A 65,053-nucleotide genomic window follows, 5' to 3' on the forward strand; every position below is an offset into this window, starting at 1 on the left:
CATACTAAAGCCATAGAAAATCCTTAAAAGAAACATTAGCATTTGGCATCCAGCACTCAAAGTAGGTAAGAAAAGCATTGTATTGCAATGGCATTGATCAACTGTCTTAAGTTAGGACACAGTGAAGCATAATATTAGAAGAGGAAAAGATTTTCAGAATGCTCATTTTGGAATCATGTTGGAACCCAAATAGTTTAATATGATTTTCAAAGACTATTTCTGTCCTCTCATAAATCTTCAGCTTGTACTTTAGTGAAACCAAGTCAGCTATAATTTTCATGAATCGTCTGTATTTGTTTAAGCTTTTAGAGTTGGATTTGAATTTACTGTAAACATATGATACGTTATTCACGTCAGTACTGCATATGGCCTCATTGCTGATAGGAGAAACAACCAGATATTTGAACCCCTCAGATTAAACCTTCTAAGCTCATATCGCCATTGAGCTCTGCACTACATAAGAACTACTGAATTATGGTTCCAAATCACAGCTAATCAGAACATTGAATTTCACTCATGATGTTTCTCAGCCTATTATCCTTTGTACATTATGGGTAGGTAGAATGGAAAAGTGGACAAAGCTAAGGGTGGACATATTTCATTCCTCAAAGCTGCCATACATTGATATACAAGCTCCTATCTCTCATTTCAACTCGAGCTTGTAAGATGTTTGGAAGAGAGAACTAAAGAAATGGCAAACCTTTATTTGAAGGGCTTTGGACTTTTGAAGCCACTCTAGATCCAGAACTCTGATTTTCTGACCGATGAACATCTTTCACATCCTTAGTTGACCACATAAGCATGTTTCCATCTTCCAAATTAATTGACTGTAAGTCGGATGTTAGTTCTGGTTTTACAATTCCCTGCACGGCCTCCGTTTTTAAATCTAGCGCAACGGAAGGGACCATTTTTGTCAGCTTTGCCTGACCCTTTTTAGCTGGCTTGCTGTTCTTAACCTGCATTCGGCAAAATAAGAGGCAGAATTCAGAATCTTGAGGGATAAAAAGAAAGTAAAGCTTTCATGACAATATATATATACATCTACATATATATATTACGTATTATATACACACATGTAATCCTCACTAGACCTTGGTACAAGGAAGACACTGAACAGTGGAAATTATATTTGTGGAAACAATCCTTCCCTGAGTCTTAATCATGTTATGAACAATCAAAAGAATTGCAAACTATCTCTTTCCCTTAGTCTTCTAAATTTGCTTAACATTCAGGCAACTAATCTTAGCAGTACATCTGCATAAACCAAGCGTATTATTGTATTTGCACAACATTTATGAACAAATCTAACTAACAGCACATTGACCTGAATTTTAGTTGCATTGAAGCAGCTCCCATATGAAGGTTTACAGCAAGCATTGGTCACATCCTGAAGCACAGCCCTCCTCTTACGTTGCATACATGCATTACCAGCAGCTTTTGTACTGTTCTCATCCGTGGCAGCTCTTTTTGGATTTGTTCGCACAGCCTGCTTCTGGCTCTGTTGTGTGGGTGGTTTTATTGGGGGCATTTGTCCAGATGGATGAAGTGCAGCAGCTCGAGCACGTGTTATTCTTCCAGGAAGCTCTCTAACATTGGAGGTGACCATATTTTCTCTCTTCATGTTTGCAGACATGAGAGACAAGCAGAACACCACATCAAATCGAACCAGTCAATGTGACCTGCAACAAAACCAAGGCCAATTAAATTCAAGAAGAAGCTGCATAATTAGTAAGCAACTACAGATATACAGATCAAGAAATCGGGAAATATGGCATTTCTAAGAAGATCTCCAGGTATGTTGTAAATTGTAATGCAACTTCAAACTGAGGCCCCCCGTGTAATTGAAAACCATGATAAGCATGTAAAATTGTAAATGGACTGAGCACCTTTTTTAGTGCAGTTGAACAGTACACTATGATGGTGGATATAAAGTTACTCATAGAAAACTGTATGGACTTTGAAATCTGATAGACAGACGAAATAATGTTATTCATATAGTACACAAGATCGCATCTATAACTGGCTATAAGAAATATTTGAATGATCAGTAGAAGTCAAGTCCCAAATAATCTTTCTGAGCAAACTCCCAAAGCACCAAATTACATGGAGAATCATTAAATTGACCATATTTGTCATAATAAAGATCAATGGAAAAGACTTGCTTCAGCTTATACCCAAATTTCTATTCAAATGATAGACATGTTCAGAAAAATCTGCAAAATTTTCATGTCGAAGTGGGCTCATTTCAAGATGTTTTGAAAATACAGAAAAGTTGATGTTCAATGGATATCATAAAGAAGAAGAAAAAATTGCCGATGGTAAGTTCAAAGGGTGGCAGCAGCTGTAAAGTAAAATAAAATATTTTCTTAACACCCGATTTTTTGGTATTTCATTCAGACTAGTAGTACATTGGGCACACTAATCACGCTATGAATTGTAAGGGAAATCCAGGAAAAAGCATGAAGACATAGCCAAAAAATGTCAAACCCTCAAAATCGTTTCTGAGAAAACAAACTAGAATTTGAAAGTTTCAAATTCTAGCTACTCAGATCAGATGAAAGTGGGACCAAAAGCATCAAGCTGAGCTCTTCAGGGTAAAAATCATTTTTGCTTTGAGCCCATTTTTTGAAATTTCAGAATCTCCAAATTGAACACAGAAATTTGAGACCTTGACATGTTTGATCCCCAATAAAATGGGAGAAGACAAAAGGAAATACGACCTACTTTGGAAAATTTTCATTTTGAGGAAGAAGAAGAAGAACCAAAATAAAAGTAGAGAAATCCAGCTTCAGTTAAAGTGGAGCTTTTTTCATTATCATTCAAATATTCACCCAAAAAGATAAAGAAAGATTCTTGAAAACTTATCCATTTCCTTTTTCTTTCCCATATTTTCTCATTAACCAAGCATACGTTGGTACACAGAGCCATGTCAAACGACCCAAAAGTTGAAGAATTTCAAAAATAGCAACAAAACCCATGAACCCTAATCGATTTGTCACTAGAACGAAACCAAAAAAATTAAAAAAGCGCATGATTACATACGCAGATTTTGATGCGTATAGACGCACACATTGCATTGTTGGGCTGAAAGATTGTCCTGAATCTCTCTCCTCCAAGCTCCAAGACCTCCAGATATAGGAGGTGAGAGAAGAGCTCTGTGAGCTTAGAGAGAGAGAGAGAGAGAGAGAGAGAGAGAGAGAGAGAGAGCGGGATGGGCCACAATTTGAAACTCTGACACAGAAAAGCAGTGAAAGGTTGTTGCTTGGTTAATGTTAATGGAAAATTAAAATGGAAACGAAAAACTGATTTAATAATAAATATAAAATTAATAGCTTTTTTGTAATGGTGTTGACTGTTTGACTAGGAAAGGTAAAAAGACAGTTCATTGATGTGCTGTTGGCTTTGTTTAATTTATTTTTATTTTTATTTTTGGATTGAATTGACCGTGAAATCTGGTAGCTTCTTGATGTTTTCAAATTATATTTACTGTTTTTGTTTTATTTTTATTTATTTATTTGTTTTGGTAAATTGGAAGATACATTTTCAACTTTGGTAAAGTTTGACTTGTTCCTTTGTATTTGGGGTTTGAAGGGAGTTTTTGGTCATTGTGAGGTCTGAGGAGAGGGTTTGGGTTTGGGTTTGGTTTTGGGTTTGGGTTTGTCTGTTGCCTCGTTTTGCTTGGCACGTTGCATGGAGGATTACTTGAAATTCCTATAATGCCCTTGGTAGACCAAATCTTCTGCTTCGGCGTGAGAATTTTGTTAGGATTTCCTTATCCGTTGCAATGCAGCCGATAAATGATTTGAATCTTACACCAATTAAGAGCTCACAATTTGTGTTTAATAAATTTTTTTAAATTAGATACATTTGTTGGTTCATTCTAAAAGGAAAAGATTTGCTTTAATATTTCTGGAAAGATTTGATAGGCAAATGCAGCCATTCTCTTCTCAACCTCAAGTTTCAAAATTAAAACAAAAAGACATATGCTCAAGTTCAGAAACGTACGAATTTTCGAATCTCTCATCCTGCTTGATAAAGAAAAAATGAATGTGTGGTCTGTATTACCCAATCAACTACTTTTCAAGCATCTTTTATAAATCGGTTCATTTATGTATTACTCAATCAACTACTCTTCAAGCATCTTCTATTTTGCATAATTGGGTTAGGTCAGTTGGCCAGGGCAATGAGTCTGCCCCCTTACACTCGAGTTCAAGTCTCCCTCCTCATAGATTAGATTAATTTAGAGTAATTAAACTATCGCTTGTATTAATAAATAAATAAAAGTTAACTTTATTTAAACCATCTCATCTTAATTACTAATATGCAAACCCACCAATTTCTGAATAAGCCGTAACCCATTGTCACATACTTCTTTTTCTTAACACACTCTATAACAATACTCAAACCCTAGATTAGATTTGTCAAACAATTTAGACGCATATCATTTAGATTTCATGTTTATCTCTCATTAAACATATCATTTGCCAATGGGGTCTAATCAGTGGAAAAGGACCTTTTCAGATTCGAACCCTCATGGCATCTTAGTTGTGTGTGTGTGAGAGAGAGAAATTCCCCTCCCTTTTAATTTAGACTTTCGTTTGTACTAAAAAATACCGTTTATCTTTCATTACTTGAAAGTTTCAACTTTTTGTGGCTTAATTGCTTGAAAATTTCATAAAGCATTCAAATTTAAAGTTAGCTTGTTTAGATTCAAGGATATTGAGAATGTGAGAAAGTGTAGGAAATTATTTTTTATGGTGTATTATTTAAGTTTGTTTATCCTTTAGAATCTACGACTGGCAACGACCAAATAAAAAAAGACTCCACAATTTGTATATTTTTATATTTGAGGGGACGAGATCCCCCACCCAAAACATGCACTTCGGATCTACTGTGTATAAGAAAATGAAACTTCTTAATCTTATGTTTAGGCTTAAAAGTTTAGACTAATCCAAATTTCCCATACCCTTAAACAATAACAATAATTAAAAATATGAATGGTCTTTGTTTACATTTGTTGAATAAGAAAATAACAAAAAGCAAAATTAGGAACAACCCAATTTTTCCTTTAAAAAAGAATAAAACAAAGTCAAAATAAAGAAAGAAAAAAGACACCCCACCAAAGGAGGTGCTCTAAAATATTTATATATAAAACTTGGCGTCCTCTAAGATATATATATATATATATCAACTCATTTAACTTGAATAAATATATATAGTTATTCTCTTATACGAATGTTCGCACGTTATATGCGGACATCATTATAAACATAGAGAAAAGCATGAAGGAATAGAAAAAAATACATGACATTTATACAGTAATAACGTTCCAACGTGACAAATTTCTATATATATATATATATATATTCATGTGAAAAAAATACAAGTTTTTCGTAGATTGCCTCATTAGTTATTTTGACTACCATAACCCAATACACATTTGTAGCACACAACCTTGAATTGGGCCGTGCCCTGGAAACCAATAATAATAGGGTCGACATATCTTCTTCTCAATTGTTTTTTTTTTTTGGGTCAGCATATCAGAACCTTAGAAACTAAATTAAACTATATTAATCACAGATCGTGCAATATCATTACCAAATTATTAGTCTTTAAAATGACAAGCAAGAGTAATTAAAATATTATATAAGTAATTTTCTCACATCTGATGTATATTCCCATTCATTATTTTCTAAATATAAAATCCGTTGAGTCCCATAATGATCCTTGTGACACATGGTGATGATGTACTGATAATGATGAAATACATATTGTTTCCAGATTATGTGCCTGAGATTCATCTGGCTTGATCCAAATTCAAACTGAGTCGATGGAGTGGAGGGGGGATTAGGTTTTGAATTTTGAAACCAAAGCATGCTTTTGATTTTGATGGGAAATTGATTACAATTAACACGTGATCTTGCAGCTTTTTTGTTGGTTGGTTTTTCTTCTTCTTGTTTTGTGGCAGATTTCTTAACAGTTGAAGCTGAAATGGACCCCCACATGAAGGGAACAACTAGCTCTTCTTATTTTAAATTAAGCATGTTATGCTAATAATTGAAGGGTTGGCTTCACATTCCAATCAAATCCCACTTGAAACTTGAAACTTACAAGAACGCGACCTTTGAATGGATGGCTCTTGCTTTCCAGTGATGAATAAACAAACTACAAAGGAAAGTTCCCGGTGGACAACTTCATGCTAAATTTGAAGTAAGTAAATAGTTTTGTTTTTAAATTTTTAGTATAAGCGATATTGGGGGCGTGAGATTTTCTCACATATACAGTCAATGTGTCATGGGAGTTTGAATATGAGATCATTGATCTACAAGTCAAAACCCTTTCCACTGAACTAGACCATGTTGAAAAATTAAGAGATAATTAAGTTGGGTGAATTGTAAAAGTTTTAAGTTTAACTTGAGTCAGTTCGACAATTTATCAGTGCAGTTTTATGGATTCCACCAAGAAACCGAAATGAAGTAAGGGGAAGAAGAGAGAGAGATAGATAGATAGACAAGAAAAGAAGGAGATGATGCTAGGCAAAGAAAAGACGGAATGTCATAACAATAAAAAAAAAAATTGAATTGAAAATGATAAAATGGACAAGAATAAATATTTAAATTTGTTACAATATGGTTCCACTGTTAAGTTTCTACCAGATCTCCCCATTAATTGCCTACGTGGCACTATAGATCTCACATTTTCGCTTTTTTAAATTTTAAATTGATTAAAATATGAAGAAAATGATGCAAACAATTTTTGGGACCCGCTGATCCAAACCAACACCCCTGTTCCCCATGAGCCATGACAGTAGAGGAAATACTTTATTCTTTTCTTTTTTTTTTAAATTACCGATTGAGCTGTTGCAAATAGTCCACGTCAAAACTTGAAGTTGGTTAAAGATGATGTATGGCAGAGCTCATGATCTACGGCCCAACTTCAGTTCCTTATTTAAGATAGGGTGGGCTAACCCTAAGAGCCAAAAAAAGTCTGTGGCTAGGTAGAGCATAGGCTAACCCACTCAAGGCTGGACTGACCCAACTCGGCCCATTTTATAGTAAAATACCACAATTTGGCTTTGCAATGGGTGCTTCTAATGCTTGTATTGTAGTCAAAGACCACAAGCTTAATAGAGTAATATGAAAGACAATGTTCATTATTCTACTTCTTCTTCTTCTTCCTCCTCTAATTGGTTACCTTGTCAATACATAAATGAGGAACTTATGAAGAAGGTGCAAAGACAGTTGTTATTACCTTATTCTGCAGCTACTTAGTCCATTATAAAAAAGAAATGTTGCTTGAGAATAGAAGCCGAATATAAAAAGCCAACTAGATATAGAAGTCGAATGTAGAAAGCCAATTGGATATGCAGAGATAGTTGTTAAGGCATGAGCTTAGCCTATTTAAGATAGGGTGGGCTCAACCATGTCCATTCAACCCTAAGGACCAGGTAAAGCCTCGGCTAACCTCACTCAAGGTTTGAACTGCTTGGCTAGGCCCATTTTACAGTCAAAGACCACAATTTGGCTTCACAATGGATGCTTTTGATGCTTGTACTGCAGTTAAAGATCAACAAAGTAATATGAAGGCTAATGTCCATTCTTCTGCTTCTTAATCTTCCTCCTATATTTGTTTACCTTCTATGAAGGTTTAGTAGGAAGTTTGGAATTAATTAGCATATATAGGAAACGATCATTCTCATGTCTAAATATAGAAATGAAGAACTGATGAAGAAGGTGCAGAGATAGTTGTTATTATCTCTTTCGCAACTACTTAGTCCATTATACCAAAATAAGATTGCTTGCTTGTCCTCTCAAGTTATATGTGGTAAAATATGATGGAAATACAAGCTGAATGTAGAAATCCACCTTAATATGCAGAGATAGTTGTTAGCACATGGATAGGGCCCGTCCATGTCCGTTCAACCCTATGGGCAAAAAAATCTTGTAACTAGGTAAAGCATGGGCTAACCCCATAAAGCCAGGAGTGGCCCAACTCGGCCGAAATTACAGCTAGAGATCACAATTTGGCTTTGCAATGGGTTCTGATGCTTGTATTGCAGTCAAAGACTTCAAGATCAACACAGTAATATGTAGGACAATGTCCATTATTCTTCCTCCTCCTCTCTCTGGTTACCTTTTAAGATGGTCTAGTAGGAATTTTGGAATTAATTAGCATATATAGGAAACGATCATTCTTAGGTCTCAATACAAAAAGAGGAACGGAGGAAGAATGTGCACATATAGGTAATATCACCTTTTTCTGCAGCCACTGTTATTCATAATGATGAAAATGACTCTGCCAAATTGTAGACTCTTGAAGGAAAAGAGAGAGAGAGAGAGAGAGAGAGAGAAGAATAAGAGTAGGTCCATATACATTGGCTTACAAAATTTATTTTCTCATTGTGAACTTTTTCTTGTCTTTTCCATCACCACCATTACAACATGTAAAAGCTGCTATATTCTTCATTCTCCACATGTTTATGTTTTAGTTTGCTTCACCTCCTAACAACACAATTGCAATGTAGTTTCACCAATATGCCTTTAATAAAAATCCATAATTTTTATATGTTAAATTATTATTTGTATCGTAAAAAAATATTTTAAAAAATAAACTCTACTCATCCTAAAAAAATATTTTAAAAATTTTTTTGGACAATTTAGACATGTTAAGAGAGTAGTTATCAAGTATTCGATAACTTAGATATAACTCCATATGTACGATATGATATGTTTACTTATATGAAATATGAAAATCATGAATTGTGTAAGTCAATAAATGTGATGGAAGTCCGGAAGAAGAATAATCCTGATGCCCATTTCAGATAACTAAACTAAACACACAAGTAAAGTTGAAAATTTGGGAAAACAAAAGGAGAATAACTTTGCAAATTACATAATTGAGAGGGCTCTTCGCACAAATTAAAAATAAATACAATACGGATTTTAGATCAAGAGGACGTATTATTGCGGAATAGAACATATCACACCAAATTGGTTCTGTTTGCCTCCTGAGCTCTTATTCCAAGATGCCATTTTATTTATTTATTTTAAAACTCCATTTTTCTCTGCATTTTGCAATTAAAAGATGGCGAGAGTCTGTGAGAGAGAATCTCTTGCAGACAAAAATTCAAAGACACGCTGTGTCATCTTGCAGGGCTCGAATTTTGTAGTAAGGGTAAATTGTGAGAATGGTCCTCAAACTTGTATGCTGTGTATATTTTGGTCTCTAAATTAAATTTTTAGTCCAAAAGGTACATAAACTCTATTTTAATATCTCATTTGATCCAACCGTTACATTTTCTGTTAAATGTAACCAAATTTTAGGGGTAAATACGACTTTTCATAATTAACAAATAAAATAGGGTTAAAATAAATACAAAATTAGAAAATAATTGAAGAAAAAGAGAGGAAAAAATCATGAGGCCCAAACCCCCTCCCTTCGATTTCTTCTCCCATATTCCAATTACTGAGTTTTTATTTTATTTTTTATTTTTTTTTAATTTTAACATACGAAATGACCAATTTGCCCTCATATTTAATAGCAATATTGACAGAATGTAACGGTTGGATCAAATGGGCGATTAACATAGAGTTTATGTACCATTTGGACTAATAATTTAATTTAGGGACCAAAATGTATACCGCATACAAGTTTGAGGACCATTCTCGCAATTTACCCTTTGTAGTAAATCAAGAAAATTCTTTTCCTGGAAATTTCTAAGAGCATATCTAAGAGAGATGTCAAATATCAAATATTAAATTTAAATTTGATGGCTGATGTGGCAATTTGACATTTTACACAGCTTTGAACTCCACCCGATATATCAAATTAAATTATTATTTTATTATATTTTAGTGTTGATTTGTTTTTAATTAAAAAGAAAAAAAAGAAAAAAAATAAAATATTCATTTGACATCTTACTTTTGAAATGTTAAAAATAACATCTCAACCTTTAGCCTTCATTCCACATCAGCTTTGACATATCGGTTGAAATGATGTGAGATATTATTTCTAACCGTTAAATGTTTATATGACACTTTGAACACATCGGTTAGAGATGCTCTAAATAAGATGTTTTATTTTGCTTGCTATTCTCCAAATTCTGGTGCAGAAAATGGGGTGTTCCCAAAATATGGGAACTCCAAGTCTTGTAGATCCCCTGTTTCTGCTACTCTGTTTTCGACGCTTGACCCAACTGCATTAAACAAAACAGAAGATAAAAAATTGGTAAATTTAAGCATAATTTTCGGAGATTCCACATTACAATCATAAAAAAATGGTCATAAACTTCAAAAATAATTTACTTACCATTCTATAATTTTCCATTTGAGATAATTCAGCTTTGTCAGTTTGCTCATTCTGGGTTTTTTTTTTTCCTTCTGGTTTACTCTGGTTCAAAAATGAAATTTAAATACAGAAAAAGAAAGAGCTTTTATTTTATTTATTTGCCTAACTAAAATCCATCCAGGCAAAAGTGAAAACGGTGGTTTTCTTTTCCGGCAGAGCTAAAAGGTAAAAGAAAATGAGATTATTCATCAAGCAGGAGACAAAAGCAAGTCAAAGAAACGTACCAAAAATAGCATGCGCAAGTCAGTATCTGTTTTCTGAGAGTGAACAGAGAAAAGAAAAAGAAATAAAAGTAAAAGAAAAGCGTTTGGTATAATTGCCTTATCTTTTTTGGACTGTTTATTATGCAGAGAGAGGAATTATAATACGTAATTGGGGTTGTTGACGCGTGCAGACATGGTCTCCTCTCTTAGCTGATAAACGTTACCTACTTTGTTAATGTATTGATAAAGTGTCAAACGTTGTGAGGGTGGAAGCTTTTTGGGTAGGTGGAGGTCTTATCCTTGAAGCAAAAAAACAAAAAGCTTTTATTTTTCTCTCTTCTTCTCTTCATTGCCTTCTGGGAAAGTTTCAGAATTTGGGTTTTGAGGAGGGTCAAGAATTGGGTTGCATAGCTATATTTTGGAGATCATTTGGGAGGGTTGGGTTTGGTTGGCGAGATGGGTTCATATGGAAAACTTGCAAAGAGGGCTGTGGAGACTGAGATGCCGATCATGGTTCAGGTATTCAGGCAAAAACTCCAACTGGGGTTTTTGTAATTCTTTGAACTAAATCTCTGCTTTATCTCCAAATTTTGGGTCTTCTTCTTTGGGTGTGAATTGTTTGTGGTGTAGTTCCAAAGTATATGTTTTGGTGAAAATGGTAGTTGTTTTTGCAGATACAACAATTGGTTCGAGGAGCCAAGAATGCTGTGTCACTGGCCCAGGTTTGTTTCTCTTATCCCAAGGACTAAAATCTCATTTTGATTGGTTTTATGTTTTGCTGTAACCATGGAGGCATTGAGAAGTGAAAATGATTTTTTATTTGGTTTTGGCGTTGAGATAAATGGTAAACCCAAGTTATTGGACAATGAAAACCGTTTAGTTTGTTCTTTGAGGGTGAGGGCGTGTTTGGTGCTGATTCTGATTGCTGGAAACGATGAATGTGATACAAAAGAGGCATTTGATAATTCATGTTTGAACAAGTGTTTGACTAGGAAGCTATGCACCTGAAGAGTGAACAAGCTGTTTGTGTGTGCATATCTGGTTTACTTTTCTGGGTGTAAATACTTTTTAAGAAACACAAAATGAGAGAAAAATTGCAACCTTTTCCTATAATAGTTTTTGCCAAGATTTTAATAATTGAAATATGCATCTTTCAAGTTGAAAACTATTATAAAGAACCAAATAACATATCTCTGAAATCATGACTAATGGGAGCCAGTCCGTCCCAATTGTCAAACATGAGCCAACTTGCTTAACTTAATGAAATAAAACACTCTATTTTGTTATATGTTAATTTCTGTTCACCAAATTCCTGACCTTTTTTTCATCTATATTTTGCCAAATCTGCTAACTTGTTTATGTTATTTTATTTATCTATTTTTTTCCGGAGGTTTGCATTATATGCATGCATGCCAGAACGGATGTTCTTAAAAGCAGTTTGAATTTGTTCATCACATTGGAGTTTTCTTGCATCACTGCTTATTTTATGTGTTCTCTAACCCTTAGTTAGGTTGGAAAATAGGCTTAAATGTTCTTTGGTTGAAATGTGCGTAGGGAGTAGTTCACTGGCAACCACCCAAACAGGCTTTGGATAAGGTGAAAGAACTTGTATGGGAGCCTTCAATTAGTCGTTACGGTGCTGATGAAGGTATACTTGAACTCAGGGAGGCATTGGTAAAAAAGGTATCATTAGAAATGGTTCAGTGTTTCTCCTAATTATGATCGATTTTAATCTCTTAATACGGTTGAGATACTTGGGGTTCTCTGTTCAATGTTATATTAGAATAATATATGGCTTGTCATATTCTGTTTTATATGTCATTATTAACAATTACCCTTTAGGGACTATGCCAAGGATTGTTGTTTTGTCTGAGATCAATATTTTTGAAAATATGACAATGCAACTACAAATTTATAACATCATTTGCCATCTCTTTCTTTTTTCCTTCTTTATTTTGCAGTTGCATAATGAAAATAAGTTGTACAAATCGTCAGTGATGGTTACTTCAGGTGCAAATCAGGTGATTATCATTGTATTTTATGTTGTGTATTTGCATATAAAAAAAGAACAAATATCTTTATCTTGAAAAGAAACCAAAGTTAAGTTTGGAAAGGCAAATTATTTGTTTTATAATTTGTGCAACTTCGCAGCCGAAATAAGGAGTAAATTGACTTCCCTGCTAAACTTCGAGTGATTAGCACCTATTAGGATAAAAATAAAATATTTATCTGGAAAATTGTGTTGCCCGGTGAATTTCATATTTGCAGCTGTAGCACCATCTGATTCAGACACATAACCTTAAAAAAAAATCATACGTTATGGTCATCTTTGCAATTTATTTTGATCTCTAGTTGCTCAGCCTTTTGAATATGACAACAAATATTGAGTTTTACAGAACTCATTTCAAGAAATCTGGGATAACTTTGTAACAATTTCAATGCAGGCATTTGTGAACCTTGTTCTTACATTGTGTGATTCCGGGGACTCTGTGGTTATGTTTGCACCATACTACTTCAATGCCTACATGTCCTTCCAGATGACCGGCGTCACTAATATATTGGTGGGTCCTGGCCACCCAGAGACACTTTACCCAGATGCAGGTGTGAAGCTTAATGAACTTCTCATTGCAGAGGGACATAAAAGAATGACAACATTTTTGAACTTCCATCGAATGATATTTCTACTCTTTCTATCTGGATATAAATATAAGCACACAGTATTAGAAAGGGTGTAATGTTTGCCATTGGTCGAATCAAGTAAAAAGGCTTGTTATCTTCTGTTGTCGTTGCATGATCAATTGTGACTGCTGCATATATTTAGTTCCCCTGTCTAATCACTTATATTGAGCCTGCTAAAGTATCATAACATATTACATTAGGTTTGTGATAAATTATTGGTGCATTCCAACAGTCCATCTTGGACGTGCTGTGGCAGGCATGATAGTTCTGACAACTTGGATCATTTGTCATGCATTGCATTGTCTGATTCCTTCTATGCATAATTAAGGTACATTATACATATAAGTTGCATCTTCTATTGATGCCCCATAAATAGGTGGGCTTGTGCTTTATGTTAGATTAAAATTGAATGAATTAAAAGGGGCACACAAGTTCTCTACCAGGTGGATTGGAGAATTAATATGTTTGTGGAATTTGAGATAAAGCAATGTGATTGACTGTAGAGTATGTCCAGTGAATATTCTTTATTTACATCATATATACTACTTTGTTATTTCAGACTGGTTGGAGAAAACGTTATCGGAAACAAAACCAACCCCAAAACTTGTTACGGTTGTTAATCCTGGCAACCCAAGTGGAACCTATATTCCGGACCCTCTTCTTAAGGTCTCTCTCTCTCTCTCTCTCTCTCTCTCTCTCTCTCTCTCTCTCTCTCTCTCTCTCAATTCATGTCTATGTGCAAAAGAGTTTGCAGTTGTGAATGTGTATGCATACAAAAAAGTTTGTTGTGTTGATTGAGCCTTGTGAATAAACTGTTTGGTTTCTTAGAGATATTCTATATGCTTTTCTTATTTTCTTTCCTCTCTTTGTGAGTAGAGGATTTCAGATATTTGTAGAGACGCTGGATCATGGCTTGTTGTGGATAATACATACGAGTAAGTGTATTAAATTTTATCTGATTGGAAATGCTGCAATAATATGTTCTTAAGTCATTATTTTGCTGACTTGATGACATGGATTTATATGATTCTCATCTAGAATTTGGTCCGTGTTCAAACATGGGTGTATTCATTGGTATAAATCTCAGGGCACACACATAACATTGCTTGTGGGTTCCCTTTTAGGAGGAATGGAAGTTACTCTGATCAAAATCTCAGTTGATTTCATGGCAACAATAATGGTGATCCTTGCATCTGTTTTTGTCCATAAAACTTCGCTGACCTGACTATTAGAAAAGTTTGACATTGTGAACTGCATACTACATTCAAGTTTTTTTCTAATTTGATTAGCATACAAATTGATCTGGAGTTTTTGTACGAGGAATTATGTAAAGATATGTGAAGATTGGGGCTGAGATCCATTATAGTACAGAAGGAAAGCAAAAGATGAAATAAAATAGAATAGCAAAAGAAGGAAGAGGCTGTAAGTTGGTTTGATTCTTCCATTCTATTGAAACTAAAAATAACCTGAACCATTTGGCCTTCTCCCCTTAACATCTTTTGAATATCTCCAAGTTTAAAGATTCTGAGCTTTACTGAAGTGAATGTTTACTCAGATGACTTTTTGCCTATAATTGGATTGAGATGTTTGGATGCCAGGGAAAATGGATCTACAAAAGTGACAGGACTACTGTTTAGAAAACCTTAATTGGGCAAAGTGTCCAACTGAGCATTTGAATAGGTTACTGTAGCTTTAAAAAGGGAGAGCCTACAGATTTCTCTGTCCTTATCAAAGTTCTTTGAAGAAAGCCTTTTATAATCTCTCTACGTTATGGACCCACAGTAATGTCAGTCCATAACTTTCTTGAATAGCAGTTATGTGAGTTTGCCTTTTGCTTCAGCAGAGGTTAGTTTGTCTCGGTTATATTGCCTAGTACCTATATACACTTATATTAATAGTTGTAGTCCACTGAGTTCAAAATGTTAATGTGTAAATAGGTTTTAATACATTCCATTTGCACTAGATTGGGTCCATCAAGAATGACATATATACCAAATTGATGACTTATTTACCTGAGTACTCTTGAGTGTATTCAAAGAAACATCTTTTTCTTTTTTCCTTTTCACCAGTGGTGTCTTATTGTTAACTGCTTTTGATTGAAGAATTAATGTGTTAAATGTTTGCTTCTGAAGCATCCAAGAGTACATGTGGGTTTTAAAGTTTGATTTTGCAGGTATTTTATGTATGATGATTTGAAACACACATGTGTGGAGGGAAATCACATAGTAAACATTTTTTCCTTCTCGAAAGCTTATGGGATGATGGGATGGCGAGTTGGATATGTAAGAAATACTTTTTATCTCTTATGCTTGTTAAGTTGATAGAGCTGGTTTGAAAACGAATGTGAGTTTTGCTTCATTCAGTAGGGTATAGAGCTTGCATCTTGCTAGCTGATAATTACCTTCAAGTTTCTTTTGGTAGTGTATTCCGACAAAGAAAATCAGCTAAATCAACAAGATTCAAAAGGTCATTTATGGGCAATCACCTTATCAAATAGCCATTTAACCAATCAAATATTTTTGACATTTCCTTGCATGAACATGAGTCATAGAAGTTTTGATCGATATCGAAATGGTCAAGGTTGTTCTCTTTGAACTAAATATTTGATAACATATGTATGCATGAGTAAGCATTGCTGATTCAAGCTAATTGATGAATTTATGCAGATAGCATACCCATCAGAAGTAGAGGGTTTTGCTACCCAACTCCTCAAAGTTCAAGATAACATTCCCATCTGTGCTTCAATAATTTCACAGTACCTTGCGCTCCACTCATTGGAAATGGGACCCGAATGGGTCACTGAACGAGTGAAAGGTCTTGTCAAGAATAAAGAAATTGTTCTAGAAGCGCTTTCCCCTCTCGGAAAAGATGCTGTTAAAGGTGGAGAAGGTGCTATATACTTGTGGGCAAAGCTTCCGGACAAATATGCAGATGACGATAAATTTGTTCACTGGCTTGCTCACAGGCATGGGGTGGTGGTGATCCCCGGAAGTGCGTGTGGGTGCCCAGGAAATGTGAGAATCTCCTTTGGTGGCTTGCTAGAGGATGACTGCAAAGCTGCCGCAGAAAGGCTGAGGAGAGGGTTAGAAGAATTGATCAGAGATGGAATGGTTCAGTAACTTTAACTATTGCATTTAATTCAACATTGAAAATGGAAGTCCATTTGCCAGTTTACACAAGTTTGAAACTGGTTCTTTAGAATAATGGAGGGTCTGCTGCAAGCAAAAGAATTAGAGTAATTTCAATGAAGTAGGCAATGCCTAAGTTCTAACATGTGCTTGTATTGTTATTGTACACATTGATCTTTAAAATACATGCAATACATGGTTCAAATGTTCACATATATATGGTCATATATTTATTTTCCTTTTGTTTGAACTATTTCTGTATTGGAAACAATCATTTTGAAAAACTATTTCAAATTCCGAGAATGAAAGTAGAAGCTACCACAGCCCTGGTTGCTTCTGTACGTATGGTAGACAATTTTGACTGTGTTACAATAGTAAGCTGTGTAGTTCTATCATATGTTATGCCTCTATTAGTCTAAACTCTTTCATGCTGACACCAAAATAAGGCTTCTTTGAGAATGATTGTGTTCTGTTGATATGTTTATTTACTAGGGTGGGTGTTATAATTATTGTAATTCTTGACTTCCTCGAACACATACACATGGGTATTTTCAATTCATGACTTCTCCAGTATTTGCTAACGCAAACGAAATTGAGAAGTATGCGGTGTTCACCTTACAATTTGTAATCCAATACTTTAAAAACCATGAATTAGATTGATGAAGGGTAGGTAGCCATACTCATTTATTCTCTGCCCTAGTTGTGACTTGTCTGGATAATGAGTGTGTTATAAGTAATTTACCACTGAAGTTATAAGATTTAACATTTGGTAGAAGTTACAAGATTTAACATTTCAAGAGTCATCGATAACTTAAACAAATTGAAAGAAAAAGAAACTTATTCTTTACTTTTTGACACAAGGGTGGGTGGGGAACAAGAAAAAAACCTTAATTTGAAATATTTAAGAATGAGTTTGCCAATTGCCACCATACCCCTTCAAAAAATGAAAAAAAGAAGAAAAAGGAAAAAGCAAAAAGAAGAAAATAAGTAGAAATCATGAAACGGGTATTGGGTTGGGTCATTGTGGCCCCTTTTATTATTTTTTTTTTTTACTGAACAAGCTTTTGTGTTCAAACTTTGGTTGGGCGGGCCCTACATACTCAACAACAACCACAACTAATCTCACACACCAACATAGCCCAACCCCGTAACGACTAAATACCAAGGACAATTTGGTCAATTCACGGAGCATCATTCCTCCCCTCCCCCACCTGGAAACGTTTAAACGGCGACGTCAAAAGCTCACTGGGCTGCTTCATCGTCCTAGAGAAAGACAGAGGGTTCTAAAGAGAGAAACTGTTGAGTTCGAGTTTGAGCTTCTTCTTCCTCAGTACATGAACCCTAATTGTACGGAACCCTAGAAATCAGAGCTAGCGAGCGAGAGAGAGAAAGAGAGAGAATGGTGGGGCCAACTCTGGTGGGTCTGCAAGACCACCTGAAGCTGGCGAGAGAGTACGCAATGGAAGGGCTCTACGATACCTCCTTGATCTTCTTTGATGGTGGCATTGCTCAGATCAACAAGTACATTTCTTAATTTTGTATATTTTTGTACTCTTTTCTTTTTCCTTTTCGTTACAGGTTTATCTGTCTCGGAGCTATGTGTGCAAATTTCTAGGTTTTGGTTGGTCATTCTTTTGAAATTTGAGCCTATATGGAATTGCATTTTGGGGTCTCTGTTTGATTCATGCGGACCTCAAGATTTGGTTCTTCTATATCTTTTCAATGGATAACTAATCTTCCGGGAAAATGTCCATTCTTTTTGCTTGTTTTGTGATAATTGAAAGTGTTGGAGGTGGAAAGAGAATTTTTGGGCATTCTTCGAAGGAAAATTTTGGTAATGAGTGCCAGAGGCCCTTTACTTTTATTTTTCTGATTTGTATATGAAAATGAACAAATGAGAAAAGAATTAGTCCTACTGATTATTACTATCGCATTCTGAAGGAACTGACTATCTACTTTCAGGGTGTCCGAAACCATGAATTAATTGATGAAGTAGAGATTACAAACATGAAATTTGAACTATATAGAGCTTTCCTAAATCATGAGATTGCAACATATGCACAATTTCAATGTTTTCAAATTTGAACTATATTGAGCAAAGAAACAACTTTTATAAAATGATTAAATTTGAACTAGATTGAGCAAAAAATTAACTTTATAAGGTTATGATTTTCGCTTTTATTAATCCACAAGGGGTATGAGTTGTGCAAGAAAACCATTTGGGAGAGGGTGGGGGGGATTCCATGTGCCTACTGCAAGGGGTGCAGTTGAATTTCCCCGACAAGAATATGCTTTGGATATGTTTTTTTTATGTGTATTCATTTACATGATAACTGGAGAAGAGTGGAGAGGATGCTGTTTTCCCAGTTCTCATTATCAAATAGCATCCAAAGATTAATAGGGTTAAAAAATTTCTTTGTAGAAGTTTTTGTAGGTGCTATATTCTACCAAAACAGCGTGATGAGCCTTTGCAAGACTATGATCTGTTTTGAATGTATCATTGGAGTTCAATGATTTATAGCATTAGTTTTGTCATTATTGTTCCTCCCTAAGTTTACTTGGCAGAGATTTGAATTTCTTATTTGCTTCCAGGCACCTAAATACGCTTGATGATCCGTTGATTCGCTCGAAATGGATGAATGTAAAGAAAGCACTTACCGAGGAGGCAGAGGTTGTGAAACAATTAGATGCAGAGAGAAGAGCATTTAAGGAAAGTCCCTTGGGCCGACGCCCTTCTTCGCCTCCAATTCATGCTAAGTCGTCATTTGTTTTTCAACCCTTAGATGAATACCCAACTTCATCTGGTTTGCCCATGGATGATCCTGATGTGTGGAGGCCACCAAGTCGGGACACTACAGGTAGAAGACCTGGAAAGGCTGGCCCAGGTGGTATGAGGAAGTCACCACAAGATGCAACTTGGGCTCGTGGCTCTGCAACAAGAACAGCCCCACCTGGCCGTGGTACAAAGGCTGGTGGATCAAGTAGGGCTAACTCAGCGGTTCGAACATCTACTACTGGAAAGAAAGGCACTGGTTCCATCAAATCTAGCAAGGCAGATTCAGCAGTAAGTTCTATCAATAAAGCTGTAATCTTCATTATTCAAATACCCATCAATAGTTAATTATGGTGTGCTAAAAACTTTTGTCTTGATATCATTTGCTTCATATTTCCTTTTTGCAAGGTGATGGAAAACTATGACCTGGTGTCGTAGTTTTTAGCATCAAAGTTTGAATCTATAGTTTCAGTATCTTTCATTGTCCTGCAGACTGATTTGTTTTTGAAATTTTTAGAATGGTGATGCTGAAGATGGAAAGTCAAAGAGGTCACAGTATGAGGGACCGGATCCTGATTTGGCTGAAATGCTTGAAAGGGATGTGCTGGAAACCAGTCCTGGAGTGAGATGGGATGATGTTGCTGGTTTGACTGAAGCAAAAAGACTTCTAGAGGAAGCTGTTGTGCTTCCTTTGTGGATGCCTGAATATTTTCAGGTTTTGTTGAATTGAAACTCAATTATGATAATGGTATCTTGGGTACATGGCTATTTGCATGCGATCTTTCCTATGTTATCACTTAAGTTTCGTTAACAAGCCGCACTTCCTTAGGATCTTACTTTGAATTGTGTAGCTACTTTTTGTATGGTGGTTGTTGTTATGAAATATATTTGACATATAAACGAATCCAAATGAAAGCAGTTACATTAGTATGACCCAAATAGTGTTCACATCTGTACTTTGAAAAAGCAGGCTTTAATTTGTATCTACACATTTCTGCATTTCAGTGAAGCAATTGATTCTTATTCTACATGCTGAAATGTCTCTATCCAGATGGTCCATTTTTCAGATTGAACTTATTGCTTCTTTGCTTGCAGGGAATTAGGAGGCCATGGAAGGGTGTTCTTATGTTCGGTCCTCCTGGAACTGGGAAGACGTTACTTGCTAAAGCTGTTGCTACTGAGTGTGGAACAACTTTTTTCAATGTCTCCTCTGCTACTTTAGCTTCAAAATGGCGTGGAGAGAGTGAACGTATGGTACGGTGCTTATTTGATCTTGCAAGAGCTTATGCGCCGAGTACAATATTCATTGATGAAATTGATTCACTTTGCAATTCCCGGGGGTAAGATTTTAATCTAGTTTTACATAAATATCTTAATTAACTTTTCAGATGTTATTGCATGTATGTTATATTCGTGGAAAACTTACATATGCATGAGGTATCTTTTCTTGCGTTGACCCAAATTCAAAACCTCAATTTCTCTAGGGCATCTGGGGAGCATGAGTCATCCAGAAGGGTGAAATCTGAACTTCTAGTTCAGGTAGATGGGGTCAACAATACTGGCACAAATGAAGATGGTACTCGTAAAATAGTGATGGTTTTGGCCGCTACTAACTTTCCATGGGACATAGATGAGGCCCTCAGGTTGGCCCTTATTTTGTTGTATTTATGTTTCAGTCTCCTAGCCTATCTTCAAATTTGAGTTGGAAAGAATTTATGTGGTCAGCTGTGTGTATATTGCATCTTGCCAATGGACTACGCCTGTATGCCCTTGATGTATCTAATCTGGTGTTACTCATTCAGGAGGAGGCTGGAGAAGCGTATATATATTCCCCTACCAAATTTTGAGAGCCGTAAAGCACTTATTCGGATAAATTTGAAATCCGTCGAGGTAACAACTGACTACGAATATTGTATTATTGTTATGGTATTGTAGTCAAACCATAATTTGAGCAAGTAAATTTTTCTCATACATGTTATATAAGAAAATAAACAAATGTTATGTTTATTTCCAAGGTTTGTGTGGAAATTGCTTCTAATTATTCCTATTTATCTGCATCAGGTGGCTCAGGACGTAGATATTGATGATGTGGCCCGCAGAACAGAGGGATATAGTGGTGATGATCTCACAAATGTTTGCCGGGATGCTTCCCTGAATGGGATGAGGCGCAAAATAGCTGGAAAGACGCGTGAAGAGATTAAGAGCATGTCCAAGGATGATATCTCAAAGGATCCCGTTGCCATGTGTGACTTCGAAGAAGCCTTGCGGAAGGTCCAGCGGAGTGTTTCTCAAGCTGATATTGAACGGCATGAGAAATGGTTTAACGAATTTGGATCAGGATAGATCTTATCAGCGCATATTGTAGGTGATAAATTGATGCACTGCATGGTCGAGTTTCTGAGTGATTGTGTCTTGTTTTCCTTGATCTTTTCCTTTGTATTTAGGCATAAATTTATTTGTGCATTCCAAGTGTTGGAAAGGTGTCTTAGTGTTGTGCCATTTTGTATCTGTAACCGTGCATGAGTATATAATCTGCTTCATACTACTAATACACTGCAAATTTCATTCAATGATTTATAATTTGACATTCAGTAAGAGAATGATACAACATCCTTATGATTGAACGTATGTGCTATCATCAAAACTTTTTTCATGGGCCAATTCCGAAGCCAAAATGGCCTACAAGCAGGGAAATCTTTTAGGCGGGAAGGGAAGGTAACAGTGCCACGTGTTACTAATCCATGTGTCATAATATGGATTGATTGATGGACGACGAGGTTGATACTTCATGGATCTCGGATACAATATCAATGAATAGATATATATGTTATAACATGAGTGGATTGACAACGCTATTTTAACGGATGAGTGGATTGACAACGCTATTTTAACGGATCTGAAGGGTTTTGGTTTTGATTTGTTTTGTTTTTCTAAGACACCTGTTCCTCGAACCCATCTTCCGAGTTTGAGCACTTGGTTGCATTAATTGATTGGGACGGCTAAAGTTCCTTGGCTGGACGGACCCAAAAATTTGGCTGCGTTTTTGAAACCTAAAACAAAAGAATCGAGTTAAGAAAAAAATGTCTTTGGTGATCCAATGCCCCAAGCTGGCTTTTCATAGACCAAAAAAAAAAAAAAAGTGTGAAACAGAAAAAAGGCGGCAATATTGCCACAACCACAACACTAAACCACCTTTATAAATAAAAATGCTGTTTCCAATTTAATTAAGTTGCTCCACCAACCTTGTCTCATCTCACACCAAAGATCATGGGAACCTTCAATTTCAATCTCAATCTCATTTCATTTCTTCTCCTCCTTGCCCTCTTCACCTTGTATCCTACTACAATCATTTCCACAGACTTGAGTTCACCAAACTCACTAGGAGGTAAAATAGATAGCAACCTATTTGCCCTTGAAATTAATTAATTTTGTTTGATTTGATATATGTAGATTTTAATTCAAATTTGTATTATTGGGTTTAAGTTGGATTTGGGTTTTGAGCAAATGGTGTTTTTGTTTGATATTTAATTTTTGTTGTGGTGGTGATGATATTGTGGCATGCATGGCAGATATTGAATGTCAGTACATAAATTGTGGGGAAGGAGTATGCAAGACTTCTAATGAGACACTGCTTGGTTTTGACTGTGAATGCAATCCTGGTTGGATAAAGATTTACGTTGGTGTTGGTCTATTGAGCATCCCCACTTGTGTTCCAAACTGTGAGTCTCTCTCTCTCTCTCTCTCTCTCTCTCTCTCTCTCTCTCTCTCTCTCTCAAATGTAAATGCTTGCAGTTCAAGTGTTTAGAAGCATTTACCCTTATATCCAAGATTCTAGGTTCGATTCTTCATTCCCAAATATCACTTGTATAGAAAAAATGTAAATACTTAAGAGATAAATTAAGTTGCCTTTTAAGTTTTAGTTTGTTTTTTTAGTGCAAGCGGTAGTCACACACACACAACCGAGATGCCATGGAGAATTCGAACCTGGAACCTCTTATTAGCACTGCAAATCAAGGCCTTTTTAAGTGTTAGTTTAATGTATAAATGAATGACCATAATGTATCAATGTTTAAAACAGTTGCTACATTCATTGGTCGATCCAAATTTACACGTAATTTTGAAGGAAAATTATGTCATGAGAATATATTTTTGAAAGATATTATGTGTGTTGAATTGTCAAAATGTGAATCCAAATCATACATTTAAGCGTAATTTTTTTTCTTCTAATTAACAATGTTGATTTACAACTTAGCAAACCATATTTTCTAATAAGAGAAAGTTGATCATATAGTCACCTTATTGATGTGAATTTTTTATACTGTAATTGTAATCTGGCACTTTTGCAAATATTACAGGGGCAGGCTAGCTGTAATATAATATAATCAATCGGCTATCACAATTTTGTTGGCATTAAAATAGTAAAAGGACGCTAATTACAAGAAGATTGTGATTTGGTTAAATACAAAAAGATAAGTAATTTTTTTGTCATTGTTTCAATCGACATGTGAACATGGGCGGAATTACCACAAGGGCTACATCCCTCCCCAGTGAGGTTTTTGGGATAAAAAATATTAAATTTATATATTTACCTTCTTACAGTTTTAATTCTATTGGTGAATATATTTTCATTTTGATAATATATGGTTTTAGCTCAAATAATAAAGATAATTTTCCCTCATCCAATATCGTTTGTATCCAAAGAATTTATTATTATTATTATTGAAAATTAGTCAATTGATCTATGAACTAGCATGGTTTATTATATAATTTAATGTATACTTTTATTTCTACAAAAATTAGAGATCTTTTTTTTTTTTGGTGCTGATTTTCTCACTCACTCCCTTTTTGTCAACTTACACTCTATTTTGTTTTTTAATATTTTTTTTACTATAATATATAATTTCCAACAAAGAGAATGTAAGTGAACGAAAAAAGAGTGGAAAAATCAATTCCCCTTATTTTTTAATCACAAGTTACTAACATAATTTTTCCTTTTTACTCTTCCCCTAATTATGGAATGGCAATCCACCGACAAAATAAACCATTTCAGCATGGACTTTTTATCTGCCTTATTTTTGGAATATTGCTACTTTTACTATAGGTAAATTAGAATTGCGGATGCTCTAGACACCAGAGAAGTAGGTTCAGAAATTCACCCTCCATGCCACAATTGAATTTCCACTTTGATTATTCTTTTAATATATGAGAAAGAATAGAGACACAATAATTGGTTTCATATATGATGATTATTCGCAGGCACGATTAATTTCCAGTGTGATGAATCTCCCTCACCACCCGCACCACCCGCTCCTCCGATTCCGCCAAAAGGTGATATAGCAAAATTATTCGTTTACCATGCATAAATGCATTTTCACTTTGGAAAGATTGAAAACAAGTAATGTTATACATATAACATTTTTATATCGTAAATGCATTTTCACTTTGGAAAGACTGAAAACAAGTAATGCTATACATATCACATTTTTATTCGTTTACGATGCGTAAATACTTTCACTTTCTTTTTCATGCATTAACAATGAAAATTAATTTCCAGGCTGTGCTCTTGTTTGGTGTGGTGATGGAACCTGCGTAACCAATGGAAGTGGATACGAATGCCAATGCCCTCAAGGCTCATGGAACTTGTTGGATATGCCAGCCTTCGCATGCTTTAAACCTTGTAAGCTATCAATTAGATTGATCAAACAGTCTAGAGAGTTAATTTTATTCACAGTTTTCTTGCAGCTTATTATCATTATTTTTACTTTATCTTTATAGTCACTTTGTTCTTTTCTAAACCTTATTTTAGGCTATTTTGGAGGAGATTGCAAGAGCAAGGAACAATCGTCTAGTACTCGTATCTCTCGAAGAAACCGTATATCATGTAGGTGTACATTTATACAGTTCTAAGCACTAAAAGAAATGATTAACATTAATTAAAAGAAAATTACCATGAGGTAATGTTCTTTTACTTGATCATTAACATGTCATGTGGAACCTTGTTTGAATGTAAAGGATATTTCCAGACCGCAAGATGTCTACACTAAACATTTGAATACATTCAAACAAGATTCTACATGTATGCATGGCCAATGATTTAGATTTATAATTTAACTTTGAATATATGGATTTAATTGGGCCAATGGGCTTTTGCCTGGTCCTGCTGGTTGACTTTCATAACCTTGAGCCAGCTTTTTTGAGTTGGGTAAGTCCATTGTATGTGCTGAAGTTCATCTAAGCCCAATGATTCTTTCTATAACCAAATAGTTGTTCGTTTAGTAGTACTTTTGTTTCCAGCGTTGAAAGAGATTTCAAGTTCGATTGCCTCCCCTCCCCTCCCTTATCTAATGAGAATTGTTTCCGTCCCTTATCTAATGAGAATTGTTTCCGTCAACTATATTTTGAAGTACAATTTAGTTTTTATTGTGTTATACATACATTTTTTTTTCCCTCAAATTATGATAAATTTTTTTTTTGGGGTACAGTAACCATTATCCTGTTGATATCAATCATTCTAACATGGATTTGACATGGAAGCAAACGTAGGACGAGAAGACAACATGTACATGTTCAGATGGTGGCCATGATTTGGTTATTCTGCACTTTTTTGTTTAATATTTTGGATCAAAATAAGGTCTATTATTTCACAGCCAATTAATTATAAAATAAAGAATCTCCATGTATTATTGTATTTCATGAACTCTCAAAGATTTGAACCCGAAACCTATCCCCGAGAAGAGAAGGGTGGATTTAGTATAGAGTAGCTAATGTTGCAATAATAAGGTAAAGGAGAGCAAAGAATTTATAAGAGGCAGAGAGAGTACAAGAGCAGGGACAGTTCATAGATTTTGTTGCCTTGTTAACTAGAAAACAATAGCATGTGCTCGAGAAAGTTTGCTCTGCATTATATATGTTGTTCCAAATTGCTTATAATTGCATGCTATGACATTTTATTTTATTTTATTTTATTTTTTTTGTACTTTCAGTTGTCATCTTTCATGGCCCCAACAATTCCTGTTCATGTCTGAACTAGATTACATGTTGGTACTTTCAATTGCTTAATATATATGATTGGTAATAAATTATGTTGCTACTTGGCTTTTGTGAGGTAAACCCAAGATGTTATTGTTCTGGAACTGAACAAAACCCATAATCATATTTTCATTGTCTCAGATCTAAAGAAATGGAAGACTTACTAAATCGACTGCTTTTGTGTTTGAAGGCAACCATGACACCATGCATGGTGTTTAGAATTGACAAGTATAAAACCATAAGTTTGATTTCTCTCCAAAATGGGAAGGATCATGCAAACTTGCATGTTTCCGATTTCAATTTAGGAAAGTTTTGGGGCAATTTTGTTTTCTTTCCAAAAATTAATCTTTTCTTATCTTCATAATTTTATTTATTTAATTTTTTAAAAGTCAAATGGTAAGGAGATAACATTCATAAATTACGCCACAAGAGCAATACAAATACAATAACCACAAAGAGATTAAAACCACTACCTTTAAATAAAATAAAATAAAATAAAAACAGCATATCTGTAGCCGCCTGCGAGGAGTTGAAAGAGAAGAGAAGAAAAGAAGAGGGATAAAGGGGAAGAGGAGAAGAGAAGAGGAGGGAGAGAGGAGAGGCCGAGACCGCCTCCCCCTTTGTTTTAGCGCAAAAATGAAGTTAGGGTTTGGGTTTGGATTTGAGAGCGTATTTAATGCACTATCTCACGACCAAAAACAGAAGTACTATCTGGATAATTTTATCAAGTCGTGATAACTTTCTTGAAGATCAATAACACAAAGTAGCAACGTTGTAAGAGTCAAGTAATATTGTAAGAAACCTTTCTTACCATGGGAACATGTTTAGACCCCGTACGATTTGCAGCTTTATTATCTGGGTCCATTGTCAGCACAATGCGATAAAAATCCCATAATAAATAAAACTAAATTTCAATGATGCAATGTGCATGGTTAGGGCACTGCAAACTCATGTGGCCACTTGTTCCTGTCGCTAATATTCTTCTATATTGATCTGGTTGAATTCTTAGCTCCATCAATCAATTGTTTTTGTCCACTTCTTTACTTGGTAAATGTAATCAAAATCTTAAGTGCATGTTTAATAACTATTTTAATTTTAATTTTTTATTTTAATTTTTTGAGTTATAGTTTAGAGGAAAAAAAAGGGAGAACGGAAGTGAGAATAAAAGTGGAGATGAGATTGAGAGGGACGATGAGAGGGAGGAGTAACAAAAGTGAAAACAATCCTTCCCATCCTTCCCTCTCATTCTCATCGTTATTCCCATTCTGACTCTCATTTTCCTCTATACTCTAGCATAAAAAATAAAAACTAAAAACTAAAATTGAAATAACTATCAAACCGGCCCTAAACAATTTAGTTTGCTTTATTGCAACTACTTATTTTCTTCTTTTGTTCTATTTCTAGCTTACTCAGCATATATATCCTTTCCTTATGATCATTCTTTTAATCATCAAATGCTTGAAATCCAAAAGAAGAAACGAGTAACATTGTTTCCACTGCTCAACTTAGAAAAGAGAGAGAAGAAAAGGATGAATGTTAATTATATTATTAAATTTCTTTCTTCTTTTTAATTTTTTATTTCAATATATAATATTATCTTTCTCTAGTAGGAATCTCAATTATTTTCTGCAGCTTTAGATCTTACACTTTAACAGAATCTCTCTCTCTCTCTCTCTCTCTCTCTCTCTCTATGCACAATTTGGGATTTTCAGGTCAGGGATTTTTCATATATATTTTTTTTCTTTTTCACATAAAAGTTTTAATTAATGATCAACAATATACAATTTTCTCTGTCTACGTGTATTTAAAAAAAATTATATTTGATAACATCATTAATCAGTTTATTTAACAATAATAATGTAAATGTCTCAATGTTCTACTCAACTTTTGTGTTCTTAAAACAAGACTTAACCTATGTTCAACTCTTGCTTCCTCTGCCACAAAGTTAGAGTACTTCATGGATTCTCCATCCCCTCACACCATATATAATGCACGTACAACTAGTTTGAAAAACAAAATGGAAAAATAAAATAAAATTTGTGGTACTACGTAATATATTATAAGTGAATATCGGATTTATATTTTTGATTATATCAACAAATATCCACTCATATCATAATACGTGACCGTATTATATCAAACCATAATTTTTAAATATATGTAAGCCCAAATGATTGGGAATATTTTTTCTTTTGTCAATAGTTATTGGCTATATTTAGTAATTCACCATACAGCCGCAATTGTGAAATGAAGGCAAGAAGCATTGGTACCCAAAATGTCCGGATCATATAAATCCTGGCAAATTTATGCTATTGAGTGCAATGAAAATGATGAGTTACCCCTTCAGCTCTCGATCCGACGTAAGAGAAAGGATCATAATATATATATATATTTTTAACGAAAAAAAAAAAAAAAGAAGAAGAATTTTTTATTTTTGCGGAAAGAAGAATAGTCTATAGTCAAAAGGGCAAAAGTAAAAATCCAACATATATGATACCAATATGGCAATCTGTCAAGAGTGGAAGGTTGATATATACTAACTTCCAAACTCAAATGTAGTGGAGAAGACTGAAGAAGATGACATTTGATGCGTCAAAATACTGTGACCCATATTATATAAATGTATGTATATGTGTAGAGGACAGATATGATAAGAGAAAGGGGCAGCCACCTTGTTTTAATATTCCATTCTATCTTCACCTTGTTCTTGGTGTTTTTCCATTGGTTTGCTGCTACACCATGTCACCATGTGTGTTGGTAAGAGAGTTTGGGATATGAAAAGGAAAAAAGCGACCCCAAGTGCAGTAAACTATATAATACACTAAAAAAACTAATCATGGCATGTTGTCCCCCAAAAAGTCTCCATTTTCTTGCATGATCTTCACATTCTTGTCAGTATACTAATTAAATATCAACATTTATGATATTATTGATAGAATTTCTCAGTGAAATGTGCAACAAAACTAATATCATAAAAATTAAATATTTCATTTTAGAATTCCTTTTAGAATTTGCTAATAATTAAGAGAAAGGTATCCAAAATAATTTATACTGTGGTTGTGGAGGTAAAAGAAGGGATGAACCTGATTAGCAAAGCTAGCAATTTATCATAATTGTTGGTATAATAAAGAAGCTCCTATAAAGTCAATGAGTCTTTCTTTTCGCTACGAATGTCTAGGTTTGAGTTTTACTGCCGAAAATTCCTCTTGGCGAGTAATCTGTAAAAATTAAAAAAGGGGGTTAAGACCCCTTCTGTAAGTCCTCAAAGAGACCTTAGTATGCCAAGACCTTGAAGTATATATATCTTCTAGATTGCCTTAAGAAAAATCTTATCTGTACGAAAACAATGTTTTAATCATGTGTGTATGTATATCTTGTGACACGTAAGTCCAACCAAGTAGTTAGGTGTTTGCGTATGTTATTCATTGCAACAGGTGCCTAAATCGACCAAACCATCTAATACTAGCCTTTTCAAGCACATAGGCTGTAAAATAGGAATTTAAGCGTACAAGCCCTAATGGTTGTAGACCAATGTAACCAAACTTCACCCTCGAACAGAAAAGAGCTCAGATCCTTCCATTTAGTCAGCTAGGTGAAGAAGGCAAAACCCACCTGCTTCCATATGTAGGGTAAACTAGCTAGGGTTGTACATTGATTCGATATGATTTGAGTTTGTATGCCATGTTGCACCCAAATTCGAATCCATCTTCTCATAAATTATATATTTATATATGCTATAATTTTCTTATAATTCATTAATTTTTATAAGTCTAGTCGAATCGAGTAGTGTTAAGTTGAGTCGTATCAAGATTGAAGCTTTGAGAGCTTGACATTGCATACGAGCAGAGCCAAATCAAATCAAACTCAAACTCAAACTTTACTCATAGCACATACAAGCCAAGCTAAATTTTGAAATATTTGAGCCAAGTTTAAGCACAAGCACAATCAATTTTGAACAGTAACGTACATGTGTGATGCATTCAAAAGTTGACCAAACTTTTATTGATTGATCGAAGGGCGATATGTCTTGATCCAAATTCCAGATTTAGAAACAAATTTGACTCCCCAATTTACTAGAGTCAAGTATATTTTGCTTAGGTTGTACTTGATTGATTTTACCTGAATCAGTAGGACGGTCCAGCTCCATCAAGACACGTGCAACACCTCCTTCCATTCTCCTCTATGACATTGATACCTCTTCATGTCTTATTGGATTGCCATTTTTAGGTCATAGAAACAAGTACAACCAAACCTATAATGGCAATCGAAATCAAAACCCTTGAACTGAGTTTGGTAATGGGATTTTAGTGGCTATGTATGAGTTTAGACATTCATCATTTTATATCTACAAAAAGAACCTATCTCACTAACCGGAAAAATAATTAATCTTTGGATTCGATTTATTTTCTGCTTGTATATATGAGGATGTGAAAGAATACCCGTAAAACCTCAACTTTTTTAATGATATCAGAGACATGTTAACCAATGTGTGATGGCTACTCGACATTATTCTTTTGTGTACTCATTGAATTATAATGTTTTTTTTACTGCCCCGAAATCCATTTCAAAAGTAGTTTGTCTGATGCTCTGAAATCATCACAGAAAGTGACCATCTTATCTCACACGACACGAGAGAACTAAAAAATATTGCACTGAGTTGTCTTATTGTTTATCTTACTGGTTAAATGGTTTCCATTAAGACAAACCGATTATTGAAAGATGCTCCTTAAAAGGATACCTTTTTATTATTTAATGAAAACTTTAACAAAATAATGGAAAAAGAACATGTCAGCTTTAATTAATATATTACTCAAGACCAGGAAAAATAATGGAAAAACAAGATGCTATATCCCAACAAAGATTGGAGCAAAAAGCATCTTGCTTTCGTGATGCATTTTATATGCCAAAAGTTGAGTAGAGTGTGGGGGCAGTTGCAAATCTAATCTTCCATGTTCAATAGTTGCTTGCAAACTCTTGGAGCTTTCAATCATACAACACAAAGCATCAAGACTGAACAAAATTTGCTTACTCAATTGGGGACAACGGAGTCTTCAAATCAATTGTTGTTTGTGAGAATGTGAAAGCTTAATGGAAATTCTCTCCTACTCTATACCTATAGCTAGGTGTAAATCTCTCTCTCTATCTCTCTCTCTCTAGCTAGAGACGAACGTGTACATATATAGGACCTGTGCATATACAAAACCACACACAACCCCATACATACAGAGAGACACTTGACATGAGAATCTTCATACATATAATGTCATAAGGCTCCCTCTCCATACATACAGAGAGACACAAACCCATGACTCTTGTTTTGAACCCTAGCCGCCATCGTGGGAAATGACAATTTTTCATCGCCCATAAAGGTAGCACCACCGAATTCCCTTCTCCTTCTCAACTGACCCACACAGAATTGGCCGCTCAAATGGCCTAGTTCTTTCAAATACATAAATAGAACCAGAAACAGACCTCGAATCCGATCCAGACACAGAAAATTCCTACAAATAATATTCTCTCATATTTTAGCATGGTATAACAGCCTAGGTTTTCTTATGACATGTACTTGCATTGTCCTTACAATTGCATTGTATAGACTCCGCTTGCCTTTTCATTCTTTTATATGAAATAAACACATGAGTAATTCGTAATATGAATTCAAACTTCTTATTTTTTCATTACGAAATAGTAAGTAGACCATAAATGTGAAAGTCTTCTTTTGTTATTTACACTAATTAAGAGTGATTAAAGAAAACATAATTGATTGGAGGAAAATGATGTCCTCATTATATATAATATAATCTGACCGATCTCCCATTTTGTACGAAAATAAAGAAATTTAAAAAGCAGAGAAGACGTCTGGCTTCTTTTGAGACTGTCTGTGTACAGAAGGCAGGACTAGGAGCCTAGGAACACAACAAAAAGTTGATTTTACAGCTTTCTGCTGCTGTAAGAATTCTAACGATGGTGGATGGATGCATCAGCTTAATATATATTAAAACAAAAGCGTTGTAAATTGGGATACTTCTGCTCACTGTACTTGTACTACTTCTCATGCATACAACCTTTTGCTAAAAATGGAAGTTTGTGTGCACATTTACAACTCAAGGAATTCTTGCTACTTTCATGCCCCAAAAACAAAAAACAAACAGAATTCTTGCTAGTTAAGTTGTTCGGGCATGTTTCAGTGTTACATAGATACATGCATGCATGCATACATACATATTTGATGTACAGTCTTTGGGTAAACGTTCTTATAATCATTTAAAGAGGAGGTGAGTTTCTCACGCACACAATATCAAAGTATTATGAGAATTTGAACGTGAAACCATTGGTCTACAAATTAAGGTCTTTTATAAGTGCCAGACTGCTAAGTGGTGAATATCATACAAAATTCACAAGTCACAGAGAAGATAAAATTTGACATGCAAATAGAATCAATTGTAACTGAAATGGCGTGAGATGGTTTAGCTAGGTTGGTGAATATGAATTTCGAAACCGTGGTATAACCATAGTCTGAAATATCGATAATATCGACAAAATATTGAGGATATTTCGATTTTTTCGAATCACGGATATTTCGGAACATGTCTATATACATATCATATAAATATCGACGATAATATCGAAAAATATCGATGTCAAGGAAAAAAAAAAAGGAAAAAGAAGAAAGAAAGAAAAAAAAAAGGAGGAAAAAAAACACAAAGGGGATTTGAACCCCTCCCATTTTACTCCTCCAACACCTTAATCACCATATATCACTTATGTTTTAGTGATAATATGCTAAAATATTTATATTTATATGGGTGGCATGTTAACAATTACATGCACAACTATTTTGGGGGTTTATCATTTGATAAATACTTTTCACAATACACTTACTCTACACATAGAGATGATGAAGATAGTGAAAAATTTGAACATCATAGGAACTCTATGTAGTACTAAGTCACTCATGTATCTTACAATGCAATGTATAAAGTGTAAAATATTGTAGTAAATCATTATATATAAATGATTATGGTGTGTTTAATCTTTTTTTCATTAATTACTACATATTTCCTACACTCACAGTGTTTGCCAGCTCGCTGTATAATCAACTTAAATCAATTAAATCCATCATGTAATGCATTTCCTTCTTCTTCTTCTTTTTTTTTTTGATAAACTAATAGATAATTGACTAAATAAACATTCTCCAAAGTTTCAATAAAAATTTTCAAGTTTTTCTTACAATTTCTGTGGTTTTTATTCAATTTTTATCAATATCGATAATATTCCGATATTTCCATCCAAATTCCCATGTTTTTAGACTACCGATATTTTCAATATTTTCGATATAGGTATAACAACCCGACCTAGGCATGTTCGTAGCACGTGAACTGCACATGCATGTGGAATGAGTATGTGCATGTGTTGTTGTGGGTGTCTCACGAGCACATGTCCCATGTATGATATTGATGGTCATATCTCATGAGACATTATACATGGCCAGATGGGGTTGGGGTGCATGACTCATATATGACATCATAATTTTAAAAAATCACGGTTTATTAAAAAGAAAATAATAATAATAATAATAATAACAAGAGGTTTCCCAACTTTGATGTCCAGGGTAGAAAAAGTAAGAAACCAAACGACCCATTAGGCAATGTTTTGGAACACACCTCTAAAAATGTTCGTTAGTATTAAAGGTGATGGATTTTTAGGAGCCCCAATTGGGGTGCTATGGGACAAACACCTACAAATCTAACCGCAAAAACCAAAAGGAACTTTACTACTTTTCTTGGAAATGACCAATTATTATATAAGTGAAAAAAGCATTAGACCACTCACTTCATCTCACCCTTTAATTTTTATTTTAACAGACACAATTGCCCCTCCACAAGGAAAAATTTCAGATGGAGACTTCTTTGTCATGTTGTAAGATGAGTAACTGACAACCCAAGGGGGGGCGCTGATGGGGGCCAGGGCCACTAAGATGACTTACTCATAATGAGGGACGGGGGCGCGGGCGCCCGGGGGGGTTGGGGCGGGTGGAGAAAAACTTAATTGTAACGGGGATAATATTATTTTATAATTTTTGATTAATAATGCTATGTCACATGTAATCACGTATATTATAGCTATATTTTAACTTATGATCCCTAAAATATTGAATTTTGGCTCCACCTCTGCTGACAACATTTCTCAAGAAAAACATAACATTTACATTCCAAAATTTAATCATAAACAAAAATTAATATAATTTGTTATGTTTCATCTGAAACAATAACTACTACTTATCAATGAAACCCCCACTTAACTGGTCAATGCCTTAATGATAAAAGAGAATTCTAAAGCACAACATATTGGGTCCCCTAGCCACCATAAGAGAAAATTTCATCAATTTCAAAAAGGGTAATTTGGTCATATAGGACCCAAAAGAAAGGGCTGTTGCTTAGTGAATTGAGATGAGGACCAAGATTGGGGGAGGAGGTTCGTTGATTTAGATGTTTTTCTACTTGAGGACAAGACAAAGGCACATGGAGAGTGGGAGTGTCCTCTTTTCACCGAAACTCCTTTCGGTTTTGAGAGGGTTTAAGTTAAGATGTCTTTAAATCCCCTCATTCGGTTTTATTGTTTACACTACACTTTCATAGTTGTAGAGGCCAAGATGGTTCTTTTCATTTTTGTTCTTTCCCTTGTCCAAATGCGCAGCTCAACATGCACCCATCAAACAAAACGACCGCCCTCTCCAAACCAAAACATTACCCTCACACCCGAAAAACCGGAAAATTTTGTATGAAGTAGGGATAACATTGTTTTGTTATCTTCAACCAATCACAGACTGCCACATGGAAAATTTATCACGTGTTGCATGTCTTAATTAACCGAGAATAGCAAAATTGTGTTACCCTTGTTTCACACAAGTACACAATAACCCATTGAGGCAATTACATGAACTCTCCACAAAGGAAGATAACAAAAAAAAAAACACCCCAAAAAGGAATTAATACATGAACTTAAAATTCACGAACCTTCTAAAATACATGAAAAAATTTATTTTAATTTTTGGTTTTATATACTTTTCCAAGATATAACTCTGTTTTGGGGTGGAGGGGGGGACTTGGCCAAGTTGTCGCTATCTTGTCCGCCATCTCTATATAAACTCCCCAAACCTTATCTTTCTTTTATATCACCATCCTATGTTTTCAAACAAGAAGTACTTCCACCATTATACTTGTTTGTAACCACATCTCCTCCAAAAATCCTCAGCACACCCTTAATTTTCTTCTAACCACACAAACACAAAACCCATCTTCTCTCTGCTGTAATTTTCTCCAATTCAAAACAAACCCTTTTGATCAACGAACTTATATCACCACCACCACCACCACCATCATGCCTGCAAGACTCTCTGATGCCTTCAAATCCCACCCTCTCAATCTCCAACTGAAGCACCCAGATTTCAGCTCATTGCAGGAGCTTCCAGACTCCTATGCATGGAGCCAAAACGATGACCAGTACCCTTCTTCTCCGGGCTCATTTGGGGCAGAGCAAGAGTCTGTTCCAGTCATTGATCTCTCCGACCCCAATGCCCTTAAGCTCACAGGCCATGCATGTCGAACTTGGGGTGTCTTCCAAGTCACCAACCATGGCATCCCGAGCAAGCTTCTTGACGACATTGAATCTGCTGGCAGAAGCCTTTTCTCTCTGCCGGTTCAGCAGAAGCTCAAGGCCGCTCGATCGCCAGACGGCATTTCCGGCTATGGCTTTGCTCGGATATCTTCGTTTTTTCAGAAGCTCATGTGGTCTGAAGGCTTCACTATTGTTGGCTCCCCACTTGACCATTTTCGTCAACTTTGGCCCCAAGATTACGACAAATTCTGGTACTAATTTAATCATATTAATTCAATAACCTCATTCTTAATATTTTATTATTATTTTTTATTTAAAAAAAAATTTTGTTGGGGTTTTTGGTTTTTGGGTGGTGAAAGTACTATGGCCAATGGCCATGTAGGCAGAAGACCCATTTTCTTTACAAGACGCAAGTTGCAAAAGATTACAATGAGAGCCATGGACCCACTGAGAAGATTTGGTTTGCGGAAATATCCAAAAGATTAAATCTACTTGTTATTAATGTTTACTTTGCTAACCATCCATCATAATAGCATCCTTGTTTGTTATGTATTAAACAGTGTTTTGATTTTGATTTTGCTTGTTTTTTCAGTAATATTATTGAAGAATATGAGAAGGAGATGAAAAGGCTTGCCGGCAGGCTGATGTGGCTAATGCTTGGGTCACTAGGTATATCCAAGGAAGATGTCAAATGGGCTGGGCCAAAAGGTGACTTCAGAGATGCATATGCTGCCTTACAATTGAATTCGTACCCGGCTTGCCCGGACCCGGATCGGGCCATGGGTTTGGCAGCGCATACGGATTCTACCCTCCTCACAATCCTTTACCAAAACAACACTAGTGGCTTGCAAGTCCTCCGGGAGGGGACCGGGTGGGTCACGGTTCCGCCATTGCCCGGTGCTCTCGTGGTCAACGTCGGCGATCTCATCCATATATTATCTAACGGGTTGTACCCGAGTGTCCTTCACCAGGCAGTGGTGAACCGGAGCAGACACCGTTTATCCATCGCTTACTTATACGGACCCCCAGATAGTGTCCAAATCTCACCCTTTTCAAAATTACTAGGCCCAAGTCAGCCTCCTCTCTACCGGCCAATTACTTGGAATGAGTACCTTGGCACAAAGGCAAAGCATTTCAATAAGGCACTTTCATCTGTCCGCCTTTGTGCTCCTCTAAATGCATTAGTTGATGTAAGTGATCACAACAGCGTAAAAGTCGGGTAGATAAATAAAATTTCCATTTGCTACCCAAAAATTCTATGTAAATACTATTTTTGGTGTAAAATTATTTTGCAATTGGCTGCCCATGTTTTTGGGGACTCTAATTTCTTGGACCATTGTAAGACAAAAGATTTAGACAATACATTTCAATGGGAAAATGATAAATAAAACATAAAAAAATGTCCAAGAGCCAAAGCAATTATATAAAATATATTAATTCAAATCATGCAAAGGGGATTCAAACAAGGAGTCCCTGCTGGCTGCTGGTGTCTTTTGTCCTTGGTTTCGAAAGAGATAGAGGGAAAATCGACCAATTTGAATGTTCCAATAAAAGACACATAAACCGACATCTTTTTGCCCCGGATACAAAGGGATATCCCTTCCAATGAATAAGACATGGTTCTAAATAAATAATTAAGTGCTTAGATGGGGCTTCGAAAATTTAATGGGACTTAAAAACCCCATCTATGAAACGGGTTTGTAATTCCAATAGTTAAAAGTAGTTATCTTTACATTTGAGATTTCGTATTTAATCTTTCTCTTGCTCAATATCGCTTATATTAAATAAATAAATAAAAAAAAACCCACTTATTGTTAGCCACAAATCGATAATAAGTTAAAAAATAAAACATGAGGCTATGAAGCAATGATTGTAATGTTGATCCTGAAGAATATCAGGCCAAAGTTGTCGCATAGTGATTCACTTTCTGTGATTGATTTCAATAAAATCAGAATGCCAAATTATTTTGTGAGGACATAGTCTATGTATTTTGTCAGGCATTTCTATGCACTAAAACTGTCCTCTGAGTTGAATGGAGCTCATGGCATTGCCCTCTGCCACCACACCACGTGCTTCTTGGCATTGGCTGACATTTAACCCTAAACAATTGTTCCTCTCCCTATCATGTTCATGGGATATATATTGAGGCAGTTTTTACCTTTACGACTTGTTTCTTTTCTATTTTATTTTTTTCTCACGTCTTTGGTTAGGTAGCTGTCTGTTTGTTTCCTCTCACCTTCCTTTCTCAATTAAACTAGTTTGTACAGTTTTGCATATATAGGACACTACAACTTCAGAATGTATCTCACTTAGCTATTTTGATCCACAAATATTTATAGCTAATAAGAAACCATGTTTGTTATGGATAACCTCTAGTTTGGGTTTTACTTGATAAGCCTAAATGCTGAAGGATTAATGAGAAACAAATCACTAAGAAAACATATAGATTCGACTTTTAAGCTGTAAATACCGGCCGATCCACAACATTTACGCCGCCCATTAGAAATGCTCTAGCAGCTCTATTTTTCTTAAGAGCATCTCCAACAGCCTCTTCAACAACTTTAAAATTATAAAATAAGTGAGCCATATTAGAAAAACTCTCTCCAACAGCTTCTTCAACCTTAGTCGTCAAAAGTGCAATCTCTTTCCCTCTCTTCAGGACTGGTAAGTTGACATTGGCTATTCAAACATTTAATTCTACTTTAGAAAAACAAAACCTACCTAGAAAATGTTAAAAACATACAATTTTTTCTTTTCATATATTAAATACATAGTCATTTTTCACATGTTTTCATATTTTTCCTACTTTTTCAAGATATTGCATTAATTGAATTGAAGAGATTGTTAAAACAAAAATTATTTAAGTAGCAAATAAGGCTTTTCAAATTGTCATGTAGGTTAACAAACTTCAATTTGAAGAATTTTATTTACGAATACTATTAAAGATGCTCTTAACCTTACAAAATGATCGATGAAAGATTCGTACCGAGTGCAATTAATAATTATTACAATGCCGTAGTACTTATGTTCACTCCTCACAATACTCAAGCAGAAACAACGTACGCTTTGCTGCTTGTTTGTCAAAGCAAAATGATTGTGCTCCTCTATCTGCATTCAAATCAAATCATTGATATATTAGCTGGTTAAATCTTAATATAAGATTTTATGAATATGAAGTTTCACTAAAATTCATTGCTATACCATCGATGTACCATCATGCATGATTTTTCCTGCCATATAGGTTCAACTTTCACATCCCCTGGTCACTTGACCTTAGCCTCTAGTTTAAATCAATATTTACTATTTCCTATTGGGAATCTTATTTTGCGTGTGAGAAAGAAATTTCCATATTACATGTTGTATATACCCTTTTTTTTTTTTTTTAAATATTTTATATTAAACATGACTCGGGTCGTATAATGAGAGAGATATATAGAAAGAGGTATACAATTATTTTTGTGTGTGGAGGTGGAAATAACAACTCAAATATGTTGTTTAGGAATTTGTAGTTTAGAGGTGCAAGGCAATATGTTTTAATTAAGGTTATTAATATTATGAGAAGATGCTAGTTATTGTTGTGACATTGACACTATGGATAAGTGTAGATTATTAATTGAAGTAAACTCCATGATATGCGTCAAATAAAACGTCTAATATAGTTCTTTCCGTGTGTGTATTCATGAATGTAAGTTTTTGTTGAAAAATGCTTGGCTCCTTATTTCGAAGAAATAATTTATCATTGGAGACAAATTTTAATTTGATATGTGTACGTAAACTTTTATTTTTATAATAATATAGTCTAGATTGCGATTGATCGAGATTCTGTAGATCAAATTGTTGACTAGCTATTTTCGCTTTTTTAGAGGATTAGAAGCCAACAGCAGGCCAATGCCAAGAAGATAATTGCAATGCATACACTAATGTCTTTTCCAATGATTAAAAAACTTTTACACCTCAAAATCATGAAGCTAATATGTCAATGAGTTTGATTGAATCCAGGAGGGGGTAGTCACTTTATTTAAATCAAGAGAAGACACACTCATAAATAAATGTAGAATCGATGGTATGATTGATTTTACTTCAACTGAAAAGGATGCATCAACAGGATGTGATTCTTCTGCCAGTTGGTACTCAGAATCTAAGACGATATGCATGAAGAGAGAGAGAGAGAGAGAGAGAGAGAGAGAGAGAGAGAGAGTACATGAACAAAGTGAGACCTCTCAATTTAACAATTTTAAAATAAGGCAAATGAATTCAAATGAAAAGAAAGCAGATCATTATTAGTCCATGAAAATCTGTGTGCATTCAGAGTTTCAGACTAGGTTCAAGTTGGGATAAGGTTATTTATTTATTTTTTCAAATTGATGAGAGCCATTCAATTTTGATGTCACCACGGTTGATGATTATAAATTTTCATGGTCAATGTCTCAATGGTAACTAGTTTATAATAGCACAATACATAGATGCACCCTCTTATCCACCCCATTGTGAATAAAGATTAACTATACATATGTCATAATTGAAAACGTTGGGTTTTTAAATTACCATTTAAACATATATCTTTTAAAAACTTAATTAAGTATATCGAAGAAATCAACGATTCTGATAACAAATTAAGGTCCTAATGATCAACTGTCGATTTAGTTGGATGACTAAACGATCTTCTAAAGAAGGGCGGGTTTAGTTATGTTGAAGTTGCCCTGAGGGCTGCATCTGACCTGATTTGCAATGCATCACAACTATCTACTACATATACCCTTTAAACTATTGCGTTTTGACTCTCTAGTCCGCCCATCTAAGCCCAGTTCTAACAAATATATATGTATAAAACTATGTAGTCCTCACTTATTGATGGATTATTTAAATAATTTTATTAAAGGACACCTTTTAGGGTCTCTTATGAAATTTTGTTCAACGATCTAAATCATCTATTTCTCACATCTTCATTATGAGATCATCCTTGCAAAAAAATCATGTAAATTGAAAATTATTAAGGCATCTAATTGAGACCAATAAAATCAATGAGCACGGTACTTTAAGAAAGTACTTAAATTTCAATAATTTAATTGATTGGTCAAATAATATCGGATTAAAGTAATTTTTTATAGAGATGATCTTTGAATGAATATCTATAAAATAGATGGTTTGGATTAGTGAACTATAATGCAGAGTGCCCTACAAGGATGTCCCTCAAATAAGCTTATTTGAGGGATCCCTCAACGGAAGCTCTCTGTACAACCTTGATTAACTTAACAATTAGCAACTAAGCACTTATCTTTAAAAAAAAAGCACCTAAGTTCGTCAATTACCCCACCAATAATTATAGAGGTGTTAAAGAAAAATGTGAACCTCCCAACATAATTTCACCACCACTAAATAAATAATGGGGTTTTATTATTTTATGTTTGACCCATTCGAGACGTGGTGTCTTTTAATTACAATCCCTTATTTTAAGGGAACACCCTTTGATTCCATTATAAAGAAATATAACCTGTGTATTTGGTTTTGCGGTTGCCCCTAAGTCGAACCTCAGGATGCCTACATATCGCTTGAGAATCAAGCCACTCATAGTTCAAGGAATTGCGATGCATAAATGACTCATTGCAAGGAATTTTTTATTTGAATTGTATTGAGAAGTGTTTGAGTGAATTTAGCTAAATAAACCAAGGATTCGATATGAAATTGTGTTTGGGGGCGAATTTGGTAAAGAATAAACCAGAGATTCTGTTTGGATTTAAGATTTGGAAATTAATGGGTAAGTATGGCCCACTAATTAAAAATTTGTATATTTGAGACAATTTGGAGATGTTGAAATTTTCATAGGTAGATGACTCATGGAAAAAATTGGAAATTAATGGGTAAGTGTGGCCTACTAACTGAGAATTTGTGTTTGAAAGATTTGAATTTGATCTCATTGAAATTTGCATGGGTAGATGACCCATGTGAAAAATTGGATGGTTTTGAACCATTTTTCTTAATGTCAATGTCCAAGAAAAAATAATGAGCAATTTTGATGAACTCACTAATTTTCTAAAATTGACATTTGCACTTGGAAATGTGTTTTGGCAAATTTGGTTGCGATTGCACCTATTAGGATGCTAGACTGCCTACATACTGTTGACAGGATCAAAGCGACGTAGTTCCAAATTTTGAAAATTAATGGGTAAGCGTGGCCTACTAATATTTAGAATTTGTGTCTTTGAGACAATTTGGAGATTTTTATAGGTAGATGATCCATGAGAAAAATTGAAAATTAATGGGTAAGTGTGGCCCACTAATTGAGAATTTGTGTTTGAGAGATTTGAACTTAATCTCATTGAAATTTGCATGGGTAGATGACCATGGGAAAAATTGGATGGTTTTGTACAATTTTTCTTATTGTCAATGTCCAAGAAAAATAATGAGCATTTTGACTAACCCACTAATTTTCTAAAATTGACATTTGCACTTGGAAAAGTATTTTGGCGAATTTGGTTAGGATAAACCAGGGATTCAAATTTGATTGCGGTTGTGTCTATTAGGATGCCAGACTGCCTACGTACCCTTGACGGGATCAAACCGACGTAGTTCCAAATTTTGGAAATTAAAGGGTAAGTGTGGCCCACTAATTTAGAATTTGTGTTTGAGAGATTTGAACTTAATCTCATTAAAATTTGCATGGGTAGATGACCCATGAGAAAAATTGGATGGTTTTGTACAATTTTTCTTATTGTCAATGTCCAATGAGCAATTTTTACTAACCCACTAATTTCTAAAATTGACATTTGCACATGGAAAATTATTTTGGCGAATTTGGTTAGGATAAACTAGAGATTCAAATTTGGTTGCGTCTGTTGGGATGCTAGACTGCCTACGTACCCTTGATGGGATCAAACCGACGTAGTTCCAAATTTTGAGACAATTTAGAATTTGTGTCTTTGAGACAATTTAGAGATTTTTATAGGTAGATGACCCATAGGAAAAATTGAAAATTAATGGGTAAGTCTGGCCCACTAATTAAGAATTTGCGTTTGAGAGATTTGACTTAAATGTTAGATATATGCCCTAGAATCAAATATAAAATGGATAATTCTAAAGAAATAATATGTAATAATCAAAGGGACAAGAGCGTTGCTTTAGATACATAACGCACACAAAGTAACAAGTCAATGGATTAAGATATAAATGGAAAGTGGTCTAAAGAAGTTAGATGCATGAGACCTTTCCATTCATATAAATATCGTATCCTAAAATGTTCCTGGTCATAGGATCACCAATTGGACAATGATGACCTGCAAAGGCTGGTACACATTATGTCTGCTTAATTGAAAGGATGACTAGTCTCAAGTCATTCGTGTAGAGACACTGAGACAGACGTGTAGGTGCTCTATAGAAGATGGAGTTCACTAAACGCGATCAACTCTAGAATTCTTGTATGGAAGTTTTACTCACAAGTGTCAAACAAAGAATTTTAAGTTGTGATAATGAAAATTAATCCTTAGACCTGAGACATCACAGTTGTCTTGTGTATATGTTGTTTCTCTTTAAGAGTACTGTACGGTCGTTTCAAAATTATGTGACTTAAAAGTGTTCCTTAGGATTCTCAACGTGTATGCAGAGATAGGTGAATGTATAACAAGGAATCTCTACTCTTAGAAGAGAGAATACTCTAAATATATGATTCGTGAATCTTTGGCCAAAGTATTGGATGGAAATTGAAATAAGAACGTTTGCAATTTCATTAAATTGAATCATATAATCTAGAGATGTCATATTAGGGATTTTGACATAAATTTACCATATCCCGAGAATATGACATAGAGTATTGAATTAGAGAAGGATTGAATTGCATTGTAATCACAAACTGACTAAGTTCTCTAAATGAATTCTTTTTAGCTTGGGTAGCCATGACATACTGTTAGGTGTCACTCATGGCTTGTGAAAGCCCTGTAAAGACTAATTATAATTAGCCTTCGCCAATAGGAAGAATTGTATGGAAAGATACAATTCACACTTGATTTAGATTGAATCATTCATACCTACTGCCTTAGAACCTATAAGATCGCACACCGAAAAGGAATCGATTGGAAAATTATGAAGAGAATATATGATTTTGTGACTTGGTCAAAGTCAATGTGAAAGTCAAAGGTCAAAGTCAAAGGTCAAATGGTTGACCCGACACTTGACATGGTCAACTAAGGATGATCGGGACCAACACTCGTTAAATAAATGAGTGATTGAATTAGTTAAGTCACTAGAGTAATTAAAATGATTATATTAATTTAATTATTCAATTAAAGTTATGAAACTTTAATTAAAGGTCTTATATGACTTGGAAATGCAAAAAGGATTTGACCATATGGACTTAGGCACTTATGTGACACATTATAGGATTAATGTGTTAGACCAAGATAGGAAAAGATGACACACAAAGAGAGAGAAAAGAAAGGGGGGGAGGGGGGAGTGTTGTGTGGTGTGGCTACACTAGGGTTTGGGGGCATTTTTGTCACTCTTGTGGAATTTTTGATTCTATAAGTGTGTAGCTATGGAATTCTATCATCATAGGGTTTTCAAGTTGGTGAACTTGGAAGAGAGAAAACATCAAACTCTCTCTCCCTAACTCCTTCAATCTGTCACATCAAGTGAAGGTGCTAGCACAACTCTTCACTTGTTGTCTACTCATTCTCTCATTCCATTCAATCCTTGGTGAAGAGCTTTTGGGAGGTGCATATCTTTGTACCTATTTGGAGAGCTACAAGGTGGAGAATCAACATCAAAGGGAGAGCTAACAAGAAATGCACCATTCCCTCTACTTGAACACCATTCTTGGTTTCAAGATTCGCTCCAAGGGTATGAACATCTTATATTTCTCTCAAATAGGATTTAAGGAGTTTTTGGTACACACTTTCATAGACTTATAAAGATTTGGACCAAATGAGACTTGCATGATTTTATGAACCCACTAATTTTCTACAATTGACATTTGCATTTAGGAAAGCGTTTGGGCGAATTTTGTTAGAATAAACCAGAGATTCAAATTTGGTTGCAATTGTGTTTAGTGAGATGCTAGACTGCCTATGTACCTTGAAGGGATCAAACCGACGTAGTTCCAAATTGATTTGGAAATTAATGGGTAAGTCTGGCCCACTAATTAAGAATTTGTGTCTTTGAGACAATTTGGAGATGTTGAATTTTCATAGGTAGATGACCCATGCAAAAAATTAGAAATTAATGGGTAAGTGTGGCCCACTAATTGAGAATTTGTATTTGAGAGATTTCAATATATTCTCATTGAAATTTGCACGAGTAGATGACTCATGGGAAAAAATTTGATGGTTTTGTACCATTTTTCTTATTGTCAATGTCCAAGAAAAATAATGAGCAATTTTGATTAACCAACTAATTTTCTAAAATTAACATTTGCACTTGGAAAAGTATTTTGGCGAATTTGGTTAGGATAAACCAGGGATTCAAATTTGGTTGTAGTTGCATCTGTAAACTTAATGGGTAATTATTTGGATCACCCATTAAATATTTTGGGCTTTTGAGAACTAATTGGCAAATATTTTTTGCAACCCATTAATCTGTTTTGGGTCTTTAATATTTGTTATCAATTAGCCCATGAGTAAGGAGTCCATATCAGAAAAGTTTTGGTACCCACAGCGAATTAAAGCCAAAACAGCGGCTATTAAAAGAATTTGTTTCCAAGCTTTACACTCCCAAATTTATCTGGTATACTTGTGACCAATCCAAATTGAGAGCTATCTAACCCAAAGCAAGAGAAAAAGCAAACAGTAAGGTTGCAAAGAAATGCCATCCTTATTCTTTTCCTCCTTTTTTTTTTTATATATATATATATATATAAATATTTTGCCCCCCTCTCTCTCTCTCTCTGTGCTGGTTTCTTTTTCTTTTCTTTTTTCCGTTACTCTTTTTTTTTTGTCTGAACTATTTTCTTTCTCTTCTCTGCTGCCCATTTTTTTGTTTTGTTGGCATACAGACAAGCACAAGATGAGGACTTCAAGCAAGACGTGGGTTGTGCGTGGCCTCTCCTTCAAACTTTTTTTTGTTTGCTGACTTTCCTTTTCTTTTGGTTCTGTCTGTGCAAACAGCCAATTTCTTTCTGTTTTCTCTCGGAGCAGCACACTTAAAGAAATTAGTGGGCTTTTGTTTTGTTTTTTTTATTTTTTTAATCGGAGAGGGAGAGAGTTAGAGTTGATCAAATTCTCCAAAGGCATAGGTATAACCCATTTTTATTTGCTTTGAGATTAAACCCCCAATGATTTTGTTTGTGGGTTTTATACCCAAAATGGATTCGCCATCCAGAGAACTCAATGTATGAATTTTATGCCCAAAATGGATATATCATTCAGAGTATTTGATTGATTGTTACACACCATGATGGATTTTGTATCCACAATTTTTCAGGGTGTAAAACCCAAAGCCTTGATTGAGGGGGAAACATCTAGGCTTTATTTTTAGGGTGCAATACCCAAACTTGTTTTCAAGGTGCAAACCCATATTTGTTTTCGGGGTGAAATACCCAAGCTTTGTTTCCGGGGTGCAAAACCCAATGCTTTGATTTCAGGATTTATTACCCAATGATGGATTGAACATCCAAGAAATTTTGATTCAAGGGATGCAGCCCCAAAATTTGATTTGTGGATTTTATACCCAATCATGGGAGACTTCAAAAGAGGAGCCTTGTTGCAGATGCAACATATGTATCTGACTGCTTCTATCTTCGCAGGGAGTAGAGGTGTTGAGCTTCATTTTTCCTCTGCAACCTCACAATTGTCCTTCTTTACCTTTGTGGCTTTTCGGGTTTTTTCCTCCTCCGCCTCCCAGTTGTCTCCTCCTTTTTATAGATTCCTAGCGAGAGAGATTTGAGATGGAATAATTCTCATTCAAATTGGATTCCTCCTCCCCTTTATCAGATTATCCTTTTCCCTTATTTGTTGAATGGATGATCCCTTCGTTTTTTCTTGGCATAAGATTAGGAACAATTTGACTTCCTAGGTGTTTGAAATTTGTTTTGAAAACAAGTATAGTGTGAGGACCAGACCCACTCAATGTTGTAGGGCTTATCCAAACCCATGTTTATTTATTTATTTATTTTGTTCAACAAGAGGCATCAACTATCACACTAAATTTTGGATTGGAGTCTCTAGTATTATTCTAGGCCCACTCAGTTCAATTTTGTTTTATTTTTTAAGGGGTCGTTTGGTACACAGGCTTGGCTTGGATTGGTTTGGACTAAATTTAGTCCCATGTTTGTTTTATTTAATTTTAGTCCTAGATGGGATTGCTAATACCGGGCCCATCAAAAACACCTCGTTAGGAGGGGACTACTAAGCTTATGTAGAAAGAGATGATTAACTAGTCCTATGTTCACCAATGTATAAGATGCATATATTATATTGTAATACTAATAACATATATTACTATTATTATTATTATTATTATTACATACACATATACTATAATGTACATATATACATGTATATACACATATACATGTATATATATAAACACATATATACATATATAATATATATAAATACATATAGATATATACACGTATATTATTATTATAATATACCCATATACACATACATATTAATATTATAATAACAGAATAAATATATATGTAATATATACATATATTATATTATATATTATAATACATATATATATATATTATAATACATATATATATATGTATATATACATTGACAGGACTCGAACCAAATTCCGCTTTGGAATTCGAGTAGGACCCTGTGCGTGTCCGACACTTGGCGAATGTCGGGCACAATTGACCTATTTGCCCTTCGAACTGTATTTTGACCTTGACTCCTGCTGAAAATTCGGCAGAGTCTCCCATGTAATTTGCTCAATCCCAAAACTTGCACTGTCAAAACGAGCAAAAATATCCACACAACCAACTGCCAACATACTTATGATACAATACCCAGTCCAGTTATCAATCTAGGGCAAATATCAGAGCAGTTCTAATAGTTTACAGATAAGTTAGTCTTTTTACAAACCAACATTTTTGTAATAAGAAGGCGAGGAAGTCAAGATGGCCCGGCGGTGGATTTCCTGTGCACGCTACAGCCTGGGGGCGCAAAACATTTGAAAATGTGAGTGGACAAAAATAAAGGTTCATAAAATATCATAAGAATATACTAACCCCTATTGTAAAAATAGTTAAGTAAAACTGAATATGTACTCTGCATTTGAAGCATACTAAACTCACTATATTCACATGCTGAAATCAAGGTATTTATATATTTATATAAATATATACAATCGTATTCAAGATTAATAAAACTTTGCATGAAAGCACTGAAATCAAAACTTGCATAAAAACACTGTAATCTAACTTGCATAAAAGCAATATACTCAAACCTTACATAAAAACACTGCAATCAATTAAAACTACCACTCGGGTGTACCCCTGGAATTTCGTCAATTCCCCTGGCAGGTCTCGGCGACACAAAGTCTATCCGAACCGCAAACTGGCAGGATTCAGGGGACTATAGTCAGCCTAATCCGCTGGCAGGTCTCGGTGACACAAAGTCCACCTGAGCCATAAACTGGCAGGATTCAGGGGAACGTAGTCAGCCTGATCCGTAATCCTGGCAGGTCTCGGTGACACCAAGTCAAACCGAGCTGCAATCCTGGCAGACCTCGGCGACACCAAGTCAAACCGAGCTGCAATCCTGGCACTCACGGTCCGGGCGTTCCCGAAACTCGTGAGGCAAATGTCAAGTGCACTGACAAAACTGAAAGTAACTGGATGTCTGTAGACATCGGCCTATCTGAAGGCAATAACTGTAGCTGGGTACTCACGGTGGTTTAAAATAAAATATTTTTGAAAAGTCTGATAAATAACTAAAGTTTGTTAAATCTGAAACTATGCTGCTGTTTTATCTTATATAAATATCAAACTCTGCTTTCTATATCTCTTTAGCATAATCAACTAAGCAGCATAAAAATAAAGATATTTTACTGCACAAATCATGCTTGGAAAGACACAGTCAATAAAACTTATTCAAGATCAAATAATGAAATTCATTTATATAAATCATTTCTCAAAGAAAAGTCCACTCACTCCTGGTCCGAGTTAGCTAGACCTCCTGAAAGTCTCTTATGCGGGTCTGCCTGGTCCCGGGTGCCTGGGTCGACGGAAATGGTAGCCGGAGGAGGGAGATCGGCGGCTGTGAAGTTTCAGTGAACACCCGTAGGTTTTTCGCATATTCTGGCCAGCACCGGTCATGTCGCCTGCGGGGAACGGTCGGGGAAGGAAGGGGAGACGGCGGCGGTTTGAACGCCACCAGTCCCAAGGCCGGTGGTGCCCCGTGGCGACGCCGGCGCTCCCTAGAAGGAGACGGGACGACACAGCGGGAGAGGAGAGAGAGAGGTCGCGCGCGAGGAGAGAGGAAGAGGCTGAGCTGGTTTTATAAATCCAACTTCGAAATATTTACGGTTGTGCCACTGAGACTCTTTTGACCATAACTCTCTCGTTACAACTCCGATTCGGGCCCACTACGTGTCTATAAACTCATTTCACCGTGCTCTACGCAAGGACGTAAGTGGAATTGTCAAATTCCTTCTCGATCAAAAAGTCACCTTTTCCTTAATAAAATATTCCGAGGACAAAATTGTCTTTTCCCAAAATAAATTATTGATAAAAATGAATTTTAGGTTTGGGTCATTACATACATATATGTGTATATATATTATACCCATGTATGTATTATAATGTAAATATACCCACGTATATACACATATACATTATATATTTATACTATATGTATATATATTATAATATACATATATACACATATATATATACATGTATATTATTATTATTATTATTATTATAACATACCTATATATATATATATTATATTTATATATACATACACAACCCCGATGGGGTCAAAGAGACTGTGGTCACCCACCGTTAGATGTAACATCCAACGGTGCAAAAAAATTTCTTAAAAGGAGTGCAAAAGTGAGTAAACCGTTGAATTTACGTCCAACGGTGAGTGACCACAAATCTCTTGGACCCATGTAGTCCAAGAGATCGGGATTGTATATATACATATATATAAATATATATATACAGTCCCGATCTCTTGGACCACAGGAGTCCAAGAGATTGTGGTCACCCACCGTTGGATATTAATCCAATGGTTCAAAATGATATATATAAATGCAATATGACATAAATGATTATTATCCGATTCAAGTCATAAATGAGTGAACCGTTGAATTTACATCCAACGGTGAGTGACCATAAATCTCTTGGACTACAGGGGTCCAAGAGATCAGGACTGTATATATATATATGTATTATACCCATATATATTATAATATACATATATATACCTATACACACACACGCACACACACACACACACACACACGTGCTCACACACACACACGCGCGCGCTCACACACACACACACACACAAATATATACATATATATATATATACATATTATATGTATATGTATACATATATATATTATATATATATATTATAAAATACATATATACATATATATATATATATAGATATTTTTGAAAAAATAAAAAAAATCTAGTCCTAATCCAAGTATACACCAAACGCTGGATAAGTGTTATCCAACTTATACCAAGCCAAGCCAAGCCAAGCCAAGACAGTCCCTAAGCATAGTCCATGCTAAGACAGTCCTGTGTAACAAACAAGCCCTAAGGGTTTTAGATGTACCTAAGTATCCTTGAAAGAGCTATCCTGTGTAGCCGTGAGGCCCGTAGAATCGTCAGTATTTTTGGTTGATGAGGCTGAAGCCCAAAAACACAGACATAAACTAGACACATGAATATAGGTCTGGCTCGAGATGTACTCGAGGCATGCATCGTGGTCCGTAGGGCTTACAATTAGATTTGACAAAATCATGTACGACAAGATAACATACATGAAGCAAGAGACTAGTAGTATAAGTAGTTAGAAAATATTTATTCTTGCGTCTGAGGTCCTAGGTTCGATTCTCCCTTCCCCTAATATTGTTTGTATTATATATATAACGTATATGAAAAATTACACTTAGATCGAACCTTATTGGCCGGGTCAATGTTCATTCATAACACACGATAGTGACATGTTATCTTTGTGAAATACACTTTTAATATAAATTTTCATGGTATTAGTAGGTGTTTTCTTTATGTTATGCTTGATGTTTTTAATTGAATAAGAACATAGCAAAATTGATCTACAAGCATCTTGTAGATCATACTTTCAAGAAAAAGATGCGACCATTCTTATGATTAACCAGTCCAAAAGATATCTTCCCAATAATTAACTGGAGCTTGGAGGAATATCGAAACAAGTAGCAGGCTTCTTACTGCATACTAAACCACCACGTGTGAAACCCCTTGCCAACAAAGTCGTCGTAGTATAGTGGTAAGTATTTCCGCCTGTCACGCGGACGACCCGGGTTCGATCCCCGGCAACGGCGTCTTTTTGGTTATTATTATTATTATTATTATTGTTTTGAGAATATAGTTTCTTATTATCTTTAAAAATATAGATTGTGGAAAAACAAAATTGTGCTAAAGGCCAACAGTACAGATAGATCAACCATAGATAAAATAATACAATAGATATACATTATTACGTACTCCCATTTTTTTTTTTTTTTTGAGAACATATATTGTCACTTATTATATTACACAAAGAAAGAGATTGATTGAAATTGCAATTTGCTAATTAGAAAAGGCAAAGTCTTGGACACCACAGTAAGTCTTCAAAGCAGAGTGAGCTCTCTGCCCAGCCTCTGAATAATAGAACCCAAGAAATTGAACATGATCAAAGGGCTTAAAAAGCAAAGGGTGCTCTTCATCCACAACCTCCTCTGGGGCTTTTATTATGTAGCCTTCTTTAGGGATAGAGAACAATCCAGTTGAGTACCTAACCTCATTTCCACTCATCATAACCCTATGATATGGAGAATGCAGCCTCCCATTTGTCCATGCCTACAGAACCAGCACAATATCAACAATTATTATTTTTCTTCGAACTTACTAATTTCTAGAGGAATTAATGTGCATGTAAATTGAATTGGGAGGAAGTGAAGCAACTTACGTAGAGGGAATCGCCGATCATGGCGATGAAAGAGTCCGGTGAAGGCTTGACATTGATCCATTTGCCATCTTTGTTTTGTACTTCTAACCCATCAACTTGGTTTTGGTACAAAATGGTGACAATGTTCTTGTCTGTGTGAGCATTTAGCCCCAACTTAGTCTCGTTGGTTCGAGGTCCCTTATATTTCATCACTCGAAGAAGGTAGTTGGTTGATTCTAGGTGTTCCTCCAAGTACTTCTCAAGCCCCAAGCTCTCCAGAATCATCCTCCTGATGATTTGATCCAACTCTGAAACTTGCTCCGAGAAGGATTGTATAGTTTTGCTGCAACCAAAAATAAAAAATAAAAAAGTTTAGCTCCAAATATTTGATTATGAAATTAATGGTAATGTTCTCTTACTAGACATTTGATATGCTATATGTATTGTTAGACTGATAATCTGAATCACATAATAAAATATACTTTATCAATGATTCAAATTAACATTCTAGTAACATAATATGTCAGATTGTCTGATAAGATAAAATCAGAACATATTCGACAATGAAATTATTAAGTTGGAGAAAGAATTAATGTTAACCAAAAGCTTGGGTTTCCTTGAGGCCACAAGGTGTTTGTCAAGCTTTGAACTTGTTCGTAGATGTTGGCATCATCAACCCCCATGCTTTCGTAGAGTGGCACCATGGGGTACTGCCCAACATAGCCATGGAAGGGTTTCTTGGAAACATTTTGCAATTTGGTTTGCAAAGGGAGGTCGAAAAGCTCTTCAATTGATGGAAATATGGACTTTCGAATGTGTGAAGGGACTTTGTTAAACAATGCCTCGAAGCAACCATACTCTTCGAGTGCATTGTGGACTTGGGCTCTCACTGTGTTCCATTCTGTGGTGCCTGGAGTTAGGCTTTGGTTGGAAAAATCTAAGACGGGAAGTTTGGGAGGTGTTTCTGAGCCCATTGTGGTATGCTGGTTTGGTTGATAGAGAGGCAAAAAAAGGAAGCTGTGTTGCCTTGGGTTTTAGATGAGCTTTCAAGTCTCGACTTAATTTGCCTATTTATACAATTTAGACGATTGAAATGTAAGGGGATGTGATATGTCACGCTGACAAACAAAGATTATAAGGGTATATTTGATGGGAGTTCAAAGAAATATTTAAGAAGTATTTGGAAGGAGGCACCGTACAATCATCACTTTTTAAAACAAGATAATGTTACAAAATGACATTGTCAGCTGTTAAAAAAAAAAAGAACTAAGTGCAGGCTAAGGGCTCGTTTGGTAACCTCTTTATTTTTATTTGTAGTTATCGTTTTAATGTTAGAGATAAAGAGAGAATATATGAGAGAAATGACAGGAGGAAGAAATGTTTGGAAAAAAAATAGAAGGGTGAAAAGAATGATTGTGTAACAACCACACCGAATAATGACTCATTTTTCAAAGTCAATTTTGTATGCCGACTAATCCCATATCTTTCATAGTTTAAATTTAGGTTGAAATTGACTTTTGAAACTAAATAAGTGGAAGTGACAAGTATGAAAAAAATTTCAAGTAAGCCTGCCTGTCACAATAATATGCTTCCACTTTTATTTTTTGAAATTTCAACACAAACATGATATATGTGTTAGGTATATAAGAAAAACTTAGATGAAACTGGTGCGCATACACTCACCGTTTATATTTCACTAGCCTCTCTGCACGCGCTTCCGCGCTTGCAAGAGGCTTTTTTTTAAAAAAATTAAATTTATTTTAGAATTAAAAAAGATAATGGATAGTTGTGTTCCATAAAAATAGGATCCATTATCTGAATTTTCTTTTTTTTTTAATTTTTTTAATACGAAAAATTTTGAATTTACCATATTATCCTCATTTAATTAATAATTTCAATTTGTAATGTTTGCATTAACCAAGGGCATTTTCTGGTATTTTGAATGTTTCACCATTCTCTGCCTTTTGCTTTATATATATAGATTTACAAGGAAAATATACATTGGTGATAGTGAAGTTTTTTTTCTTTTCATTATATACATATGTACAACATAGAGCTTTAATTGAAGGATTGTCAAATAAGTTTATTTGAGGGACAACCTAGTAAGCCTCACTAAGCATTGAATTTCAATAATTCGAACAATTTAGTTTTTAGATATTCTCTCAAAGACCATCTTTGCAAAAAAAAAAAAAAAAAACTTAGATCCGAAACCATTTGACCACTCAATTAAATGGTTGTTATTATAATATTTTTTTGAAGCAACATGTTAGTCTATTTTATTGGTCCGAATTAGATATTTTAATAATTTTCAGTTTGCAAGATTTTTTTTTCACAATAATATATATTATAGACAATCAAAAGCGTGATTAGGTAAAATGTCATTGAAAAGTGTGGTCCTCAATTTTAAAACGTCACATACCATAACACGAAAATGTTAAATTTTCATATTTGTAAAAGGACATACATATGTTAATTATATACATATTTTTAATCTTTTCTAAACATTTCATTTTGTGGTCCTCATTTTCAATTTGTTTGTCTATTTGCGTGTTAATTATTATTATTTTTTGGTCACAGAATATATACTGGAATTGAAAATGAAACAAATTCAGATATAATCTTCTCTGATTAAGACCATGTCTAGAATATTGATGGTCCATACATTATTCATACATGACGCATATGAAATTGAAGAGCTTTTGTAAGTTTCAACTAGCAAGCAAGCATCACTACAAACCGGCAGGTCTACATCAAAAAATCTAAAGTTGCATGCGTGCATGAAACAGCTGGGGAAGGCAATTATCAGAAGAGATGATGCTTGTGGCAAATATAAAATCAATAATTTAAATTGGTACAATAAGTGACTTTTTTATTATTATTTCCAAATCATTTTATTAAAGTTTAACTTTTTAGCCAACGGGGTCTAATCTAGTGTTAAAGGACATTCATTTGCAAAACCATAAGTCTTATGTTCGAATCCCCACGACATTATAGTTGTATGTGTATGAGAAATCTCACTTCCCTATAGTTTAGACTATCGCTTGTACTAAAAAAAAAATATCTACTAAAATCCAAGTATAAAAGTTTATGTAAAAACCGCCATAGCTGCCAATGCGGGATTACCACAGTGTTTGTGGCCCTCCTCCTCTCCCCTGCATCCAAAACAAAAAACCAAAAAATGCGCCATGGCTGGCCAATTAGAGTCACAAGCCCATAATAAGGAAGTAATTTGAGAAATTAAAGGCCCACTATATGCGGCTTAAGCTGAGCCCAAGTATCCTTTGGACTAGCTCTGCTATCTTTTGTAGTTCCGGGACGAAATGTTCTCAACTCAACTCAAGGCGTGCATTATCTTCCATAAGGCCCACAATTAGACCCCGCAAACTACACAGAAGAATTAGCTACTCGGATCAAGCCTGATGGGGGTGGGTTGGTGATTTTGAATATAAGTGATAGTCTAAACTATAAGAGGGTGAGTCGGTGTTCATTCACAAAAAATGTTACTTTGTTTGTTTGTTTTTTTTTTTCCTTTTTTTGAAAACATGTTTTAATCTACAACTCATTCTTCCTATGTGTGAATTTTTGTAAATATTTTTGGGCATTTTTTATGTGTTTGAAATAATTTATCGTATTACCAGATGTTTGTATGATTGTTTAGTAATATTTATTATACGGGTAAACGGATGACACACGACATGACACGCAAAACTAACAAATAAGTTTAAGTTCAAACATTTGGACACTGAAAATTAATGGATCGACAAAGTGATTTGATCAACAACACAGTTTTGCTTCCTAGTGATTTTGCCAAATAGCGTAGGATCATATATATACTTTAGGAGGTGATGATATTTAATGAATTATATCATTACTTGTGTTAAAGAAAATTTATATATAACTTGCAGATCATACTTCCAACCAAAAAGAAAAAAAGAAAAAAAAGAAAAAGCGGCCATTCTTGTTGATATGATCAACCAGTCCAAAACGTCATGACTAGTACCAGGTTCTTCTCGGAGAAAGTCTCTACATATGACGACTTGAGAACAAAAGTCGTTATAGTATAGTGGTAAGTATTTTCGTCTGTCACGCGGACGATCCGGGTTCGATCCCCGACAACGGCGCACCTTTTATTATTATTTTTCGTTTGTTTAGTGTTGAAAATTTTACCCTTTTGCCGACAGCCTCATTAATTACCAAAATGGATAAAAAGGAAACACCATGTATATTAGAAAACAAAATATGTGCATTAGATCATGAAATATAAGAAATACGAAATAAAAATTTAAAACTGGGGAAAAGAGTAGTTTATTTAGCCATAAAAGTGGGGTTGGGTGCAGTTGGCAAATTGCCACATTCAACTGGTGGACTGCCTAGTGCCTAACTGATAGGGGTTCGAAACCAGTTGGGAGCACTTTGCGACTAGGACAAGTTGAAACCTAATTAGGGATTAATCCCACTTTTCGGGTGTGGGAACACCTCATAGTATTTACCCAAAAAAATTGGGGCTGGGTGGGTGGTTCATATAAAAGTACAGATAAATGAACCATATATAACATCATACATTATTACAATATTGCCACATTATCATCTATATATATAGATATAAGGCAAAAGGTAGAGAATGATGAAACATTCAAAATACCAGAAAATGCCCTTGGTTAATGCAAATATTAAGAATTGAAATTATTAATTAAAGGAGGATAATATGGTAAATTCAGACTTTTTCATATTAAAAAAAATAAAATTAAAAGAAAAATCAGATAATGGATCCTATTTTTATGGAACACAACTACCCACTATCTTTTTTAATTCTAAAATAAATTTAAATTAAAAAAAAAAAGTCTTTCACAGGTGCGGAAACGCATGCGGAGAGGTTAGTATAAAGAAAGAAAGAAAGAGATTTATTGAAATTGTAATGTGCCAAGCGAAGTAGACAAGGCCAGGTCATGGACACCACAGTAAGCCTTCAAAGCAGAGGGAGCTCTCTTGCCAGCATCTGAATTACAGAAGTCAAGAAATTGAGCATGATCAAAAGGGTGCTCTTCAGGGACGGACCCACAGTGGGGTCAATGGGGTCAAATGATCCTATGGACTCCATGAACATAAGGTAGAAGGTCCCTTGAACCTATGTGTGACCCCATGAATGGCTGAAGGAGGAGCTGCAAATCTGAGGAAGAAGAAGCTGAACAGGGGTTCAGTTTTTTTTATATTTAAAAAGAAGCTGACCAAAACGGCGTCGTTTTGGGTCAGCTTCTAATTTTTTTTTAAAACCCGGCTAACCAAAACAGCATCGTTTTGGACCAGCCCAGCGAATTTTTTTTAAAACGCGCTGGATCCAAAATGGCGTCGTTTTGAACCCATCTAATTTTTTTTTTTAATGCGCTGGCACCAAAACGGCCTCGTTTTGGACCAGCAGCAAAGAATTTTTTTTAAAAAAAGACCTGGCCAAAACGACGTTGTTTTGGTCCAGGTCTTCAAAATTTTTTTTTTTTGAACAGATTGTAGTTGAACAGACCCTTCTCTTCGACCAAACAGAATAGACCCTTCTCAAAACTCCAAAACCCCCATTTCCTAAACCTAAATTCCCAATCTCCACCCACCCACGAACCTTTAACCCTCTCCCCACCAAGCTTCAATCTTAAAAAAAAAAATTGAACTTTTACACTATGACCCTACGAGTTCATATTTCTGGGTCCGTCCCTGGTGCTCTTCATCCACAACCTCATCTGGGGCTTTTATTATGTACCCTTCCTTAAGGATAGAGAACAATCCAGTTGAGTACCTAGCCTCATTTCCACTCATCATCACTCTATGATATGGAGAATGAAGTCTACCATTTGTCCATGCCTACAACATCACCACAATATGAACGTTAATTTCTTTGTTTGTTTGTTTGTTTTTTTGGTTTTAAACAGCAATGGTCCATAAACTCATACCCGAATTTCATTTTGGTCCCCCAACTCTCAACGTGTTCTAATTTTGTCATTCCATTAAATTTCGTCAAATTTTCATCTATTTGTAGGCAATGGCGGAACCATGAATTTTTCTGGGGTGTGCTATTTTTTTGTTTTGTTTTTGGCATGGGAGATCTATATAAACAATGAGAACAAAATTATTATTATTATTTTTTGGTATGCTAATTAATACAGTGACAACCAAGTGGGAATTAGAACTGAAAATGTGGGAAGCAGAAAAACAAACAAAAGTACAATTCGTAGCAATAGCATATCCAAAAAATTTAAACAGAGGCATAAATACTAAAACTTTGTTGCACTTGCAATTCTGGATGTGCACTGTAAATGGAAGAAAAAGAAGAAGAGAGAAGAAAGAGAAAGAGGGGAGAAACAAGGAATTGATAGTTATGTTGAATATCTCCCCTTTTCTTTTTTATTCTTTTTCCTCCTCCTCTCTCTCTCTATTATTTTCCCTTCTTCTTCCTCTTTTCTTTCTTCTCATCTGGTTGATTTCTTGTCAATGGCTGGCTGATTATTTGATTGGTATGGATTTAGCCTATACACTAAGCATAATCTCAAAGTCAACGCTGTGCTGGAGCATACCCCAACCACCCCTAGTTCCACCCTTGTTTATAGGGGTAAAACCGTCAATTTGGATACAAGTTTTCTCCAAACAACAACGAAATGTTACGGAAATACTAAATTCAACATGTGCGAAAGCTGGAGGACCAACACAACTCAAAAAAAGAGTTGGATGATCAAAATGAAATTTCGGTATAAGTTCAAGGAACATTGGGGTTAAAATTCCACCTTGCATGTAAATGGAATTGAGAGGAGGTGAAGCAACTCACGTAGAGTAGATCGATCATGGTGATGAAAGAGTCCGATGAAGGATTCACATAGATCCATTTGCCATCTTTGGTTTGTACTTCTAACCCATCAACTTGGTTTTGGTGCAAAATGGTGACAATGTTCTTATTTGTGTGAGCGGGTAGTCTTAACTTAGTCTCGGTTTGAGACCCCTTATATTTGATCATTCGTAGAAGGTAGTTGGTCAACTAGGTGTTCCTCGAAGTACTTTTCAAGCCCCAAGCTCTCTAGAATCATCCTCCTGATGATCTGATCCAACTCCGAAACTTGCTCTGAGAAGGATTGTATAGTTTTGCTGGCACAAAAATATAAAAGTTATGAACACCAAATATTTGATTATGAAATTAAGTGTAAATGTTCTCTTATCAGATATCTAATATGTTATATGAGTTGTCAAACTGTTAATTTGAATCACATCTCCCAATAAAATCTACCTGATTAATGATTGAAATTGACATTTAGTAGCATAACATGTCAAATTATCTGATAAATAAAAAATAATTCCTACGAAATTAATACGAATGTATGACTACGAAATTATTAATTTGAATTAAGGGTTTATGAACCAGAAGCTTGGGTTTTCTTGAGGCCACAAGGTGTTTATCAAGCGTTGAACTTGTTCATAGATGTTGACATCATCAACCCCCATGCTCTCGTATATAGTGCCACCATGGGGTGCTCAACATAGCCCAGGTAGGGTTTTTTGGAAATATTTGTTGAAAAATATAAGTCCCGCATCGGAAATTTGACTAAAAAAATATAAGATATAATGAATGGTTCAACTACTAATATCACTGAGGCCTTTTGTGATAAAACCCCACATTTGCTGAGCTTTGTAGGTGGTTAAATTAGGGGCAGTATCGGTGTTGTTAGTAGTGAGCCGCTGGCTCGTCCCTCTGAATTTAATATGGTATTGGAGCGGGTGGATTGATTGGGCCTGAATTACTGGGCCTTTACCCTTACCCCTTACCCAACATGCGGTGTTTACATGTTGGGCTTGAATACTTACCCTTACCTATACGTGGTGCTCACATGTTGGGCTTGAATGTTTGACTCCAATGTGAACTTGGCCCCAAGTGTGGCCCACTATGTGGTGGTCCTATGTGAGGGGGCATGTTGAAGAATATAAGTTTCACATCCAAAACTTGACTAAATTAAATACAAGATATAATGAATAGTTCTACTACTGATATCACCGATGTCTTTTTTGATACCTACTGGGATTTGTAGGTGGTTAAGTTAAGGACAATATCGATGTTGTTAATAGTGGGACATTGGCCCATCTCTCTGAATTTAACAACATTCTGCAATTTGGTTTGTAAAGGGAGGTTGAAAGGTTCTTCCATTGATTGAAATATGGACTTTCGAATGTGTGGAGGGACTTTGTAAAACAAAGCCTCGAAGCAACCATACTCTTCGGGTGCATTGTGGACTTGGGTTCTCACTGTTTCCCATTCTTTGGAGCCTGGAGTGAGGGCTTGCTTGGAATAATCTGTGATGGGAAGCTTAAGAGGGGTTTCTGATGAGCCCATAGTGAGATATGCTGGTTTTGGTTGATAGAAATGGAAAGAGGAAGCTGCTTTGAGTTGAATTTTAAAGAGTTGACTAGGCTTGTTTAGACGATTAAATGTAGGGGAAATGTGATATGTCACGCTGACAAACAAATATTAATAATATTATTAGCTAAAGATACGTATAAAAATTCAAGAAGGAAGAACCGTACAGTCATCACTTTTTAAAAACAACATAATGCTGCAAACAACTGCAAAAAGATTCATGCCATTGAGCAAAGGGAGGAACTAAGCGTAGGCTAAGAGCCCGCTTAGTAACCCCTCTGTTTTTTATTTTTAGTTGTTAATTTTTTTTTAGTACAAGTAATAGTCTAAACTAGAGGAGTACACTATCAAAGTGCTATAAGGGTTCGAACCTGAGACCTCCAGTTGACAAGCTAAGACTCTTTTTCACCACTAGTAAAAAAAACCCCTTGCGCGACCAAATTTTGCGCGACGAAAAACTATTCGTCGCGCAAAGTCACTTTGCGCGACGAAACTTGAAACTTCGTCGCTCAAAGTCTTGCGCGACCAAATTTTGCGCGACGAAAAATAATTCGTCGCCCAAAGTCACTTCGCGCGACAAACTTTTGCGCGACGACAATACATCGTCGCGCAAAGTCTTGCGCGACCAAATTTTGCACGACGAAAAATAATTCGTCGCCCAAAGTCACTTCGCGCGACAAACTTTTGCGCGACGACAATACATCGTCGCTAAAAGTCTTGCGCGACGACGAAAAATAATTCGTCGCTCACGCAAAGTGACTTTGGGCGACGAAAAATAATTCGTCGCTCAAAGTGACTTTGCGCGACGAAAAGTAAACTTCGTCGCGCAAAGTCCTTATAAAAATAAATAAAATAAAATAAATATTTTTTAAAAATTTTTCCATGACATAATCCAAACATTTTGTCACCTAAACCAATTTATTTTTGTTTTTTATTTTGTATGCATAACACTTAAGAAATTAAACGGTATATATATTTATTAAGTAACTTTAAATTTATTATTTTAGATCGGATCGGATTTTTATTAGAAAAATATATTCTTGTTGTTCGGATTGGGTTTTTTGTTAGAAAATATATATTTTAAATTGACGATCGAATTATTTTATTGTATTCATATCGGGTCAAGGAGTGTAGCAGTAAAAAATCATCAAAATCGGAGTTAAAATAACCGTTAAATCTTGATTTTTCATTATAACCGTCGAAAAGTTTTATCCCTTACTTGATCTCTGAATGTTTATTTTTTTCGATTTCTGGCTATATGATCTCGAAGTATAAACAAACAAGTTTGATGGTTGGATCGTTGAAACTAGTTTTTTTGAATGCATATGCCATCAAAACAATATATTCACTAACAATTAAGAGTTTATTTATACTTTAGTTAAATATAACATAAGATTTTGTGGTATCCACTAGTGTAAATATTTTAAATTGAAGATCAAATTCAGTCATTGTATTCATATAGGGTCACGGAGTGTAGCTGTAAAAAATCATCAAAATCGGAGTTAAAATAACCATTAAATCTTGATTTTTCATTTATAACCATCGAAAAGTTTTGTCCCGTTACTTGATCAATGAATGTTTATTTTTTCCAATTTTTTGCGTATATGATCTCGAAGTATAAACAAACAAGTTTGACAGTTGGATCGTTGAAACTAGTTTCGTAGAATGTGTATGCCATCAAAACAATATATTCACTAACAATTAAGAGTTTAACAATATATTCACTAACAATTAAGGGTTTATTTATATTTTCGTTAAATATAACATAAGATTTTGTGGTATCCACTAGTGTAAATATTTTAAATTGAAGATCAAATTCAGTCATTGTATTCATATATGGTCAAGGAGTGTAGCTGTAAAAAAAAATCATCAAAATCGGAGTTAAAATAACCGTTAAATCATGATTTTTCATTTATAACCGTCGAAGAGTTTTGTCCCGTTACTTGATCTATGAATGTTTATTTTTTCGGATTTTTGGCGTATATGATCTCGAAGTATAAAAAAACAAGTTTGACGGTTGGATCGTTGAAACTAGTTTAGTAGAATGCATATGCCATCAAAACAATATATTCACTAACAATTAAGAGTTTATTTATACTTTAGTTAAATATAACATAACATTTTGTGGTATCCACTAGTGCAAATGTTTTAAATTGAAGATCAAATTCAGTCATTGTATTCATATAGGGTCAATGAGTGTAGCTGTAAAAAAATCATCAAATCGGAGTTAAAATAACCGTTAAATCGTGATTTTTCATTTATAACTATCGAAAAGTTTTGTCCCGTTACTAGATCTCTGAATGTTTGTTTTTTGTGATTTTTGGGGTATACGATCTTGAAGTATATACAAACAAGTCTTATGGTTAGATCGTTGAAGTGTGTGTGTGTGTGTATATATATTTATTTATTAAGTAGCTTTAAATTTATTTATTTTGTACATATAACACTTAAGAAATTGAATAGTATATACATTTATTAAGTAACTTTCACCTTAATTATATTTTAAATCATAAAATAAAATATTTTTATTTTTTATTATTCATAACAATTATTTTTATAAATATTGTGCTACGAACCAATTTTTCGTCTCTCAAAAGTTTGCGCGACCAACAGTTGGTCGTGCAAAACTCAAAAAATTTGGGCGAGTACCAAAAATGGGACGCGGGTTTTTAAAATTAAAAAAAAAAACTTTAGACTTTGCGCGACCAATATTTTTTGTCACGCAAAAATTTGGGCGTGTACCAAAAATGGGACACGGGAATTTTTATATATAATTATTTTAGACTTTGCGCGACCAATATGTATTTTTCCTCGGGCAAAAATTTAAAAATTTTGGCGGGTACCAAAAATGGGATGCGGGAATTTTTTTAGACTTTGAGCCACCAATAATCCTGTATTCGTCGCGCAAAACTTTGCGAGACCAATATGTTTCGTCGTGCAAAACTTTGCGCGACCAATATATATTTTTCGTCGCGCAAAAATTTGGGCGGGTACCAAAACTGGAACGCGGGAATTTTTTTTATATAATTGTTTTAGACTTTGCGCGACCAATATGTATTTTTCGTCGCACAAAAATTTAAAAATTTTGGCGGGTACCAAAAATGTGATGCGGGAATTTTAAAAAAATAATAATAATTTTTTTAGACTTTGCGCGACCAATATTACTATATTCGTCGCGCAAAACTTTGCGAGACCAATATGTTTTGTCGTGCAAAACTTTGAGCGACCAATATATATTTTTCGTCGCGCAATAATTTGGGCGGGTACCAAAAATGGGACGCGGGAATTTTTTTTAATAATTGTTTTAGACTTTGCGCGACCAATATGTATTTTTCGTCGCACAAAAATTTAAAAATTTTGGCGGGTACCAAAAATGTGATGCGGGAATTTTTTTTTAAAAAAATAATTTTTTAGACTTTGCGCGACCAATATTACTATATTCGTCGCGCAAAACTTTGCGAGACCAATATGTTTTGTCGCGCAAAACGTTGCGCGACCAACAATATTTTCGTCCCGCAAAGTGATACGATTTTTAAAACCGAAATAACTCCTCCACCATTTTCTCAATTTCTTTCTCTACTCTTACCTCTCCTCTCTCTTTCCCTCTCCCCAAATCCCACCCTTTCTCTCACACTCACTCCTCTCACTTAATCTCTCATCTCTCTCTTCACTATCTCTCACTCTCACTCACTCTCTCATCTATCTTTTCACTATCTCTCACTCTCTCATCTCTCTATCACTATCTTATCTAATTCTCTCACTTCTCCTTCTCATTCTCACTCACTCTCAATCTTGCCAAAAGGTATATTCTCTCCAAATTTTAAATTTTTTTCATTAATATGTTTTTTTGGAGTTAGTTTTGAGTTTGTGTGGGGTTTGGGGTTGAGTAAAGGGGAGAGATTGGAGTTTGGGTTGGATTTGTGGTATAACAATTTTAGGGGAGATTATGCATTCTTTTTTTTGTTGTTGTTGTTATTTGACCATATTTGTTTTTTTTGTAGGTAATCATCGAGACTTTGATGGCTAAAGTTGAGGATTAGGAAGCTATCAAAACATATTATCCACCACTACCACCACAATATGCTTGTATTAGGATTTTATTATTGTACTTTGTTAATTTATGTGTACATTTTGAATATTATATATATATAAATATTTATTGGATAATTTGATCACTATTTTTCATATGTAATTTTATTTTGAATATGTCAATTTAAATTAAAGTAATTAAGAAAAATCTTACAATTAAATTAAATTTAAAAAGTAAAAATTTGAAAAAATTAATATAATTAAATTAATATCAATTTAAATTAAAGTGATTTAAAAAAATCATACAATTAAATTATATTTAAAAAGTAAAAATTTGAATAAATTAATATTAAAGAAATAATAAAAAAAAGTCAAAAACCTTGCGCGACAAAATATTTTGTAGCGCAAACTATTAAATTAGTTTATTTTAATTAAAAAAATTTAAAACACAAAAAATATTTCGTCGCGCAAATATTTGTGCGACGTTAGTATTCGTCGCGCAAAACTCTAAAAATGTGGGTGGGTACCAAAAATGGAACGCGGGAATTTTTTATTTTTTAAATTTTTTTGAGACTTTGCACGACCAATGTTTTTTGTCGCGCAAAACTTTGCGAGACGAATATTTTTCGTCGCGCAAACCTTTGCCCGACCAATGTGTTTCGTCGCGCAAAGTTACTTTGAGCGACCAATATTTTTTCGTCGCGCAAAGTTACTTTGCGCGACCAATATTTTTTCGTCGCGCAAAGTCACTTTGCGCGACCAATGAAAAA

General features: G+C 34.9%; 5 protein-coding genes, 1 non-coding gene and 1 pseudogene across 9 annotated transcripts in view; 4 read left to right on the top strand and 3 right to left on the bottom strand.

Moving 5' to 3' along the window:
* The window catches only part of LOC117623248 (cyclin-A2-4), an 8,020-nt gene extending 4,817 nt beyond the window's left edge, over window positions 1-3,203 (bottom strand). For both annotated transcript variants that reach the window (XM_034354157.1, XM_034354156.1), the window contains exons 1-3: window positions 3,043-3,203; window positions 1,325-1,679; window positions 701-956 (exon numbers count right to left, since the gene is read on the bottom strand). In XM_034354157.1, coding sequence (XP_034210048.1) covers window positions 701-956; window positions 1,325-1,633 — 565 coding nt within the window. In that variant the 5' untranslated portion in view covers window positions 1,634-1,679; window positions 3,043-3,203. The remainder of the gene's footprint in view (window positions 1-700; window positions 957-1,324; window positions 1,680-3,042) is intronic.
* A 7,408-nt stretch (window positions 3,204-10,611) lies between these two features.
* Window positions 10,612-16,593, top strand: LOC117620943 (aromatic aminotransferase ISS1). 3 transcript variants are annotated; one of them, XM_034351202.1, is made up of 9 exons: window positions 10,612-11,069; window positions 11,225-11,272; window positions 12,105-12,233; window positions 12,512-12,571; window positions 12,995-13,151; window positions 13,789-13,895; window positions 14,106-14,164; window positions 15,403-15,511; window positions 15,896-16,593. In XM_034351202.1, the coding sequence occupies exons 1-9, from the start codon at window positions 11,007-11,009 to the stop codon at window positions 16,346-16,348; spliced, it is 1,185 nt and encodes a 394-aa protein (XP_034207093.1). In that variant the 5' UTR covers window positions 10,612-11,006; the 3' UTR covers window positions 16,349-16,593. The 3 variants fall into 3 exon arrangements, with proteins under 3 accessions (XP_034207093.1, XP_034207095.1, XP_034207094.1); XM_034351203.1 differs by lacking the exon at window positions 12,512-12,571 and having other exon boundaries at window positions 10,763-11,069; window positions 15,896-16,443; XM_034351204.1 differs by lacking the exons at window positions 14,106-14,164; window positions 15,403-15,511 and having other exon boundaries at window positions 10,757-11,069.
* A 944-nt stretch (window positions 16,594-17,537) lies between these two features.
* Window positions 17,538-21,731, top strand: LOC117622942 (katanin p60 ATPase-containing subunit A1). The gene is made up of 7 exons (XM_034353761.1): window positions 17,538-17,878; window positions 18,950-19,421; window positions 19,648-19,845; window positions 20,226-20,470; window positions 20,615-20,773; window positions 20,933-21,020; window positions 21,192-21,731. The coding sequence occupies exons 1-7, from the start codon at window positions 17,757-17,759 to the stop codon at window positions 21,471-21,473; spliced, it is 1,566 nt and encodes a 521-aa protein (XP_034209652.1). The 5' UTR covers window positions 17,538-17,756; the 3' UTR covers window positions 21,474-21,731.
* A 13,606-nt stretch (window positions 21,732-35,337) lies between these two features.
* LOC117622372 (gibberellin 3-beta-dioxygenase 1) lies at window positions 35,338-37,115 on the top strand. Its single transcript, XM_034353025.1, has 2 exons — window positions 35,338-36,028; window positions 36,370-37,115. The coding sequence occupies exons 1-2, from the start codon at window positions 35,541-35,543 to the stop codon at window positions 36,998-37,000; spliced, it is 1,119 nt and encodes a 372-aa protein (XP_034208916.1). The 5' UTR covers window positions 35,338-35,540; the 3' UTR covers window positions 37,001-37,115.
* A 14,082-nt stretch (window positions 37,116-51,197) lies between these two features.
* On the top strand, window positions 51,198-51,269 carry TRNAD-GUC. The gene has a single exon. It is a non-coding gene; the product is annotated as a tRNA-Asp (tRNA).
* A 247-nt stretch (window positions 51,270-51,516) lies between these two features.
* On the bottom strand, window positions 51,517-52,848 carry LOC117621609 (probable 2-oxoglutarate-dependent dioxygenase AOP1). Its single transcript, XM_034352180.1, has 3 exons — window positions 52,475-52,848; window positions 51,896-52,217; window positions 51,517-51,786 (listed from the first exon to the last, which is right to left on the bottom strand). The coding sequence occupies exons 1-3, from the start codon at window positions 52,846-52,848 to the stop codon at window positions 51,517-51,519; spliced, it is 966 nt and encodes a 321-aa protein (XP_034208071.1).
* Window positions 52,849-56,775: 3,927 nt separating this feature from the next.
* LOC117621611 lies at window positions 56,776-60,230 on the bottom strand (annotated as a pseudogene).
* Window positions 60,231-65,053: the final 4,823 nt, after the last annotated feature.

Source organism: Prunus dulcis, chromosome 3 (genome assembly GCF_902201215.1).
Source record: "Prunus dulcis chromosome 3, ALMONDv2, whole genome shotgun sequence".
Lineage (NCBI taxonomy): Eukaryota > Viridiplantae > Streptophyta > Magnoliopsida > Rosales > Rosaceae > Prunus > Prunus dulcis.

Excerpts from the sequence above, each read along its gene's own strand:
- LOC117620943 (XM_034351202.1), top strand. The coding sequence starts at position 11,007 with ATGGGTTCATATGGAAAACTTGCAAAGAGGGCTGTGGAGACTGAGATG. Across the intron at positions 12,572-12,994 it reads TTACTTCAGGTGCAAATCAG|GCATTTGTGAACCTTGTTCT; the intron begins GTGATTATCATT and ends ATTTCAATGCAG. Across the intron at positions 14,165-15,402 it reads GTTGTGGATAATACATACGA|GTATTTTATGTATGATGATT; the intron begins GTAAGTGTATTA and ends TTGATTTTGCAG.
- LOC117622942 (XM_034353761.1), top strand. The coding sequence starts at position 17,757 with ATGGTGGGGCCAACTCTGGTGGGTCTGCAAGACCACCTGAAGCTGGCG. Across the intron at positions 17,879-18,949 it reads GGCATTGCTCAGATCAACAA|GCACCTAAATACGCTTGATG; the intron begins GTACATTTCTTA and ends ATTTGCTTCCAG. Across the intron at positions 20,774-20,932 it reads GACATAGATGAGGCCCTCAG|GAGGAGGCTGGAGAAGCGTA; the intron begins GTTGGCCCTTAT and ends TTACTCATTCAG.
- LOC117622372 (XM_034353025.1), top strand. The coding sequence starts at position 35,541 with ATGCCTGCAAGACTCTCTGATGCCTTCAAATCCCACCCTCTCAATCTC. Across the intron at positions 36,029-36,369 it reads CAAGATTACGACAAATTCTG|TAATATTATTGAAGAATATG; the intron begins GTACTAATTTAA and ends TTGTTTTTTCAG.
- LOC117621609 (XM_034352180.1), bottom strand. The coding sequence starts at position 52,848 with ATGGGCTCAGAAACACCTCCCAAACTTCCCGTCTTAGATTTTTCCAAC. Across the intron at positions 52,218-52,474 it reads CAAGGAAACCCAAGCTTTTG|CAAAACTATACAATCCTTCT; the intron begins GTTAACATTAAT and ends TTTTGGTTGCAG. Across the intron at positions 51,787-51,895 it reads TGATCGGCGATTCCCTCTAC|GCATGGACAAATGGGAGGCT; the intron begins GTAAGTTGCTTC and ends CTGGTTCTGTAG.